This window comes from Alligator mississippiensis, chromosome 14 (assembly GCF_030867095.1).
Source record: "Alligator mississippiensis isolate rAllMis1 chromosome 14, rAllMis1, whole genome shotgun sequence".
Lineage (NCBI taxonomy): Eukaryota > Metazoa > Chordata > Crocodylia > Alligatoridae > Alligator > Alligator mississippiensis.
The window spans coordinates 11,081-82,995 of NC_081837.1; the positions used below are offsets into that span (position 1 = coordinate 11,081).

General features: G+C 52.8%; 1 long non-coding RNA gene across 37 annotated transcripts; it reads right to left on the bottom strand.

The window, feature by feature from the left end:
• Positions 1-14,876: 14,876 nt before the first annotated feature.
• Positions 14,877-59,623, bottom strand: LOC132244826 (uncharacterized). Of its 37 annotated transcripts, none has more exons than XR_009456623.1 (23): positions 54,148-57,001; positions 53,098-53,753; positions 48,913-48,979; positions 44,708-47,315; positions 40,708-40,811; positions 39,973-40,096; positions 39,730-39,819; positions 39,190-39,352; positions 39,010-39,103; positions 37,824-38,763; positions 37,617-37,719; positions 37,325-37,456; positions 37,119-37,216; positions 33,053-33,214; positions 26,214-26,302; positions 25,943-26,011; positions 25,180-25,306; positions 25,006-25,094; positions 24,660-24,723; positions 24,333-24,531; positions 23,761-23,950; positions 22,775-22,854; positions 14,877-22,569 (listed from the first exon to the last, which is right to left on the bottom strand). It is a non-coding gene; the product is annotated as an uncharacterized LOC132244826 (long non-coding RNA). The 37 variants fall into 37 exon arrangements; XR_009456620.1 differs by having other exon boundaries at positions 37,119-37,219; XR_009456613.1 differs by lacking the exons at positions 33,053-33,214; positions 37,119-37,216 and adding an exon at positions 59,482-59,623 and having other exon boundaries at positions 54,148-54,292.
• Between the last annotated feature and the right edge of the window lie 12,292 nt (positions 59,624-71,915).

Sequence of the window (71,915 nt, forward strand, 5' to 3'; positions counted from 1 at the left end):
GCTGGGTACCGCTGGGATGATGGGTAGTCGTGGCAAGGCGTCTTCTGCGGTGTCCACGGCGGGGAGGGGCCAGCGCATCTGCAGATGAACTTCCAGGGCGGTCACTACCTCCGTAGGGATTGCAGCCCTAACAGCCCGCAGAAGCCACCCCGTGGTGCGGACAGAGCGCATCACCAGCCGGGCAGCCAGGGCCTCGGGTGACAGCCAGGCTGACCGAGCAGGGTCCAAGAGGTGCTCCAGGCGGGTGGAGCGCGCCTCGATGAGAGCTACCACGAGGCTAGCAGAGGCCAGGCTCAGCACGACACGATGCACGGCCGGGTTGTGGACCAGGGGCTCTCAAAGCAGTTGCAGGAACCACAGGTGCCTCGCCTGGGGACACAGATGCAAGGCCGCCCGCCAGGCCCGCACCATGCTGCAGTAGAACGGGAGAAGAACCGCCCCGCTCAGAAAGGTGAGGTCCACTTGAAACAGCTCCCACTGAAAGCCGAGGCCCCCCACTCGCCGCAGAAGTCGGCACGCCAGCTGTAGCCACGGCAGGTGGCCTTCGGTGTACACGAGCCACTGAAGGGCCTGCAGCCGATGGCCGGCCACCCTGCTGGCCAGATCGATCAGGCCCTAGCCCCCCTCGCCGCTGGGCAGGTAGAGGGCAGCTCGTGGGAGCCAGTGGCGTCCGTCCCACAGGAAATCCACCAGGAATCCCTGCAGTCTATCCAGTACCTCCAGCAGACGATCCAGCACCATGCAGCGGTGCCACAGGGTCGCCACCGCCAGGTTGTTGATAACAAAGACGCGCTCCCGGTAGGAAAGGCTGGGCAGGCGCCAGCGCCACCGCTGCAGGCAAGCCTCCACTCCCTGCTCAAGGCCGTCCCAGCTGCGTGCCATGAAGGACATCAGCCCCAGGAACACGCCCAAAACCTTGATGCCCTCGCAGCACCAGACAAGGCCCCCAGGCAAGTCTGGGAGAGGCGTGCCACTCCATGCGCCAAGCACCAGAGTATCGCTTTTACTCCAGTTGATGCGGGCGGAGGAGACACGCTCATAGGCCCACTGGCAATCTGCCAGAGCCTGCACGTCTTCCTGGGTGTTGAGGAAGACGGTGACGTCATCCGCATAGGCCGACAGCCAGAGACGAGCACCAGCGCACGGGCCCGTGGCCGATGGCAGGGCCATATCACTCAGGCGGCGGCGCAGCATGTCTAGCACCAGCTCGATGGCCACGGCATACACCATGCCCAACAGTGGACTGCCCTAGCAAATGCCCCTGCGCGCGGGGAACAGAGCGCAAAGCACCCCGTTCACCTTGAGCAGGCTGGAAATGTCTCCGTGCAAGACCCAGAGGGCCCCGGTGAAGAGGGGCCCAAAACCAAAGGCCTCCAGTGTCCGGAAAAGATAAACGTTGCCCACGCGGACAAAGGCCTTCTCCTGGTTTAGAGAGAGGAGGCCGACATCAAGGCCAAACAACTCGCTAGCCATGAGTAGATCCCGCAGCAGGAACAGGTTCTCTTGAATGATCCTGCCCGGCACGCAGTAGCTCTGCTCAAGCCCGGTGAGAGAGGCCATGACCGCACGGAGGCAGGTGGCCAGCGCTTTGGCCACAATCTTCTAGTCCGCACACAGCAGGGATACCGACCACCATTTCTTCATGTAGACCAGTTCTCCCTTCTTAGGCAGCAAGGTCAGCACCGCACGGCGGCAAGTGATCGGCAAGACCTTCTCGGCGAGGCTCTCCTGGAAAACGCGCAAGAGCCTGGGACCGAGAAGAGGCCAGAAGGTCTTGTAAAACTCGGCAGGCAGCCCGTCAAGGCCCGGCGCTTTGCCGGAGGCGAGGCCGGCCGTGGCAGCCAGCAGCTCTTCCAGGGACAATTCCCGCTCAAGCTCACCAGCCTCCAGGGCATCGACACACAGTAGGCCCTCGTGCAGTTCCCGCGTGGCCTCGGGGCACGACAGCTCGGCCGTGAACAGGTCACAACAAAACGCAACGGCACGTTCGCGTACTTCGCCCGGCTCTGTAATGACCCGGCCCTCAGGAGCCTTGAGATGATCCAAGATGTTGCTTGCTGCTCTCCGCCGCTCCAGATTGAAAAAGAAGTGACTCGGGGCATCAGTTCCCACCAGCTCCTAGCAGTTGCCACAGACCCTTGCGTCACGGGCCGCGCTCTCCGCCAAGTCGTGCAGGCATTTCCTGCGGAGCCGGAGGCTCTCGCTCAGTGCTGCGTCGCTGCCAGCAGCCAGCAGAGCAGCCTCGAGCTCCGCCACGTCCTCCTCCAACTCCCAGATACGGCGGCGCGTCTCGTTTGCGACCAGCTGGGTGTATTGCTGGCAGAAGGCTCAGATCTGTACCTTACCCACATCCCACCACAGCTTGCATGAGAACTGGCTCGGTCTCGCAGCCTCCCACCTCCGCCAAAAGTGGGCAAAGCAGTCCCGGAAATAACAGTCCTGAAGCAGGCTGACTTTGAAACACCAATACGGTGCCCGTGCACGGGCTCTCCCCGGCAGGCTCAGTTCGCTGAAGGCCAGGCCATGATCTGGTAGACCCGAGGGAGCGATGCGGCTGCTGCGCACAAGTGGTAGGTGGTGCGTGGTGATATAAAGTCGATAAAGGCGAGCTATGGTGAGACCACCGATACCCATCTTGGCCTAGGTGTACTGGCGCTCATCAGGATGCAAGGCTCGCCACACGTCCATGAGGTCTGCCCCCTCCAGGACAGCTTGCAGCTTGCGAGCGGAAGGCAGATGGGGCTCAGGCCCTGTGAGGTCAAGACACAGAGCAGTGGTGCAGTTGAAATCCCCACCGAGCAGGACCAGGTCATCATCCTCGCTAGTATCGCGCAGGAGGGCAGCCAAGGTCTCGCAGAAAGCGACTCTCTGCTAGCCATCGGAGGGCGTGTAGATGTTGACGAGCAGCAGGCAGTGTTGTGCGAGGGTGACGCGGATGGTCAGCAGGCGGCCAGGGACGACCTCCTGTGGCACCACCGTGTCAAGCTGCAGCTGCGGTGATAAGAGTGTCGCGACCCCAGTGCTGAGGTTGGTGCTATGGCTCAGGAACACCTCTCCTCGCCAGGGAGCCCACCAGGCCGCCTGGTTGAAGCTGTCGGAGTGCGTCGCTTCTAGGAAGGCAACAGCCAGCCTCTTCTGTCGCAGGAGCTCCAGGACGGCCTCGCGCTTCACCGAGTCTCGACAGCCGTTGACGTTGATGGTGCAAATAGTTGTGGCTACCATGGGTGTGGGTGTGGGAGAGGAAGAGCAAAGCAAAGTGCGGGTGGAAGAGCAAACACCCAAGAACAGAGCAAGGCAATACACACAGGTCAGGGAAGGACTACCGTGCCCTACTCTAGTCAAGCAACATACCCAGGCCCCACTCCACTCTCACCCTCTAGCCAAGCTTGTCCAAACGGTAGGCCATCTGTCGTCTCCCGCGATCCTACTGCATGAGCTTGACTGTTCCCTGCCAACCTTGACAAACACTTTAGGGTCCACACACCACTGGGTGATGCGCCCTGCTACGTTCTTCTGCCCCATAGTTAGCTTCAGCAAGGTCAGGAGTCTCCCATAGTCAGCAGAGACCCAGAGGGGCTCCGCCAGCTTGGGGTGGATGTTGCCTACGGAAGAGCGGCGTGGTTGCACCCCAGTGTGGGCGTTTGCCCACAACTACAGTGTCAACACCCTCAACGTCCACGCACATCGCCCGCCTCTCGTAGTCCGAGGCAAGGACCACCTCCGTGAGCACGTTCCCTGTCTTGTTGGGGGGGGGAGCGGCCATCCCGCTCACGACGTCTATTGCGAAACTCAGAGAGCTGGATCTCCATCTCGCTAACTTCCCCATCTGATCCGCTAGGCTAGGGCGTGACCAAAGGGGCAACAGGCTCTCCCGCCACCCCCGGGGCCAGGCCACAGGAAGAGAGACATTCGCCACTATCCCTATTCTATTATATTCTAAAAAAAAGAAAAGAAAGAAAAGAAAAATAAAAGAAAACAAAGAAAAGAAAAGAGAAACAAAAGAAAAGAAAAAAGAAAAGAAAATAGAAAGAAAAGAAAAGAAAAACAAATGCACGGAGCTTGGAGAGAGAAACAGAAGAGGATACACGGACCTTGAGGGGGCCAGAGGCACGTTAAGGCACCACACTGCTTCAGGGGACATGCAGGACGCTGAGGGAGCCAAGGGGGGAAGTGCACAGGGGGCTTGACAGGACATGAGAAGAGATGCCGGCACCTTCGGGGGGAAGAGGGGGGATGCAGGGACCTTCAGCGGGAAACAGGGCAGATTCAAGGACCTTCAAGGGGACACAGGGAACATGCAGGAGCCTTCAAGGCCAAGGACGCGGGATGCAGGGGGCTTCACCACCAAAGACAATGAAAAGAAAAGAAAAGAAAACAAAAGAAATTAAAGTAAAGTAAAAGAAAGAAAAGAAAGAAAAGAAAAAGAAAAGACAAAAGAAAAGAGAATAGAATGAAAAAAATAAAGAAAACGAAAAGAAAGAAAAGGAAGAAGCAAAAAGAAAAAACAAAAGAAAGAAAAGAAAGAAAGAGATAAAAGAAAAACAAAGAAAACAAAAGAAAAAAGTTAACAAAGAAAAGAATAGAAATAAAACAAAAAAGAAAAGAAAAGAGAAAAAAAGAAAAGAAAAACAAAAGAAACAAAAGAAAAGAAATGGAAAAAAAAGAAAAAAAAGAAAACACGAAAAGGAAAGAAAAAGTAATAAAAGAAAAGAAAGAAGCAAAAGAAAAGAAAACAGAAAAAAAAGACAAAGAAAAAAAGATAAAGGAAAACAAAGAAAAGAAAAAATAAAAGAAAGCAAAAAAAATAAAAGAAAAAGACAAAAGAAAAGAAAGAAAACAAAAAGAAATGCAAAAAGAAATGCAGGGAGCTTGGAGAGAGAAACAGAAGAGGATGCAGGGACCTTCAGGGGTCACAGGGAACATGCAGCAGCCTTCAAGGGCAAGGACGGGGGATGCAGGGGGCTTCAGCACTAAAGACAATGAAAAGAAAAGAAAAGAAAAGAAAAGAAAAGAAAAGAAAACAAAAAGAAAGCAAAGAGAAAAAACGAAAAGAAAAGGAAAAAACAAAAACAAAGAAAACAAAACAAAAAAAATAGAAAAGAAAAAGAAATAAAAGAAAACAAGAAAGAACAGAACAGAAAGAAAAAAGAAAAGTAAAGAAATAAAAAAGTAAAGAAAGAAAAGAAAGACAAGAAAAACAAAACAAAAAAGACAACAAAGAAAAGAAAAAGAAATAAAGGAAAGAAAAGAAAACAAAAAAAGAAAAAAGAAAAAAAAACAAAAAGAAAAGAAACAAGAGAAAAAATAACAAACAAAAGAAAACAAAACAAAAAGAAAAAACAAAAGAAAACAAAGTAAAAAATAAGACAAAAAAAAACAAAAAAGAAAAGAAAAACAAAAAGAAAAAGAAAAGAAGAATACCAAAAGTAAGGAAAAGAAAAGAAGAGAAAGAAAAGAAAAGAAAAAAAGAAAAAGAAAAAGAAATAAAAGAGAAAGAAATAAAGGAAAGAAAAAAGAAAACAAAAAAGAAAACGAAAAAAGAAAAGAAACAAAAGAAAAAAAGAAAAAAAAAAGAAAGAAAAGTAAAGAAAAAAAGTTAAGAAATAACAAAAACAAGAAAAAGAAAAGAGAAAAAAGAAAAAAGAAAAAGAAAAAGAAGAGAACAGCAAAAGAAAAAAGACAAAGAAAAAAAGAAAAAAGAAAACAAAGAAAATAAAAAGAAAGAAAACAAAAAAGAAAAAAGAAAAGAAAAAAAAAGAAAAGAAAACAAAAAACAGAAAAGAATAAAAGAAATAAAAGAAAACAGAAAATAAAACAAAAGTAAAGAAAAAGGATAAGAGAAAAAAAGAAAGAAAAGAAAAAAGAAAGAAAAGAAAAAGAAAGAAAAGTAAAGAAAAACAAAAAGAGATGAGAAAAAAGAAAAGAAAGAAAAGAAAAGGAAATAAAACAAAATAAAACAAGAAAAAAGAAAACAAAGAAAAGAAAAGAAAACAAAGAAAAGAAAAAAGAAATAAAAGAAAACAAAGAAAAAAGAAAAAGAGAAAAGAAAGAAAAGAAAAAGAAAAGAAAAAAGACAAAGAAAAATGAAAAGAAAACAAAAGAGAAAAGAAAAGAAAAAGAAATAAAAAAAGAAAAAGAAAAGAAAACAAAATAATAAAAGAAAAAAGAAATGAAAAGAAAAGAAAGAGGAAAGGAAAGAAAAAAGAAATTAAAGAATAGAAAGAAAAGAAAGAAAAGAAAGAAAAAGAAAAGAAAAGAAAAGAAAAACAACTGCAGGGAGCTTGGAGAAACAGAAGAGGATGCAGGGACCTTGAGGGGGCCAGAGGCACGTTAAGGCACCACACTGCTTCAGGGGACATGCAGGAGGCTGAGGGAGCCAAGGGTGGAAGTGCACAGTGGACTTCACAGGACATGAGAGGAGATGCCGACACCTTCAGGGGGGAAGAGGGGGAATGCAGGGACCTTCAGGGGCGAATAGGCCAGGTGCAGGGACCTTCAACGGGTCACAGGGAACATGCAGGAGCCTTCAAGGGCAAGGATGGGCGATGCAGGGGGCTTCAGCACCAAAGACAAAGACAAGAAAAGAAAAAAAAGAAAAAGAAAAAAGATAAGAAACAAAAGAGAAAAAAAGAAAACAAGAAAAGAAAAAGAAAGAAAAGTAAAGAAAAAAGAAAAGAAAGTAAAAAGAAATAAGAAAAAGAAGAAAAAGAAAAGAGAAAAAAAAAGAAAAAACAAAAGAAAGGATAGCAAAAGAAAGAAAAAAAAGAAAAAAGAAAAGAAAAAAGAAAGAAAACAAAAAAAGAAAAGAAAAAGAAAAAACAAAAAAGAAAAACAAAAGAAAAAAGAAAAAAGTAAAGAAAAGAAAAGAAAAAAGAAAACAAAGAAAAGAAAACAAGGAAAAGAAAACAAAAGAATAAAACAAATAAAAGAAAACAAAGAAAAAAGAAAAGTAAAGAAAAAAAAGGAGAACAGAAAAAAAGAAAAACAAAAGAAAAAGAAAAAAGGAAGAAAAGAAAGAAAGAAAAGTAAAGAAAAACAAGAGAAAAGAAAAAGAAATGAGAAAAAGAGAAAAGAAAAGAAAGAAAAGACAAGAAAAAGAAATAAAACAAAAGAAAAGAAACAAAAGAAAGAAAAAAGAAAGAAAAGAAAAGAAAGAAAAGAAAACAAAGAAAAGAAAAAAGAGAAATAAAAGAAAAGAAAAGAAAAAGAGAAAAGAAAGAAAAGAAAAAGAAAACAAAAAAGACAAAGAAAAGACAAATGAAAAAAGAGAAAAGAAAAGAAAAAGAAATAAAAGAAGAATAAAAGAAAAGAAAAAAGAAAAAGAAAATTAAAGAAAAAAGAAAAAGAAAAAAGAAATGAAAAGAAAAGAATAAAAGAAAAGAATAAAAGAAAAGAAAAAAGAAAAGAAAGAAAAAAGAAATAAAAGAATAGAAAGAAAAGAAAGAAAAGAAAAGAAAAAAAGAAAGAAAAAAAAAAGAAAAGAAAAAGAAATGCAAGGAGCTTGCAGAAACAGAAGAGGATGCAGGGACCTTGAGGAGGCTAGAGGCACGTTAAAGCACCACACTGCTTGAGGGGACATGCAGGAGGCTGAGGGAGCCAAGGGGGGAAGTGCACAGTAGGCTTCACAGGACATGAGAGGAGATGCCGACACCTTCAGGGGGGAAGAGGGGGGATGCAGGGACCTTCAGGGGGGAATAGGGCAGGTGCAGGAACCTTCAAGGGGTCACAGGGAACATCCAGGAGCCTTCAACGGCAAGGACGGGGGATGCAGGGGGCTTCAGCACCAAAGACAATGAAAAGAAAAGAAAACAAAAGAAAAGAAAAGAAAACAGAAAAAATAAAGGAAAGAAAAGAAAAGAAAAATAAAACAAAGAAAAGAAAAAAGAAAAAGAAAAGAGAAAAGAAAAGAAAGAAAAGAGAAAAGAGAATAGAAAGAAAAGAAAAGAAAAGAAAAAGAAATGCAGCGACCTTGGAGAGAGAAACAGAAGAGGATGCAGGGACCTTGAGGGGGCCAGAGGCACCACACTGCTTGAGGGGACATGCAGGAGGCTCAGGAAGCAAAGTGCACAGGGGGCTTAACAGGACATGGGAGGAGATGCCAGCACCTTCAGGGGGGAAGAGGGGGGATGCAGGGACCTTCAGGGGGGAACAGGGAACATGCAGGAGCCTTCAAGGGCAAGGATGGGGGATGCAGGGGGCTTCAGCACCAAAGACAATGAGATACACGGAGCTTGAGGAGACCAGAGAGGGGTTAACACACCAGGACACTTGAGAGGTGATGAAGGAGGAATACAAGCAGGTTGAGAGGGAAAGGTAAAGGAGGGGGGCAGGATGCAGGCAACTTCAGGCAGAAACACAGGGGAATGCAGAGACCTTGAGAGACCCAGAGAAGAGGACATTAAGGCAGCAGGGGGTTGAGTGAACATGCAGGGGCCTAAACAGGAAACAGGGACAGATGCAGGGGGCTTGAGGGGCAAACAGCAGGATTTAGGAACCTTGAGAGGGCCAGAGGGTGTTAAACCAGCAGGGGGCTTCAGGGGACATGCAAGCAGCTTGAAGGGCAAAGAGCGGGGATGCACAGGTCTTCAGGGGGAAACGGGAGGATGCAGGAACCCTAAGAGGGCCAGAAGCTTGTTAAGCCAGCACAGGGCTTGGCGAGACATGCACAAGGCTGGAGGAGCAAAGAGGAACAACGCACAGGGCTTGGAGGGAAAGCAGCGGGGATGCACAGGGCAGTTAAGGCAGCAGGATGCTTGAGGGGACATGCAGGGGGCTGGGGGAGCAAAAAGGGAATGCAGAGACCTTGAGGGCGCACAAATGTGGATGCATGGTGCTTCACAAACCCAGAGGGGGAATCCAGGGCACTTGCCAGAGCCAGAGGGGGATTAAGGCAGAAGGATGCGTGAGGGGACAAACAGCACATTTGACAAGCAAACGGGGGGTGCAGGGAGCTTGAGGGGACGCAAGGGGCGATGCACAGAGTGTAATGCAGAAACAGGGGGTGTGCAGGGAGTTTGACAGGCCTACAGGGGAATCAAGGCAGCAGCGAGCTTGAGGGGACATGCAGGAGGATGGAGGAGCAAAGAGGAGAGGTGAAGCAAGGTTAACAGGACACAAGGAGGGAGGCAGGAAGCTTCAGGCAGAAACCGGGGGGGGGGGGGGGGGGGAGTGCAGGGACCCTGAGGGGGCCGGTCAGGGGTTAAGGCAGCACAGTGCTTGACACGGCATTCACGAGGCTTGACGGGAAAACACAGGCAATCCAGGGAGCTTGAGGGGGCCAGAGGGCACTTAAGGCCCGGGGGGGGCTTGACGGCACATGCAGGAGGCTGGAGGAGCAAAGGCAACGCTCCAGACAGCTTGAGGGGCCACAAGGGGGAATGCAACGAGCTTGAGGCAGAAAAAATGGGAGATGCAGGAACCTTGAGAGGGGCCACACACACGTTAAGGCACCAGGGCCTTGACAGGGGATGCAGGAGCCTGCCGGAGGCTTCAGGAACACAGAGCAGGGATACACGTCGCTTGAGGGGGCCAGACAGAGCTTAAGGCAGCAGGAAGCTTCAGGGGCAAAAAGACAGGATACATGGAGCTTCAGCCAGAAACACTGCGAGATGCAGGGGGCTGGAAGAACAAAGACAAGGGATGTAGGGAGCTCAAGGGGTAAATACAGGGGATGCATAGAGCTTCACAAGGAAACAGGGGGGACACAAGGACCTTGAGGGCACAAGAGGAGGGTTACAGCAGCAGGGGTCTTGACAGGACATGTAGCGCACTTGAGAGGCAAAAAGAGGGGATGCAGCGGGCTTGAGGGGGAAAGGCAGAGAAATGTAGGAACCTTGAGGGACCCAGAGCACAATTTAACAGAGCAGGGGCCTTGACAGGGCATGCACAAGGCTTCAAGAGGAAAGACAGGGGATGCAGAGGACGTGACAGGCAAACAGGAGGAATGCAGGGAGCTTGAGGGGGCCACAGCGGAGCTAGGGCAGCAGCAAACTTGAGGGGACTTCAGGAGGCTGGAAGAGCAAAGAGGAGGGGTGCAGAGCGCTAGAGGGTACACAAGGGGGGATGCAGCAACCTTGAGGCGAAAAAAGTGAGGGATGCAGAGACGTTCAGGGGGCCCAGACACAGCTTAAGGCAGCACGGGCTTGAGAGGAGATGCAGGGGCCTGCAGCGGGCTTGAGGGGCAAAGATGGAGGCTTGCAGAGGCAAGAGGCAGGTTAAGGCAGCACGGGGCTTGACAGCAGATACAGGTACCTTGAGGCAGAACAAGTGCGGGCTGCAGGGACCTTGCAGTTAAACAGCAGGGAAGGTAAAGGCCTTGCTGGTTAAACAGCTCTTCCACTTTACAGAGCCAAGGGACACTGCCACTAAGGAACAAGGAGTGAAAGGGAGAAGGGGCAGGGTGTTAAAGGGCATTGCAGAGGGTTACAGGGATAAAATAAACAGGCCTTAAAAAGGCACACATGTTATGGACGGGCCACACGCTGGCTGGCTTAGTGCAAAAAATGAAGCAGCCAAAACCGACCAAGTTCACAGGTCAAGGCAAGCAGCAGGACAAAGGGGGCAACTGGTGGGGGACAGCAGGGACAGGTTGGGTAACAGAACAGAAGCGGGGCAAGCAAGTGCAAATATATGACCTTCGCCGTCAGTCTCTGTGGTGTCCGGTGCTCGGTCCAGTGTCAAACGACCCAAAGAAACCAGACCTGTGTTTTATTAAACTGCAATATGCCAGGACCCAGGTTTTCAGCTCCCTGCACCTTCCTTCCTTTTCCAACAGGAAGGCAATTAAGCAGTGGCCAGCCCTGAGGAGCACCCCTGAACTTTCACTATGCATTTTCTACTTCGGGAACAGCTTTGTATCTTTTGAAAAAGTATCCTATCTAACCAAGGGCATAGAGTAGGTTGTTTAGGCAGGGGGAGATCGCTTGTTGCTTAGTTGCTAATTGCTGGCCTCGCTAGTAAGAAAAGCTGTATCAACAAAGTCGGGGGAAAGTTGGAAGGGGGGTTACTTGCGGGGAGTTGGAAAGAGGGGTTCCTTGCTAGGCTGGCTGAATACCAGGTGCTACATGAGCAAATTACCTATTAGGAAGCCCAGTTTAGCTGGCTAGGGGTAGTCTGTACCTAGGGGGCGAAGTGCGCATGGACCAAAAGAGGCAACCTCTAGTGACTGTACAGTGTGTAAGGCGAGAAGAGGCTATATAAGGCTGATACCCACTTGGGTGGGTGTGCTTGCTTTGCAAACGATTGCCAAGCGCTGCTTTCTGTGCAGAAATAAAGATTAAGTTTGATCCTTCACCCCTGTGTCTTTACTGGCACAAGCGCACCAGGCATGAACTCACTGTCCTTTGGGGACAACAGCCCATGCATGTGCATGCACGCACACAAGCACGCACGCACACACCCCCCAGCATTCAGGCCCCACTAGAGGGAAAGTGTCAGACAAGGCTGCAGGCAGGCATGCATGGGATCCGAGGCAAAAATGTGCAGCCAAAGCGCGGGGACAGGGAGCAGAACAGAGCCCCAGGCAGCTAGATGGGCAGGGGGGGACTCCCAAGCACAGCACGGGGCACAAGACCTCCGCATGTATATGCCAGGCAGGCACAGATGCAGGCTGGCAGCTGCAAGTGCACTGCTCCCCACCCTGCACCACACCCGGGACAGGAGATCCGAAACAGAGCCCGGGGGCGCCAGTCAGCTCGGGGCTCCGCGGCCCGCTGCACCCCCCCACCCACGGCCGGGACCCGCCGGGAGAGCGAAGCAAGTGGAGCCGGGTGCTCCGGCCGCCGGGAGCGCCCCCAGCAGTCAGCACGACCGTCACCTGGGCGGCGCGGGACACGCGCGGGGCCACCGGCGACCCCGGGTCTCCCCCACTGCACAGCGAGTGGCCACGAGTGGGGGCGGGACACGCGTGGAGCCGCGATCTGCTCCCGCCCCGGCCCCGGGGCTCTCCCCACGCGCCCCGCGCAGCTTCCGGCCCCGCCGCCGCACCCACCACGGGGGGGGCTCACTTTCCCCCCCCAAACTTACCGCACGGAGCCGCTCCCCACCGCCGCTCGCTTGCACGTGGCCGTCACGTGACGCCCCCCCCCACCCCCCGCCCCATGCAGCCATGCGCAGGAATCCGCGCTCTTCTCGCAGCTCCCGAAAAACCCGGACCCGGGGGGGGGGGGGGAGCAGCCGGGATGGACCGGGGCGAGCACCGGGAAGACAGCTCAGCGCCGCCCCCGCAGGCCGCACCGCGCACGGAGGGGCAGCCCGGCTCCGCGCTACCCCGGGCCCGGGACAATAGAGCCTCCGCCCTCGGCCACAGGGCCCGCTTCGGCCCACGACCCCTCCCTGCCTCGAGGACCCAGGGCCCAGCCGCGGGGAGCTCCCCTGCCCGGACCCGTCCCACCCCCCCTGGCAGCGCACAGGACACGAGCACCCAGCCCTGCCCCTGCCCCCCACGAGAAAAGTAACAAATACAAAAAGTAAATAAACTCAATGCAGCAGGTACCAGAACCATTTCTCCTTTATTTTATTTTTCCAGGCTGACCCACAAGTTCCTCTACATGTTACATACAAAAAGCTCAACATACAGGAGGTGAGCAAACAGCCATGTACAAAACAAACCACCAGGAAGAAAACATTGCCAACCTCACAACAAACAGGCAGAACACAAACAACACAAAGACACACACAAACATCACCAAACAAAGCAAACAAGCAACGGAGCAGAGCACGATCCCACCACCCCCAGGCAGGCAGCTTCGCACCCCTGTCACCCCACCGAGCACACAAGCCACACCCCACACATCCTCCTGGCACCTCTTCCACCTCACACTCAAAGTGATGGGTTTCTCTTTATTGTTAACAGTATACTACAGAAAACTATTTTATTTCAGGGTAATTTAGATTATTAAATAGTATTAGCTTTGTAGCTAAACACTAGGCATGACCTGTGGCCTAGCAATCTTGCTGACCACAAGACAGAATGATCTCTAAGCCAGTCATTTTCTTATGTCAAGTGCCTTAATTTCTGCTTTTTTCTAACAAAATGGTTAAGTCTGTGTACTGGGTACCAGCTGCAGCTAGGAGTCAGATAAGATAAGGCGGGGGGGGGGGGCCCAGAGGCAAGAAGATGGTACAGCGGAGTACAGGATAACAGATTGCAGTGTGTAAGATAACACTAACTTTTTTCCTCTGCAAAAGTACTGAGATTTGTAATGCACCATGTAAGGAGATGATTACCATAAGTATTGCATATTCAATAACCTTGTAGTTTCTTTCTTAGAAAATGTATACAAAACAGCCTCACCCTTAAGTCGAGGCCATTTTACCTCTTTGCTGTTTTATGGTCTTTACTCGAGTAGATAAACTGCAGTTACCCCTTCACCCGTGTTGTCTGGTCTCTAAGCCAGCTAGACAACGAACACCAGGGAGTTTTCTCCCACGACATCAGCCCAGCACCCAGGCTCTTCGTAACTACTTCTGCTTCTACTCCCCTTCTCCACAGGAACCATCACCTTGGCTGCACCCCCCTCACACCCAAACACAACGACCAGCAACACCACACAGGCCCAAGAGGCACTACAAGGCAGGGGCCTTGGAGGGACAAGAAGGTGGTTGAGCTGACAGGGGGAGGGGGGTGCCTCTGTTGCACAAACGGCTAGTTTCGTGTTTCTGGAGGCTTTTTCCATATACCTCAAGAGAGAGTTATACACACTTAGGCTGGATCCATTTCAACTATGTTTGTTTGCAAACAGATCGACAACGGAGCTCAAACCTCAAAGTCATGTTAACCCCTAGCCATGCCCGAAAATACATTTTTATACCTCTCCTAAACAAGATTCCATTGTGGCAATCTGTCATTTGCTACAGTTTTCTGCAAAGTTTATGTGCAAAGCAGGCAGTAACTAATCTGTGTTCCCACAGGAGTCAACCTTATCGTGAAGCAAGCGTTGTTCAGACTGTTCTCTCCCCCTAACACGACCCCCCCGCCTCCTGGCCCCGCAGTGATGCGGGAGAGAGAAGAAGAAACAATTTCCAGTTTACAGTTTTCAGCTGAGAAGCCTTTGGTGTAGTGAGATGATACATTTTTGCAATACCTCCACTATGGGCAACAACAAAACAAAGCTGAGTAACAGACGGCTCTGCTTTCCCCATCAGAGAAATTGTCTGGCCAGGCTCCCAATCTCGTAAGGGAACACCTGCAGACTTTCTTAACCCTAAGGGGGCTCCTATCCCAGCTGAGACTCCAATAAGCAGGAGACGAGGGTGTGGTCTTTTCAGTTTATTTGGCTGAAGGTCCCCTGTCCTCGTAAGGGCAGAGAGACCCCGACTCCAACTCAACACATACTTATGAACTTTCGTTACATAAGCCTTTCCCATAACACATGTGCAAAACCCAGCAGAAAATTGCTAAAATGGCATGACTTTGCTCACCCCGCATGGTTGGGCCCAATCACCTTGCTTGTCCGCCAAGATTGACATATCAGCAGCAATCTTAGTGCAAGGTTGCATCAGCCAGGATTGATCCAAGGTCATACAGAGGTCACATTAATTTTCTAACAATATTTTCTAACACCCCTTCCAAAGAGAGGGCTCAAGCTTATGGCTCAGAAACCTTCAACATCCTCCTTCCTGCTGTGGTGGGAGAAAACTCCCAGGAGGAGTTTGTTGTCTAGCTGCAATAGAAACCAAGCAACGCAGGTAAAGATTTACTGCCGTTTATTTGCTCGAGCAATGACCATAAGCCAGCAAAAAGCCAAAATGCCCCCCACTCAAGGGTGGGGTGTTCTTTTAGACTTTTTACAATAAGGCAAGACTACAGGGTGTGGTGGGAGAAATCTCCCTAAGGTCCGTTGTCTAGCTGTAATTTGATTGACAGACAACGCGGGTAAAGAAAGACAGCTGTTTATTTGCTCGAGCAAAGACCATAAAGCCAGCAAAAGGCAAAAAGGCCCCCCCTCAAGGGTGAGGCGATCTTTTATATTTTTTTTACAACAAAGCAAAACTATATGGTTAACAAAAAGCAATACTTGGGACGGTGATCTATAAATCTTTGTAACAGCATATTTTTATTAAGCTGAACTAGCACTTTTTAAAGCTAAAAGTTAAGTAACAGTAACATTATGTTAGCAAAACCTTATACAGTAGAAGATATTTTTCAAGGACACAACCAGTAAGCTCAAACAATGCTTTCTCTGTTTTATCTTACTTTTTGCTGTAGCTGATTTTTTTTAGCACACAGACACAGATTCACTTTTTAACTCAGAAAATGCTTGGTGTAGTTAAAATGATTACTTGACATAAGCAAAGGCCTACCTATCATTCTGCCTTGTGGTCAGCTGCATTGCTAGGCCACAGGTCATGCCTTGTATTCAGATGTTAAGCTAATACTTCTTAATAATCCAAATTATTGTTAACCTAACAGTATGCTATCAGAAAACTATTCTATTTCAGGGTAATAACAAACTTGCGCACTACAAGGGTTAACCAAAAGCAATACTTGGGCGGTGCTTTACGAATCTTCATAACAGCATATTTCTATTAAGCTGAACTAGCACTTTCTAAAAGCTACAAATTAATTGTGAGAGAAATTGTCTGACCAGACTCCCAAGCTGGTAAGGGAACACCTGCAGACTCTCTTAACCCAAACAGGGCTCGTTTCCCAGCTGAGACTCCAATAAGCAGCAGACAAGGGTGTGGTCTTTTCAGTTTATTGGGCCGAAGGTCCCCTGTCCGCATAAGGGAACAGAGACCCCAACTGCAACTCAACATGTAGCTTTATAAACTCTCGTTACATAAGCTCCTTCATAACACATGTGCAAAACTCAGAGGAAATCACGAAGATGGCTTGGCTTTGCTCACCCCGCATGGTTGGGCCCAATCACCTTGTTTGCCCGCCTATATTGACAGATCATGGCAATCTTACTGCAAGGTTGCATCAGCTAGCATTGCCCAAAGGTGATACAAAGGTCACACTGATTTTCCAACAATAGTTTCTAACAATCCCCCCTTACAGCCACAGGCCTATGGCCTGCTAGCCATTTCCCAGGTTTGCATAATATTGAGATTAATTACTTTTTGCTTAACTCAAACTACACAGGCTGTAATTACAGCAATTATTACAATAATAACCAAGAAGATTCCTAATCCCCATAAAATGTATTCTAAGATATACCTTCCCCACATTCCTAAAGTTGAGGCAATCCGTTCTATTACTGACCAACTTCGCAAAGAGTTTACCTGTCGTGCTGTGTCTCGAATTGTTTTTACTGCAGCAGTTATGTTGTCAGAGTGGTCAGGAATATAGGTGCAGCAGGGTCCTCCTGTGATTAAAGCACATACCCCTCCTTCTCTAGCTAACAAATAGTCTAAAGCGAAGCGATTTTCTAAAGTCATAGCATGGTTGCAAGAAGCCTGGTCTTGCACTAATTCAATGCCCTCTGCTGTGCTATTGGCAATAAGTTCTAATGCACGTGCCAGTTGATTGATGCGGTAGTATGACGATCTCTGGGGCAAGGTACTGAACCGTCTCTGTAAATGGTATAGTTAACATACGAACAACTTGGCTTTGCAAAGGAGCTGTATATGCAAGACGTGAAACAGCCGTGACTCCAAGCCCAAGTTTTATAAGGGGCGGAGCATCGGATGGAACCTTCCATACATTGCCATACATAAGGACGCTGCAAGGAACTGCAGGGAGCAGACGCATTCCAGGGGATGTAACCTTTCTTTTCAGCTTCTTTAGTCCCCACTGCAGTATTGTTAGGCCAAATTAAGTGTGTGGCATTAATGGTTAGTTTACAACCTGGTTGCCATCCTAAAAATCTCTTTTCCTATTCCATGAGGATTTTCCCAACACACCTGGGCAGATAACATGATGTCTGAAAGTACTCTCTCTTTAAAATAAGGATTGTCCTGCCAGGTACTTATTCCAGCTCTATCCGTATCAACCCACTCTGGATTAGAAAAAATCCCTTCCCAAGAGATTAAAGGATAGGGTGGAAAGTTAGTAGAAGGAGACTGTGTACCACATATCCAACCATTACACAAATTTTAGGGCCTGTGCTATAGCTATAGTGGAAATCAGGTAAGTATTATCTTTCCACTGGTCTTCCTGTTCTGTATCGCTTTCCCATAAATAGCCATGGTGTTTTATGCATCAAGAGCAATAATCCTGTTAGGATAGCCCGGTGAAATGCCATTATTAACTTACAACCTTCCCTGCATCCACAGTGAAATACAAACACAAAGTATAACAAGAAAGATAATACAAAGCAAGCTTAATACACGTATCATTTCTATTAAGGAGTCTGAACGGTCCACGATTCTCCGATTCTTTCTAGCCATAGAGGCGGAACATCAGCTGACCGGTCATTACTTGCCGATACCAGGTTTGAGGCGACCGCGATGAATCCGGCCCTCTTTCTCGGCGATTTTCACAGCAGCGTGTATAGTAAGAAGAACTTGGTACGGGCCTGCCCAGACTTGGGCCGAGGCGGTTTTTCGCCGATGTTGTTTTACCCAAACTCAGCGTCCTGATTGATAGGAGTGAAGGTTACAGTCCAGGGGTACCGGCTGAACCAAAGCAGCTGACCTGTGTAAACACTAGAGAGACTCCTGTAAGGATAAAACATAACTAATTAAAGCTTCATCTCCGCCCAGTAAGCTAACATGCAGATTTTCCCATCTCTTATATAACAGGAGCGTGACCAAACAACAACTCGTAGGGGGACAAGGTTGAGAGGCCATTTGGGTTTTGTTCTTATAGCAAACAGCACCCTTGGTAAGGCATCTGACCATTTCAATTTGGTTTAGGAGCAGATCTTTCCTAAAAGGGATTTTATACTCTGATTCATACTCTCTACCTGACCCGAGGACGGAGGGCGATAAGGTGCGTGGAAGTATGTTATTATTCCAAAAACTCTGTAAACTTCTTTTAAAACAGTTTCTGTAAAGTGAGTTCCCCGGTCAGAGTTTATTCCTCCTGGAATGCCGAAATGTGGGATGATTTCTTTTAATACGGGTTTGGCTACTGCTACTGAATCCGCTTCTCGAGTGGGGAAAGCTTCTGGCCATCCTGTTACTTGATCTACCACTACTAGGCACTGCTTGAAATTTACAGCTTTGAGCAAATCCATGTCGTTTTTCAAAGGGTAAATAGGCCCACGGTCGGGCCCCTTGTAATTTTGTGTGTCCTCTGTATTTGTTGAAGGCTCTGCACTCTGAACATTGCAGAGTTATTCGGGCAGCTTCTAGATGTATACCTGGAGCAACCCAGGTGGAGAGGACCTGTTCTGCTATTTCTCCTTTTCCCGACTGACAGCATCTGTGGGCATCCTGAGCCAGACTTCGGAGCAAGGTGTGAGGAGCAATTGGTCTACCGTCTGGCACATGTCACACTGCATCCTTTCCTTGCGCAGCTTCCCACTTTTGGACCCATATAGATACTTCATCCGCTGGGACTTTGTCATAAATCACAGACAAGGGTGGAAGAACAACTTGAGATGCAAGGAGACTTCCTTTAGTTTGTAGTGCAGCGGCTCTAGCTGCAGCATCTGCGAGATGCTTTCCTTTAGCGATGTCAGTATCTTCTCTGGAATGTCTGGGACCGTGCATTACCGCTATATCACCTGGTAACACGACAGCCTCTAGCAGTTCTTGGACTTCCGTGGCATTGCTGATTACAGCATCAGAGGACGTGATAAAACCTCTTTGTCACCAGGACTGTCCTAGCGCATGACAGATACTAAAAGCATATTTAGAGTCAGTATAGATAGTGACCCTGGAGGCTGTGGCCAATTTGCATGCTCGTCAGAGTGCCGCTAGCTCAGCGGCCTGGGCGTTGGTCCCTGCTGGCAGAGGTTCTGCTGTAGTAGGAGAGCTTCCACTGAATGAGATATTTCAACCACAAGAGAGTGTCCTAACACTAAATCTTCAGCCTTTTGAACTAGCACAGCGGCAGCAGCGACTGCTCTAAGACAGAGAATTGCTGCCCTTGCTACAGGATTTAACTGAGCAGAATAGTATGCTATGGGACGATTAGAAACTCCCCATGGCTGAGTTAAGACACCTGAAGCAACGCCTTGATTCTCATGAGTAAGTAGGGTGAAGGGTTTCTGGTCTGTAGTTTATAGAGTAGATTTCTTCCAAGGAGGTGCACTACAGTTCCTTCAGCTAATAGGAAAGCATGAATGGTGGCCAAGGGTCCTATCTGCACTTGTGTTTCAGTGCCACGGGGCACTTGCATAGATTTTCCAATTACTCTCGTAATCTTTTCAGATCCTGAGACTGCAATTCCCGCCCTTTCTGGAGATTCTCCCAGTGAGGACAGATCTGCTCCTCTATCTATAAGACATTTATAAATTTTCCTGCTATTTGAAGTGGTACATAAGGGGATGAAGGGGCGCAGGTATACTCAAAAGAGGAAGATTCCCCTAAATACATCGTGTGGAAGAGCCGCCCCCTTATTTCACTGGGAGTCATCTATATCTTGTTGCAAACTCTGGACCCAGGGATCTGTAGGATCGGTGCTGGCAGCCCGGTTGTTTCCCTGGGTTCCCCCCTTTCTTCCTCCATAAGGGGGAAGTCCCTTAGGGCAGTTTGGGTGTTCTCGTCTCCAATGCCCCAATTGTTTACAATAATTGCACACATCATTGGGGGCAGGTTGATTCATATCTACCCATGTGGGGTTGTGTGTGTGTGAATGTGAATATGTCAGGGTACTTGCCTGTGTGCCACAGACACTTGGGTTCTGTACATGTGTGCTAGACTGTGTCCGCGAGAGCACATATGCATGTGTGTCAGACACCTGAGTTCCATGTGTGTGTGAGCATGCACGTGTCACAAGCACCTGGGCTCTGGGTACGTGTGTGAGACTGCACATGCATGTGTGCGAGGATGCATATTTGTGTGCAAGTGTGTCACGCACACCTGTTGGGGCACATGTGTATGTCGCAGTGTGTTTTGGGGTTCTGTGCAGGCGCATGTCTGTAAGGGACTCTGAGCAGGCGTGACTGCATGTGTGATGGGGGTGTGCAGATGTCATTACATGTGTACAAGAGCAGGTGTATGACCTGATTCAAACGCTACCTAGTATGTCCTGCTATGGGACTGAAAGTAGGCTCCGAGGAGGCAGGTACAGACCCTGACACTCCTGTTACGGGAGGAGAGGAGCCTGATGAAGGGGTAAAAGGTGCCGGAAGGGCCACGGCCTAAGCGGCCGGGTTTATTATGGCTGGTCCCCTAGTCACCAATGGTGGCATAGCGGGAGAATAAGGGGGAGAAGACACCACAGACGTTGTTGAGCGGCCAGAAGTAATCAGTTTTTTTTTCCTCTGCAGAATTAAATCCATCAAATCACACCAGAGATACCAATAATCCATTAGTCGGGGATGGGGTTCCTCTAGGAACCCCCTGAGGTACCTTCATTTATCTACACTGAGGGATCCCAACACTGGCCACTGAAGTTCAGGGTTTTTATAAGTGTAGCCGGGCCAGACACTAGTACATAAGGCTATAGCGCGCTTCTTACTCAATTGGCCATGTCCAGATAACTTATTCCAGTTGCTTAACAATTCTCCAAGAGGACTACTAGCCAGAATTGACTGTTTCTGTCCCATCGTCATTCTTGGCGGACATCCCTTTCCCAGATGACCTGATATACTATTAAGCTCCCCAAAAACCCTGCTTTCTTGGCTGCCCTAGACCTAACCAACCTGGAAAGGCAGGCTTCTAGGATGCCTCAAACAGGTTGGAGGACTTATCCAGTTAAAAGGTCAGAAACAGAGACGGTTCCTCGGTGCGCGAATGGAGACATAAAATGCGCCACACAGATTTATCGGCTCAAAAGAGTCGAACGGGCAATTAACTAAAATTGCCTGTGCGCCCAGGTTTGAGGAACCGGAGAACAGACTGGCCTATAACACGTTAGACAAGACATACACAACATATAAAAGACCACACCGTGCCAGTAAAATTGAAGGAGTCACCTTATCGTCCCGCCGTGTCTGCAGCCTCAACCCAAGACTCCCGTGGTGAACTCACCTCTGTTACGGCCGGCCGGAGGTTGGGTTTAGGCGGCAGCGGCAGCGCGACGAGCTGGGTGCTCCTGGCTGGCTCGCCAAATTGTGAGAGAAATTGTCTGACCAGGCTCCCAATCTGGTAAGGGAACACCTGCAGACTCTCTTAACCCGAACAGGGCTCGTTTCCCACCTGAGACTACAATAAGCAGGAGACGAGGGCGTGGTCTTTTCAGTTTATTCGACCAAAGGTCCCCTGTCCTCGTAAGGGCAGAGAGACCCCCGACTGCACCTCAAACACATAGATTTATAAACTCTGGTTACATAAGCTCCTTCATAACGCATGCGCAAAACTCAGAGGAAATCACCAAGATGGCTTGGCTTTGCTCACCCCACACGGTTGGGCCCAATCACCTTGTCTGCCCGCCTATATTGACAGATCATGGCAACCTTACTGCAAGGTTGCATCAGCCAGCATTGACCAAAGGTCATACAAAGGTCACATTGATTTTCCAACAATATTTTCTAACATAAGTAACAGTAACATGATGATATGTTAGCAAAAACTTGCACAGTACTAGATACTTCTTAAGGACACGATCACTGTACTTAGAACAATGGCTTCTTCCTCTTACCTTGTTCCTTGCTGTATCTGGTTTACAGCACACAGACAGATTCACTTGCTGCATTTTACTCAGAAAATAGTCAACACAGTTAAAATGATTACTTAACATAAGCAAAGGCTTAGCTATCATTCTGCCTTGTGGTCAGCGGCATTGCTAGGCCACAGGTCATGCCTTGTATTCAACTGCAAAGCTAATACTTCTTAATAATCTAAATTATTGTTAGCCTAACAGTAGGCTATCAGAAAACTATTTTATTTCAGGGTAATAACAAACATGCTCACCACACTGCTCAGGGACCAAACCAGACAACCACCCCGCCCCAGCCAAACACACGCTGCTACGACAGGCTCCCAGCCCTGTAGGACACGGTAAACATGGCAGTCAGGCAGAATAAAACCCATTGCTCTGACCCAGCAGAACCAGCACCCCAACACCAACAAGAACCCTGCACAAGCAGGTCCAAAACCTCCAACCCCCCAGCACTGCAATTCTCAACCTCACTAGCACAGAAGCCACAGAGGCAGCCCAGGCCCCGCGCCCGGCCGGCCCTTCTGCTTCCATGCTAGCTGGCTCCAGCATTGCCATGCTCAACAGTTGAAAGCTCTGGGCCTGCTTGCCCAGCGGTTCCTGCAAGTGTCTGGGTGCTCGTCCAACTACAGGGTCACAGGAATGGATTTCACCTCTGGTCACCCTAGGTCCACCCACAGCACAGACAAACTGACCCAAACATACTACTTGCAAACCCCTGGCTCCAGGATCATAAAGCTGAGGACACTCCCAAACCCACCCCACACCCCAAAGGCAGAATCCCAATACAGAAGGGACATTCCAACGTAGCGGGCAACATCCGGCCGGTCCGTGTCTGTCATCCAACACTGTCCCACGGCTCTTCCACGATGCAGTCCTCTCACCTACTTCCCTCCATGCAGGCCAGGACCCTGGCAAGAACACAGAACACACTTTCAGCACAAGGGAAGCAAGGCAAGCACTACACACACCGCACATCCCAACACCACCAGCCACTGGTTTCTGGCAATTTGTTCCACTTGCAGCCAGGGAGCCGCCTCGACAAGGCAACTGCAGGCTCCGCCACGCAGCCGCTACCGAGAGGCTCCAGCCCCAAGAGTCAAATGCACGCCGTACCTGGCCACACGGCTCCTTTTCCAGGCCTCCAGTCATTGCAGCCAATCCTTCTCACCACACAGGGAGCAGCAATCCAACATCTACAGACACAGAGGGGAAAAAAAAGAAAACCCCTCAAATACAAATGCAAAGCTAGACACATCAAAACAGAAGAAAACCCCGCCCCCCCACACCAACAAAAATGCCCATGGAAAAAGCTCCCCGCAAAACAGGAACAATGCCCCACACGGCTCACACCACAAGTCTCCCAGCTCTGACTGGCACACCCACAGGACTCCATGCAAGGCGACTCCAAGTAACCTCCCGATTCCTCCAACATGGCCATGGCACCAGGTCTGGGGCTCTTCACCGTGAACCCAACACCTCATCCCACACCACAGGAGCCAGCAAAGCAACACACAGCTGCACCCTCCCATCCCCAAAACAATAATACATCTATTAACACTTGCAGAGCACTGAGACTACAGCACCCCCCCACCCCCTACGTAGGGCGCACACAGCACCCCACATGCCCACCAAGGAGACACGGAGCATTAAGACCCCTCTGAACTTCCCCCCCAATTAAGAGGGCAGAACTTCAGCACTACAGAAAAGTCCCCTCCTTTCAGTCCGGCAAAGAGCAAAGACAGGCAGCAGTGAATTCAGGCACAGTGAACAAAGATGAGACAGGCAGAAACCAGACAAACCATTCCCAGCACTGCGAAGGCCCTCTCGCAACAGCAACAGGCACGCCAACACAAACCCAATCGTCTGGCCCAAAACAACCTAGAAGTGCAAGACCAACACCCAAGTGCCACAGGCAAGCACAGTCTGACAACCCTAAATACACCCTGTGACCAACGGCAGGAGCCCACAACCCTTCCCTCTACAGGACCGTCACCAGCACCACCGAGGGAGGCCAAGAGATGCTCCCCCCAAGCCCGCTCAAATCCACCTCCCAACTTCCACGGACCAAATGTCTCACACCGCTCCGATTCAGATCTCACCTATCGCAGGCTTCAAGCAGCAAGGCTTCCAGCCCAGGGCCACCGCACGGGCAGAAGTCTCACACCGGGCAACCGCAAAGCGAATGCGCCGACATCCGTTTCTTTCACCAGCTTCCTCAGGTCACAGGCGCTATATCTCCACCTCTTCTTCCCGATGCCCACTTAGGAGCCTCGAGCCTCAGCCAGATGACTCCCGTACATGTCACCAAAACAAAAATAAATTAGGAAAAGTCACGCGGCACACGGGACTCACAGCCCTGAGGGCAAAAGCAACCCCCGAGAATTCAAAGGCGATACCCCCACTCAGGCTAAACAGGGCACACAGGGTGAAGTCAGACCCCTCCCCAAGGTGGAAACCATTTTAGGTGGCAGGAAAAAACCCACCACAGCCTTCCCTCCAGTCCTGACAAGAGCAGAAAAAGAACAAGTGCTGCAGACATTTTGCAAAGAGGTAGAAAGAGAGAGACACCAGTGACACCCCCAGGCACACAGCACATAGCGCTGTTCCCAAGACTGAAGGGAGGCCTGTAGCAACAGCAAGTCAGGGGCACGAACGCAAACCCAGAGCTCACCCTCAACACACCCCAGAGAGGGGCCAGGCCTGCACCCCAAGTGCCAGGGATGAGCCCGGATCAAACGCCCCACAAGCTCCTTAGACATCCGTCGTTTCTCCTATACGTGGAGTCCGACAGACTCGGACCGGCCGGCCCAGCCCTACGCCAGATTTCACAGCAGCCCTGGCCAAAGAAGCCCCCCGCTCGACTTGTTGCCCTGGAAGCAAAAAGCTCAGGAGGCTATCGCAAACCAGGGCCGTCCTACCCCACCCACACCGCCCCCAAACAACATACAGCCACCACCCGACCCCCTCCCCACAAACCACTCCCCCATCCCTTTTCTACCTCCATCCTGCGTGTGTGCTGTACGACTCTCCTGGCTCACATACTTCACGCCTGACCAAGGCCTCTGGGACAGGGGAAAAACCACACGTGCCTTGTCAGCCCAAAACACGGACGACAAATAAGTGCAAAGCAAAACGTAGGCGGAAGGTCCTCCCCAAGCCCCAGGCAGATGCAGCCAACCCACCTCACCCACAGACTCAGACCTCACAAAGGCTTCCCTCCGGCCTGCCTGGGCAGGGTGTTCAACATCCAACCCGAGGACACATCTACTTCACAGCAACCAGACCGTTTGCAGGACACGGCCACCACAGAGAACACATCCTCATCATCAACATCTACTGCTCACCACAGCCATCTTTGTGGTGCTCCTTCTCCAGCCCTCAGCATGTCACTGCCCCTGCCCTGCTCCTCACGACAGAGCTACAGCACAAGCACCTGTGAACATGCACAAGTAAAACCTCACCAAAATGTGCCAAGGCAAAACCAGGCAGCAACAGCTTCCCCCAAAGCAAGCTCTCACCCATCACATGTTCCATGCACCAATGACAGGCAGCTCCATGGTTCATGACTTCAAGATGTCTTCTCTTCTTCTGCCCAATCTCCACTTCTCCTCCCTGCCCCAAAAGTCTTGGTAAAAAGACCCCCCGCTGCAGATAAAGCAGCAATTACCACAAAACAGCACAACTCACAGGCCTCACAGCACTGGCGGCAGGGGCCCCTTCCACCCAAAACCACCCTACTTAGCTCCCACAAAGCTGACAGGATGCAGCAAGACCTGTCTCACAGCTCTCCCCTCCCAACTAAGGGAGGCCATTTACATGTGCGCACACAGGCCTCCCCCTTCACTTCTGGGAAGAGCAAAGAAAAGGACAAAAGAGACAGAGACAGAAATAGTGCAGTGATGTTGACTCCAAGCCATCCGTGATACCCCCAGACAATTCCCAGAACTGAAGCAGGAAGCTGTGGTAATGGCATCAGCAAGGCAAACACCTAATCCTCTGCCCTGCTAGAGCCTAGACAGAGTCAAGATCTGCACCCATGCCAGAAGCAAACCCTGCTCAAAGGACCAGAAATCCCCCACAATGGAGGGGAACGATTCCCATTCTTTACACCGAGGCAATTGCGGGACTCCCAGGTACACCAGCACAGCCTTGCACCGGTACAGAGAGGGGCCACCCATGGTGCCACAACCTCCTGCCGGAGCATCGCTGGCCCAGGAGCGTGAAGCTCAGTACACCAGGGACTTGTCACCCCACCCCACCCCCCTTCCAGAACAAACACACCTTGCACCATCCTCTCTGCCTCCATCTTCCACCCTTCTCTGCTCAAACTTCTCTCCAAGGACCAGGACCCTGCAAACAGAAATACATTCAACAGCCAGGGAGTCCAACAACGGAAGCAAAGGCACAAAGCTACACAATGCAATCCCATCCCCTGGTCCACACCTCTGAGCTCTCCAAGGCTTGCCTCTGCTGGGACCACAGCACAGCAGCCACAGCATATGCTGGACACACCACCACAAGAAGGACCTTTTCTCTGACACCCAGTACTCACCAGTCAGAAACATCCAGATCGATCTCCAGCCGTCTACCCTACCTAGTCAATGCCCAACACCCAGGACTGGGCTGGAGAAAAACAGAAACCTGCAAGATACAGAAAATCTTCACCAAAACACAAGAACAAAAACATGGAGGCAACTGGCAGATTGGAGAGAAGTCCCACGCTGCTCCAAGTAAGCACTCGCCCACCTACCACAGGGACCACAGATGCATAGGGATCCAGCCAAGAGACACCACAAAGCCAGAGGCCTCAAACCAGGCAACCAGGGACTGACCACACCTCCTCCAGCACCTCTGGGACGCTTCACCCTCTTCCCACAGTCTGGTGCACATCATCGTCCTCAGAAACCTCAGGACAAACACCAAACAAACCCTCCGCCCGCAACAGAGAAGCCGTTACTGCCATCGGCGCAACGCACGCACCTCACTACTAGCACCCGCGGCCCTCCCGCCCAGGGCTCCGACACCAGCCTGCTTTGCCCCGCAGCGCAGACGGGGCGCAGACAGACCCTTCTCTGGGATTCCCCCTTCCTAGCAGGGGATTCTGTTTGCACCTGCCAACGCAGCCCTCCCGCCTTCGCTTCTGGGAAGGACTAAACAAAACACCCCGGTGATTTCAGTAACAAACGTAACAGGACAGACACACACATGCAGACACGCAAGCAGCAAACATTGTTCCCAGCACCGAAGGGGAGCCTGTGGCAATAGCAACATCCAGGCAGAGACGGACCCAATCCTCTACCTTAGCAAAATCTATGTAGGGGCAAAAATCGACACCCACGTGTCAAAAGTTAATCCGCTACAAGTCCAAAAACTCCCTACACAAAGACAGAGGCTTTCCTCAAGCACAGCAAGACACAACACCCCGGCTGGACCCACCAGCACCAAAATCACAGCTCAGACCCCCAAGGTGCCTGCCCCGCATACTAGACAAACTGACCGGCAAGCACGAAGCTTCAGACACCATCCCACACAGGGGCCTCACACACAACTCACAAGCAAAGGCCTCCCACACAAACTGCCAACACACCTCTGCCTGCTTCAACCTCCACGGGCATAGCTTGGCTCCACTCCCTGAACCAGCATTCGCTTGCATCCACACAAGCCACAACCCTACAAGGCACAGAACAGACCGTAACCCCAGGAGACACAACCAAACACAAGACAGGACCCATTGGGAGAACTCCCACTCCACACACCCAGCCCTCACCTCAAAGCTCTCCAAGGCAGGCCTGGCCAGGGTGCGCCCCATCCAGCCCTAGGAAAGGGCTCAGCCCCAACACCCACACCGGGCATCACGCTGTTCCTTCTCCACCCCTCCCTCATCCTGCTCACCATCCTCCCCACACAGGGGACACAGGCACCGCCTGAGGGCACACAGGAAACTTCACTACCAAACAGAAGGGCAGACCGCAAACGACTGCCTGACCGGAAGACAATCCCACGCCGCTACGAGTAACGTCTTACCTGCTGCAGGCTGTCCACGCACACAGCTCCACCTGACAGGCAAAGGCCTCGCTCAAGGAGAACTAGAAATGACGACAGGGACACAGCCACCAACTTCTTCCACCTCCTTCTGCATGGTGGTGGCACTAGGTCACTTCACCTCTACCTGATCTCTTCCCCGCTCAGGGTCCAGATATTTGCATCACCCCCCAAACAACAAGCAAGTACTACACGAAACAGTATTCACATCTCAGTACTAAGGAGAGAGATGCACCCGCCCCGGTCTCCAAAAGCAGCACACAGCCGCCACCCCCACACACAAGGCACAGAGCATACAAGCAAACCCCTCCCAAAGGAGGGGACCAATTTACATGCAAACACTCCCATCCTTCCAGCTCTGGGAAGAGCAAAGGAAGAACAAAAAGTGCTGCTGTGATTTTCAACATCAAAGCAGAAAGAAACACCAGTGACACACCCAGAGAGACAACACAGAGTACAGCTCCCAGAACTGAAGGGAGGCCAGGGGCAGCAGCAACACACAGGCAGAGACTGGCACCCCCCCCACCCCCGAGCCAAACATCACCAGAGCAAACCAGCCACTCCACCCCGCTACTCTAAACCAAACCAATTTTCAGCACCCTGTTCCCCCATCTTCCATCACTACAGCACAACATGCCCTCACATCCTTCTCCCCCACAAGATCAAAGCCACTAGAAATCAAACAAAACCCTCATCACCCCAAACAGGGGACACAAGGCAACCTAGTCAGAGCCAAGGTAAGCTCCTCTCCAAACCTCCAGCACCACAACCCACTACCTGAGCTCTCAAACGCTTGCTTCTGGCCAGCCTGAACTGGATATTCACAGGCAATCAAAAACCCACCTAACTTACACAGGGCACAGCCACCACAGGAGAGCCCTCATCTCCAACAGGCACTGCTCACCACAGCCACAACCACGCTGCTCCTTATCCAGGCATCCTCACAGCCAGAAGACAGAGTGGGGACACACCACCTGCACAGGTACACGCACAAAACCTCCTGGAAACCTGAAAGAACAAGCGTGGAAAAAGTGACAAAGCAGGAAGACAAATACATCGCGCTGCTCCAAGGGAGCTCAGACCCACCACACACTCCAGCCAGGTGACACAGTAGAGGTAGAGGCCTCGCACCGTGCCAAATCGGGAAATCATAACAGGGCTGCCCACTGTGGGTCTCTTCACCGGGTGAGCGTGATCCCCTGCCCTCCATTGATGCTGACTTCATGAAGGAACATCTTGAAAAGCTGGATACCTTCGACTCAGCCGGCCCTGACAATCTTCACCCCAGGGTACTCGAGGAGCTGGCGAGCATCATAGCCCAGCCTCTAGCGTGGATCTTTGACAACTCTTGGCGCTCTGGTGTCGTGCCCGAAGACTGGAAGAAGGCCAATGTGGTGCCTATCTTCAAGAAAGGGAGGAAAGTGGATCCGGCTAACTATAGGCCCATCAGCCTGACTTCTATCCCGGGGAAGATCTTAGAAAAGTTAATTAAAGAGGCCATCCTTAACGGACTGGCCGACGCCAACGTCTTAAGGGATAGCCAGCACGGGTTTGTTACGGGTAGGTCTCGCTTGACCAATCTCATTTCCTTCTACGACCGGGTGACCTATCACCTGGACAAGGGAGAAGAGGTTGATGTCATATCTTGACTTCAAAAAAGCCTTTGATCTGGTTTCCCATGATCGCCTCTGGCCAATTGTCACCTTGGGTCCTCCAGGATCCACTCGATGGAAAATTGGCTCCGTGGTCGGACCCAGAGGGTAGTAATTGATGGAAGTCACTCATCGTGGTGTCCTGTGACCAGCGGGGTCCCCCAAGGCTCTGTCCTTGGATCCATACTGTTCAACATCTTCATTAACGATGCGGACACTGGAGTCAGAAGCGGGCCGGCCAAGTTCGCCGACGACACCAAACTTTGGGGCAAAGCATCCACGCCAGAAGACAGGCAGGCAATCCAGGCTGACCTGGACAGGCTCAGCAAGTGGGCGGATGAGAATCTGATGGTGTTCAACGCCGATAAATGCAAGGTTCTCCACCTTGAGAAGAAAAACCTGCAGCATCCTTATAGGCTCGGCAGTGCTACGTTGGCTAGCACTATGGAAGAAAGAGACTTGGGGGTCATCATTGACCACAAGATGAACATGAGCCTGCAGTGCGATGCTGCGGCTATTAAAGCAACCAAAACGCTGGCTTCCATCCACAGATGCTTCTCAAGCAAATCCCGGGACATCATTCTCCCCTTATACTTGGCCCTGGCGAGGCCGCAGCTGGAGCACTGCGTCCAGTTTTGGGCTCCACAATTCAAAAAGGATGTGGAGAAGCTTGACAGAGTCCAGAGAAGAGCCACGCGCATGATCAGAGCTCAGGGAAGCAGACCCTACGACGACAGGCTGAGAGCCCTGGGGCTCTTTAGCCTGGAAAAGCGCAGGCTCAGGGGTGATCTGGTGGCCACCTATAAGTTTATCGGGGGTGACCACCAGTATCTGGGGGAACCTTTGTTCACCAGAGCGCGCCCCAAGGGATGACGACTAGGTCGAATGGTCATAAACTACGACAAGACCGTTTCGGGCTGGACATAAGGAAGAATTTCTCTACTGTCCGAGCCCCCAAGGTCTGGAACAGCCTGCCGCCGGAGGCGGTTCAAGTGCCTACACTGAACACCTTTAAGAGCAAACTGGATGCTCATCTTGCTGGGATCCTATGACCCCAGCTGACTTCCTGCCCTTTGGGCGGGGGGCTGGACTCGATGATCTTCCGAGGTCCCTTCCAGCCCGAATGTCTATGAAATCTTCCCAGTGGCTGCTTCATAGGCCTGCAACCTTCACAAGATGGCTCCTCCACACACGTAAGGAAAAGGCAATTGGCACTATCGACAACTCCGAGGCTTCGCGGCACCGGGGACAACAGCCGCTCCCTGCCGAGACGCCGCACGCGACTTATCCCCTACGCCCCAACCCCCGGCCGACAGCTGTCACAGGACAGCCAGACCCCTCAGGACTTTCCCTTCGATAGCAAGGGAAGCAATTTAGGTGTGCAAACACAGGTCTCCTGCCAGATCTGGGAACAACAGAAAAAGGCTGCAACAACTTTCAAGACAACAAGACAAACAAAGGCACATGGACAGAGGACAAGCCAGTCCCAGCACCGGTGGGAGAGCCTGTACCAAGACAGCCAGGTAGGCAAAGACGCACCAAACTTCTGCCCCGCCAAAACCTGGAGAGGGCCAGACACCGGCACCCAAGTGTTGTAGCAAACACAGCTCAAGGAGCCAAAAAACCTGCTGGCAGGAACAGGCACGCATTCTCAAGCCTCGTGAAGAGCCGCACGAGGGGCCCCTGGACACAGCAGGCCACCGCAAGAGATGAGAGGAAGCTCAAATGCCGCAACACCCTGCTCCAGCATCTCTGACTGGGATCACCTAACGTAGACACCATGCCAGACCAGGGCCTTCCCACCACATCCAGACACCGCCCGCCCCAACCCACCCCACCTCCCAGCATCCTGCTTCTCTTCCTCCATTACCACTGTTCTGCTCCGCTCCTTAGCCCTCTTCCTTTTCCTCCACACATACCAGGACCGTACAGAGAACAGACAACAAGTGATCAGCCCAACAAGCAGAACTAAACACAGGATGAGCAAACCACTGAGCAAGTCCCACAACACACAGCAAGCCAACAGAGCACCTCATCACACTGCAAAGGGCACACAGAGGGCACGCAGACACCAGGGCGAAGGCCTCAGCCCAGAGAACCGGCACACGCCACACGTGGCATCGCAGTGCTCCGTCACCCCTTGCGCAGCCTCGCTTGCCATCCCTTCCCCACGGGAGGCAAGCGCCTGCCGAGGACGCAAAGGAAAACCTCGGCGCAACGAGCACAGAAAACAACAAAGGGCAAAGCACAAAAACCTGCCAGACCTGGGCAACCCCACACTGCTTCAAGCAATCATTTACCAACTGCAGGATGTGCCCATTCAATGCCAACACACCATGCAACAGCCAACTCCTACTGCTTCATCCTCCATGGGCACTAGTCCACTCCACCCCCTGAACCAGCATACATTTCCCTGCACACGGGCCAGGACCCTAGAAGGAAGAGAACAGGTAGTCACTCCAGGACCACAACCAAGGAGAAGGAACCCACAGTACAACTCCCACACCACACACCCGCTCCCCGGCTCAAAGGTCTCCGAGGGGCGCCCGGCTACTACGCCTCCCATTCAGCCGCAGAAAAGGCTTTAGCCTCGGGACAGCCCTCACCGTGCCTGGCATTATGCCGCTCCTTCTGCAGCCCTCACTTGTCCCTGCTTCGCTTCGTCTCCTCTCACAGGATGCAGGAACCTCCTGACAGCACATGGGGAAAGTTCACTACCAAACAAAAGGACAAAGCACAAGCAACTGCCCCAAACAAGCAACATAGGGTGCATTCAGACCCCTCCCAAAGGAGGGGACCAATTTAATTGCCAACACACCCCTCCTTCCAGCTCTGGGAATAGGAAAGCAAGAACAACAAGTGCTGCACTGATGTTCAAAATCCAAGTAGACAGAAACACCAGTGACAAACCCAGACAGACAGAACAAAGTGCCCTTCCCAGAACGGAAGGGAGGCCAGCAGCAGCAGCAGCAGCAGCAGGCAGGCAGAGGCAGAGAGACAGGCACCCGCTCCTCTGCCCCACCACGCCCAGGGACAAGATCTGCATCCAGATGCCAGGGGCAAACACTGAAACCACCTATATACTCAAAGGTTATTGTCAGCCTGTACAAAGAGAGCCAGGACACACACACAGGCTAAACCCAACCCAGGCTTACACCACCCAGCTCTGGGGCACCCCAGGAGGCCAGAACCCTGCTGGAAACAAGAAGCGCCAGACACTATCAGACACTAGGCGTTTGCTCCCTCACCCAAAAAACCACAGGGAAGAAACCACTCACCACCACCCCACCACCCCTCCCTAACCAAGCCCACTTTTAAGTATTCTGTTCCTTCATCTTCCAACACTGTGGCACAGTACTCCCTGTATCCTTCACCCCATCAAGATAGACTATGCTGGAAAAAGAACAGAAACCTAGCCAGCCCAGAGAGCAGAAGAAACGGCACAAAGCTAGAGACAGGGAAAGCTCCTCTGCAAACACCCGGCAGACACATCCAGACCCACTACTCGCTAGCTGAGCTCTTAAAGGCTTGCCTGTGGCCGCCCAGAGCCAGATAGTCACAGCGCATCAAAAAGCAATGCACCACAGCAACCACCATACACACAGTACATCCTGCAAACAAGATAGAACAACTGTGAAAGAAACGGTCAGACAGGGAAACGAAGACATCGCACCGCTCCGAGGAAGCTCAGACGCACCGCAGGTTCCAACCGCGTGATGCCGCAGGGCCAGGGGCCTGACGCCACACAAATTGGGAAGTCAGGAGACAGCTGTGCGTTTTCTCCTCCGCCATCTCTGGGGCTCTTCACCTCTTCTTCCAGTCTCTGCTTCACAGTCCTGAAGCCTTGGCAAGAGGACTCCTCCACAGACAGACAAAAGAGACACACTTGCCACTGTTAACAACTCAGAGGCCCCATGGCACTGGAGGTAGCAGCCCCTCCTGCCAGGACTCCATGGGCAACTTTTGTTATTTTTTTGTTTTTTTAAACCACCTGATCCCGTAGCTGCGAGGGTGCAGGCAGAGCCCTCTCAGGGCTTTCCCATAGCAAGCAAGGGAAGCACTTGAGACGTCCAAACACAGGTCTCCTGCCAGTTCTGGGAAGAGCAGAGAAAGACTGCACTGACTTGGAAGACAACACGACAAACAGAAAGGCACACGGACACAGGACAAGCCATGCCTGGCACCGCTGGGACAGCCTGTGGCAAGACAACCAGCTAGGCAGAGACGCACACCAAACTTCTGCCCCCGCAAAATCTAGAGAGGGTCAGACACCAGCACCCAAATGTTGGACCAAACCCAGCTCAGGGACCCACAACACTTAGTGCCAGAGGCAGGCAGGGATACTCAAGCCTCATGTACAGCCAGATGAGGGACTCCTGGCCAGAGCAAGCCACTACTAGAGATGAGGCAAACCTCAAACCCGACAACACTCTGCCTGAACCTTCCCACCACACCCAGACAGCCCCGCTATCCCAAACGCAAAACATCTTTTAGCATCCTGATCCTCAGGGGCCCTTACCCTTTCCCCTCACCATTCCCTCCATGTACACCAGGAACCTAGAGAATAGAGAGAACAGGTATTCACCCCAAGTGGAGGAACAAAACACGGGTGAAGGGAACCACCGGGGGAATTCACACCCCACACATGCAGCCAAGGGAACACCTCAACACACTGCACAGGGTAGGCAGACAGCAGGGGGAAGGCCTCAGCCCTGAGAGCCAGCAGCCACCACAGCCGGCATCACACTGCCACACCAGCCATCGTGCATCCTAACCCTAACTCTCCCCATCCCAGAGGCACGCGCCTGCTGTGGGCACAAAGGAAAAACCTCACCACAAAGACCCATAAAGGGCAAAGCAGAAATACCTGCCAGACTTCACAACCCCAGACTACTCCAAGCAAGCTCCTTACCTACTACTGGATCTACCCATCTAATGCCAACACACCTCACAACACCCAGTTCCTCCCCAACTGCTCAGCTCCACTCCCTGAACCAGCATTCACTTCCCTCCACACTAGACAAGATCCTACAAAGGGACAGAACAGGCAGTCACCCCTAGGGGCACAAGTGAACAGACAGAGGGACCAACAGGTACAATTCCCACCCCACGCACCCAGCCCTGAGCTCAAAGCTCCCCAAGGCATGCCTGGCCAGGGTGCACCCATCCAGCCAGGACAAAAGGCTCACCCCCAGACGCAGCACTCGCCCAACCTGGCATAACGCTGCTCCTTCTCCAGCCCAGTCTCATCCCTGCTTGCCTTCCTCTCCACACAGGGGTACACAGGCACCTCGCACCTCCTGAAGCCACACGCAAGTGCAAAGCACAAGCAACTGCCCTACTGGAACACAATCCCACGCCGCTCAAAGTAACATCTTACTCGCTACAGGCTCTGCCCCCAAGTCCACCCGGAAGTCACCACGGGTGCGCAGCCGCCCGCTTCCTCCACTTCCTAAATGGTCGCGGCTCTACGTCGCTTCTCCTCTATCTCAAGCTCTCTTTTGCTCACGGTCCAAACATTGGCATTACCCCAAAACAACAAGCAATTACTACATGGGACAGTATTCATATCTCATAGTACTGAGGGGAGACACCTTCCCCTCCAAACCACTCCCAAAACAAAGTAGGCAGGGTGCAGTCAAGCCACTCCCCAAAGGGGGAACCAATTTAGGTGCCAACATGGCCTTCTTTCCAGGTCTAGGAAGAGCAAAGGAAGAACAAAGGAAGTGCTAGAGTGGTTAAAACAAAAAACCAAAACGAAGAAAAGCCACAAACAAACAAGGAAGGAACACCAGTGACAAACCCAGAGAGACAGAACAAAGCGCAGTTCCCAGAACGGAAGGGAGGCCAGTGGCAGCGGCAACAGGCAGGCAGAGGCAGAGACGCACACATGCGCTCCTCTACCCCCGCACATCCAAGGGCAAGATCTGCACCCAGATGCCAGGGATAAACCCTATATAGCCAAGGGCAATTCTGAGACTTCACACAAACACAACAACTCACAACCAGGGTAAAATCTAATCCAGGGTTATACCACCCAGCTCTAGAGCACACTTGGTGCCCACATTCCCCTCCGTCACCATCACTGCCCAGGAAGCATGGAGCTCCAGACACTGTCCCACACTAGGTATTACCTCCCCCACCTGAAAATCACCAGGGCAAATCCCATCCCTGCAACTCTAACCCAGCCCACCTTTCACCATCCTGTTCCTCCACCTTCCATCATCACGCCACAACATGCCCTTGTATCCTCCTCCCCCGAGATCAACGCAGCTGAAAAAACAACAAAAACCTCATCAGCTCTAAGAGGGGACACAAGGGCACAAACTCAGAGGAAGAAAGCTCCTCTCCAAACCCCCACCACACACATTCAGCCCCACTACCCACCAACTGAGCTCTCAAAGGCTTGCCTGTGGTCACCCGGAGCCACATATTCACAGCAATCAAGGAGTCACCAATCACAGCAACCGCCACACATACGGCGCAACCACCACAGGAGACCCCTCGTCTCCTACAGGCACTACTCGCCACAGCCACGACCGTGCGGCTCATTCTCCACTCAACCTCACAGCTGGAAAGGGGAGGGGGTACGCCACCTGCAAAAGGTACACGCACAAAACCACCTGGAAACACGAAAGAGCGAGTGCGAAGAAGCGGTCCGACAAGAAGACAAATACGTCGCGGTGGTCCGAGGAAGCTCCAACCCGCCGCGGGCTCCAGACGGGTGACGCCACAGAGGCAGAGGCCTCACACGAGACAAAATGGGAAGGCGTGAAAGGGCTGCCCATTTCCTCCGCTGCCACCTGTGGGTCTCTTCACCTATTCTGCCAAGTGTCCGCTTCACAAGCCTGAAGCCCTGGCAAGATGGCTCCTCCACACGCACATTCACAAAGAGGCAATGGCCACTATCAACAACTCAGAGGCCTCACAGCGCTGGGGACAGTGCACCCTCCCTGCCAACACTCCCAAGCAAATTTATTTTACCACCGCCCCCCATAGCTGTGACTATCCAGCCAGAGCCCGCTCAGGAGTTTCCCTCAGCAAGCAAAGGAAGCAATTTTAATGTGCAAACGCAGGTCTCCTGCCAGTTCTGGCAAGAGGAGAGAAATGCTGCAGCGACTCTCAAAGCAACAAGACAAACAAGAAAGCACACGGACACAGGACAAGCCATTCCTGGCACTGGTAGGAGAGCCTGTGGGAAGACAAACAGCTAGACAGAGACGCACGCCCAACTCCTGCCCCAACAAAACCTGGGAAAGCCAGACACCGGCACCCAGATGTTGGACCAAACCCAGCCCAGGGAGCCAAAAAAGCTAGTGGCAGGGGCAGGCGGGGATGCTCAAGCCTCACGCAGAGCCAGATGAGGGACCCCTGGCCACAGCAAGCCACCGCAAGGAACGAGGGAAACTTCAGGTTCCGCAACACCCCGGTTGACCGTAACTGCTTGCACTAATTGAACTCATGACAACGTCCCACACCAGGGCCTTCCCACCACACACAGACACCCCCACCATCCCACAGCACCTTCTAGCATCCTGCTCGTCTTGCTCCCTTACCACTGCTCTGCTCCAGTCCCTCGCCCTCTCCCTTCTCCTCAGTGGCTTCCTTCTCCTGTGTTTACTTCTGCTCCTTGGGCTGAACTCCAGTCCAGGGTCCTGATCTTTGCGGAGGCATTCCCACCCTACACGTCCAGCCAAGGGAGCACCTCTCCCCACCACTAAGGGCACACACAGGGTACACAGGCACAAGGGGAAAGGCCTCACCCCTGACCGCCAGCACTTGCCACACCTGGCATCACTCTTCTCCTCCAGCCCTCAAGCATGCTTGCTTGCCATCCTCTCCCCATACGGGAGACAGGCACCTGCTGAGGCAGCCAAGAAAAAACCTCAGCACAACTAGCAACAAAGAGCAAAACAAAAACTAACTGCCAGACTCCAAAAACCCTAGACCGCCCCACGCCGTTTCGTACCAATTGCCAGAACTGCCCATCCGGCACCGACACGCCGTGCGGCATCGAGTTCCTCCTGCTTCACCCTCCGTGGGCGCTGCTCAGCTTCACTCCTTCAACCAGCAGTCATTTCCCTCTGCACAGGTCAGGACCCTGCAAGGGACAGAACACGCAGTCACCCCAAAGGGGACAAATGAACAGAAGAAGAAACCCACAGGTACAATTCACACCACACACACCCAGGCCCCAGCTCACAGCTCTCCAAGACGTGCCTGCCCAGGGTGCACCCATCCAACTGTGAGAAGGGCCTCACCCCAAGAGACAGCACTCATGGGACCTGGCATCGCGCTCCTCTTCCTCCGGCGCACTCTCCTCCCTCCTTGCCATCCTCTCCACACAGGGGAAGCAGGGACCTCCTGAGGGCACACAAGAAACGTCACTGCAAAACAAAATGGCCAAGCACAAGCAACCGCCCCATGGGAAGACCACGCCACACCGCTCCAAGTAACATCTTACTCACTGCAGGCTCTGCTCATGCACACAGGTCCACCGAACAGGCAGAGGCCTCCCTCCAGGTGACCCAGAAGCGAGCATGGCTGCACAACCACCTGCTTCCTCCACCCGCTTCTACCTAGCGCTGGCTCTAGGTCTCTTCGCCTCAGCTCTTCTCCACTCACGCTCGACATATTAACATCACACCCAAAACAACAAGCAATTACTACACGCAACAGTATTCACATCTCATAGTACTGACAGCAGAGGCAACGCCCCCCACCCCCAGCAGCCTAGGACACCGAAAGCATAACACCCCCACTCGCACGCGAGGCACACAGGGTGCAGTCAAAGCCCACCCAAATGAGGGGATCAATTCAGTTGCAAACACACCTATCCTTCCAGCTCTGGGAAGAGCAAAGAAAGAAAGAAGTAGTGCTGCTGTGATTTTAGATATCAAAGTAGAAAGAAACACCAGTGACACACCCAGAGACATAGGACAGAGTGCAATTCCCAGAACTGAAGGAAGACCAGTGGCAGCAGCAACAGCCAGGCAGAGGCGGACACGCACGCACCCGCTCCTCTGTCCCAGCACATCCAATGCTGTCACCTGCACCCAGAAGCCAGGGGCAAACACTGAAACCCCTAATATACTCAAGGACAATTTCCAGCCTTTACAAGGAGTCAGGTCTCACCACCAAACTAAACCCAATTCAGGCTTACACCCCCTGCTCTGCAGCATCCCTAAGGGCCACAAGTCCCTGCTTCAGCATCACTTCCCAGACAGCACGGAGCTCCAGACCCCATCACGCACAAGGCGTTTCCTTCCCCACCCAAACACGACCAGGGAAAACGCAACCCAGCCTCCCACTTTAACCCAGCCCACCTTTCGGGATCCAGTTCCTCCATCTTCTGCCACCACCGCAGAAGCCTCGCTTCTGTTCCTCTCCCCCACAACATTGAGGCCACTGGAAAAAAAACAAAAACCTCATCAGCCCACCGAGGGAATGCAAGGGCACCGACTCGGAGATAAGGGACGTTCCCCTCTCCAAACCCCCAGCATACATCCAGCCCCCCTATCCACTAACTCTGCTCACAAAGGCATGCCTGTGGCCAGCCTGAGGTGCATATTTACAAGCAATCAAGGACTCAGCTAACCTACACAGGGGACAGCCACCGCAGGAGAGCCCTCACCTCCAACAGGCACTACTCACCCCAGCCACAATCATGCTGCTGCTTATCCAGGCATCCTCACAGCAAGAAGTGGGAGCGGAGACGCACCGCCTGCAAAGCTACACACAAAACCTCCTAGAAACATGAAAGAACAAGTGTGGAAGAAGTGGTCAGGCAGGAAGACAAACGCATCACGCTGTTGCAAGACAGCTCAGACCCACCCCAGACTCCAGCCAGGTGATGCCACAGGGGAAGAGGCCTCACACCACGCAAATCAGGAAGTCACAACAGGGCTGCCCGTTTCCTCCTGCACCATCTCTGGGACTCTTCACTTCATCTTCACAGAGTCTGCTCCACAGCCCTCAAGCCTTCAGAAGATGGCTCCTCCACACACATACAGAGACAAAGAAAAGGAAATTGCCACTATCAGCAACTCAGAGGCCTCACCGGGCTGGGGACAGTGGCCCCACCCTGCCAAGACCCCATGGGCACCCTTTCTTTTCTTTTTTTTTTTTTAACCCCACCCCCACCCCCATAGCTGCAAGGGTGCAGGCAGAGTCCTCCTAGGGCTTTCCCACAGCAAGCACAGCAAGCACAGGTATTCACCCCAAGTAGAAGAACAAAACACAGTCAAAGGGAACCACCGGGAGAATTGCCACCCCACACATCCAGCCAAGGGAGCACCTCAACACACTGCTATGGGCACGCACAGGGTAGGCAGACAGCAGGGGAAAGCCTCAGCCCCGAGAGCCAGCACTCACCACACCTGGCATCACGCTGCGCCTTCAGTCCTTGTGCGCCATCAGTCCTCATGCTTGCTATCCCTTTCCCAGATACGATGCAGGCACCTGCTGAGGACGCAAAAGAAAAGCCTCAGCATGAAAAACATCAAAGGGCAAAGCACGAATGTCTGAGTCTAGCAGTTACCCCACACTGCTCCAAGCAACCCCTTACCAACTGCAGGATCTCTCCATCCAGAGCTGCAACCCACAAGAAGCAAATACCTCGCTCCAGGTGATCACGTGAGCATGGCTTCAGGCCGTCTCCAACTCCTTCCACGCCATACCAGCTCCAGGGCTCTTCACCTCTTCCTCAGCTCTTCTCCACTCAGGACCAGACTTTGGTCATCTTGCCAAACATGTCCACACCGCCAAAAATGAACAACAGAAATTAACACTTGCAGCGCTATGCGCAGGTCTCACACCACCAACGGGACAGCATCCCCTCCCTCCCAACCAGGGGTACAACAGCAGCTTGGACTGGCCCCACTAACAAACCGCAGGGGGCTGCAGCTACACCCCTCCCAAGTGAGGGGATCAATTTACATGCAAACACAACCCTCCTTTCAGTCCTGGGAAGAACAAAGTAACAAGTGCTGCAGTGATTTTTAAGAACAGAAGTACAAAGACAGACACCAGTGACACACCCAGAGAGATGAGACATAAATGCAATTCCCAGCACTGAAAGGAGGCATGTGGCAACAGGTACAGCCAGGCAGAGACCCAATCCTCTGTCCCACCGCAACCTGGAGATCTTTGCACAGACTCAGAGCAACTCTGGGCCAAGCCAGCCCAGCCGTACACCACTCATCTCAGAGGCACTCCTGGGTGCCATGGCCCTCCGCTTGAGTAGCCCTGCCCTGGGAGCGTGCAGCTCAGGACACCAACCCAGAGCAGGGACTTCCCAGCCCACCCAGACACCCCCACTCAAAACACCACCCCCGCTTGAGGTAAGTCCACCTTCCATCACACTACTCCTCCTGCTCTATCCTCCATCACCATGCCACGCCTCCACTTCTTTGCATCCATCTCCAACCCAAAGTCTCTCCACAACAGCCAGGATCCTGAAAGACAAAACAAGCCACGGAGCCCACAGGGTCAATCAAGAGCAGACTGAAAGGCAGGGGAAATCCCTCCCAAACAGCATACACACACATCCAGGCCCCACCACCCAGTGTCTCCAAGCTCCCAGAAGCCATCCCTGTACCTTGCAACAAACTGACAAATCAAAGACAACCCCACACGGATCCAAGGAAGCTTGCACCTCCCCCGGGCTGTGACCGTGTCCCGCTCCAAGGCAGCTAAGGGCACAGGGGCAGAGGCCTCACCACAGGGAATCCAGAAGCACACACCCAGCCTCTTGCTCCCTCCACGAGTCATCAGCTCTAGGTCTCTTCATTACACTTGCTTCTCAGACCCTAGAAACTTTGGCAGAAAGGCCAACCGACCCCACCACAACCAAAAAAACCTTACAAGCAACTACACTTCCAGTCCTCACAGCACCGAGGGCAGAACAACTCCCACCCAAAGAGTTACAGAAGCAGCTCTATTCCACCCCGCACCCCCTCCATAGGAACCAGTCATCCGCTCTATAAGTTTTCCCCCTTCCAGAGGCTTATTCCGTCTCTCCAGAGCGCTCCGATGGTCTAATCTCAGCAGCTCGTCACCATGCTTAATGAAACAACCACAGTGCTCTGGAGCCTGCCCACAGATGCACGCAGGCTGGGGGAGGGGGAAGAAGAGAGATCAGGCCCCTCACTGCTTCCCCCCCCACAGCCCTCAGCAGAGCCTGCCAACACGAGCTGCTGGGCATTGCACAGCCCCCGAGTTGCAGGGGGCGGGTGCTTCCCTCAAGGCTGCCCAGGCAGGGTGCTAGCTGCACGGCTGCAGCCCCAGCTCACAGGCTGCACCTGCTGGATCCAATGGTGCACCGGTTTCTGGAAGCCTGGCTGTGCTCAGAGAAGCTCAGGCTGGATGTGTTTCCAGTGCCCAGGGAGCACAAGAGTGACTCTTGAAATCAAATGACCGCTTTTTTTTTTTTTAATAAAATTAGTCATTGTTGTAGATGTTCTCTTTTTAGAACCTAACTTGGTATTTTTCTGCTTCTGAGATGACAAAACCCCTTCCTGAAAGGAGTGTTTCCAGGGGGAAAGGAGAGGGACTTCTAGTGGCAAAGGCCAGGGTTACGGGATAGGACTTGCTGCCCAAGGGGCAGGGCACCGAGCCAGGGGCAGGGCTGCAACCCGTGCCACCACTTGGTGAGTGGCCCTGCACCGGAAATAATTGCTGACGCTGTGTTAAAGTACGCACTCAAAGGGTACCTAAAAATCCTGGACTTCAATAAATACTTTTGGAATAAAAATGTAATTCCTAGCGTTTTGGGGGCTGCAGCTAGTAAACTAGCATTAAAAACAGCAGAGCTCAGGACGCCGCCCCACAACGGGACCGCTCACCCCCACCCCGCGCGAGACGCATTTCTGCCGGGCCCCGAGACCAGCCGGCCGCAGCTGGCTCCCGGCACCCGCAGTCAAGCCTTCCGCCCCCGCCCCCCGGCAGGGCAGGGCAGGGCAGGGCAGGCCAGGTGCGGCTGGGGCACCTCGGGCCAAGGCCCAGGGCACGCAGGGGCCGGAGCCCAGGGGAAGGCCCAGCCGGCACAGGGGACACTCCTCGCACCCAGGCCCCGCGGCCCCCTTCTCCTCGGAGACCAGGCACCGCGGCGGAAAGACCCGCCCCGACTCGAGGCAATTAACGCGGGCAATTAACAGCACTCCCAGGCCAGGACTCGGACCGAGGGCAGGTCTCAGCCAACGGCTCCCAAAACACCCCCGGCCCCAGCAAAGCAGGGCCCCAGGCGCCCGAGGGACAGCACCCCGCCGAGCAGCGCGCCCGCCGGCTGGGAGCAGCGCAGAGAAAGCGGCGGGTTAACAACACGAAAACGAGGACAGACAAAACGCAGGAGCGCGGGGACACGGGGCAGCGCCGCCCCGGCACGGGGGACCGGGCACGCCCAGCCCGCACACAGGGCGAGGCGCCTTCCCCGGCCCCGGCGCAGCGCAGCCCACAGCTCCGCCTCCAGCGCCCCGAGGCCGGCCCGCCGAGCCCCGCCCCTTCCGGTCACGTGCCGCGCCCGCCGGCGCTCGGCTTTTCACGGGATGAGCGCCCCGGGCGCGCAGGGAGGCAGCTCCGCACGGGCCGCCGGGCCCCGCCGCACGAACCTGGGCCCGTGGCCGCCACCGCCCCGGCGGCACGAGCCGCACCTCGGCTTCCCGCTGCCGCGCCGGGACCCGAGGGCGGCCCGGCGGATCCCGCCCAGGCCCCCAGGAAGAGCGCTCGGGCCCCAACCGCCCCCCACTCCTGCCGCCCGCCCCGCGCACTCCGGCCCGGCCGCAGGGCAGTGCGCGCTGGGTCTGGCTCTGCCCCTGGGACGGGAGGAGGGACCGGGACTGCAAACTCTGCCCTCCCCGTCCGCCAGCGCCGTCCTCACCGCCAGGCAGGGGCCGCTGCCACTCTGGGCGCACCCCAGCCGCAGGAAGGTACGCGGTCCCGCGGCTGCCGGACTGCGCCGGCCCGAGGCAGGTCCTACCTGTGAGGAAGCGCTAGCGCGCATCAGGCATCACCGCCGCAGGTGCCGCCTTGTCATGCGGAGCTGCGCATCTTGTTCCGTGGCCGTGTGCGACAAGCACTTGTTTCCAGCATCCGTCCTGACCCCGGCTTGGCGCTAATGCCATAGCCCCCAAAACCTCTGCGGGTGAGGCACCTCACCCACTCAGCCAAGAAAGAGCACCTGGCCCACGCCACACTACCCGGCACACGGCGTTAAACCCAACCCCCAGCTGTTGGCACCTGGCTCCCACCCCAGACCTTCGCTTCGGGTGTCTGCAGGACGGGGCGAGCTGGAAGGCAAAGGCGAGGGAATCTGCACCAGCGAGGGACCTGCTGCCAGTCAGACCCACCACCTCCCACCCCGCGGGGGAGAACGTGCGTGGTGCTGCACTACTGCGTGGGGGACCTTTGGGGTATGACAGGCAAGCTCAGGCTGCAGTTTGGTCTCCTGCCTCTTAGCTGCCTGGGTGGCCACTGTAGTGGGACCCGCCTTTTGCATTTCAAGGGTAACCATCGAGGGAGCCGTAGCTGCATCATTTCTGTGCCCGCGTCGGCCTGCGAGGTTCTGAGCGCAGACTGGCCGCAGCCTCCTCGGCCGAGGCCCGGCGGTAACGAGCTGTTAGTAAGAACACGAAATGGGGGAACTCAGAAACCAAAACAGGATTGCAATACTAAGGAACCAAGCAGCAGTATGGGCAGGCCTTGCTGAGCCTCAACTTTGCCAAAATGCTTTCGGCAGTGCCATGCCAGAGCCTGTCCTCGACCCGACTGCCGGCAGGACGACCCACCCGCTCCGCCCACAGAAAAAGCGTGGAGAACAGGCCGAGGTGTCCACCGGACCCTTCCCAGCCGGCACGACCTTCCCCATTTGCCCGGGCAACAAGAACGCAACCGTGCTCAGCTCGGTCCTCGTCCTCAGGTCCGGTGCCGAAGCAGCCTCCGCTCGCTGCACGGGGCCCACGTCCATCTTTATACCCTAGCTCTGCTCACTGTGCCCTCCAGGACAGGAAGAGGCTCCCTACCTTCCTCCCTGTTATCTACACCACCAGCCAAAGGGAGCAGAGAGGTTCCTCTGCAAGATTTGAAAGGGTCACAGCAAGGTAGAGAGAAATGCTGCAAGGCTGCCTAGGGGCAGGGTCAAGGAACGGGAGGGAGGGAGCGAGAGACTCTCTGAATCACGGACCAGGATGGTGGGGGGTCCTAGAGTGAAAAAGGGCAAGAACCACTGCTTTAAAAGTTGGCCAGGTAGCAGTGAGAGGGGCTTAAGAAAGGCTGTACCTGTGCTCGTGGAGGCAGGGAGGGAGAGGGCAGCAAGAGCCAAGGTAAGCAATATATAGGACTCAGGCACAGCATTCACCTGGCAAAGCTGTGCAAGTCCTGCCACTCCTGGTTTAGGAAAGAGCCCCACGTTCCCGAGCCTGGTTGCGCGGCCTTGTGCTGCTATCGCTGACCGCAAACTTTCTCCTGCCGTCCGCTTCTGAAAACGATGGGGAGCGTGCACGAACCCAAGTGTGCTTAGCGCTCCCCTCTCCTCTTAGAGCGATCTAGGGAAAAAGCTGAGAAATTATTCCAACACTTCCCTACTTGGGCACTCCTAGCAACGGCAAGGCCAGACTACCCTACTGATGAGCATCTCGCTCTGTGTCCATGCTCTGCTCTGCTCTGCTCGCTCGGAGTTAGGTGCAATCTTTCCTTGCAGGGAAGGGCCGTTCTTTTGCCGTTGTGCACCGTTGCCAACGTGACAGCTTGCTCCCCGGCAATCTCCACAGGCTGTGAAGGGACTCAAAAGAAAGAGGCAGGGGCCGGGACCCTGGGGAGGCTGCTTCTGCTGCAGCACAAAGAACAAACTGAACGCAGTGGCAACAGGCTGCTGGGGATGTCCCTGCTGCTGTCACCGTGGGAGTGTGCTGCTCCTTGGTTGAACTGCTACGGGCTAGAACCAGTTTCTTCACAGGCTGGATCCAAACCACAGGCCATAGGTTTTTTGACCCCTGTTTTACCAGACCAACTGTAAGATACAGGCAACCTTTGGGGTATGACAGTACCTTTCCTCAGGATGCTGGGAAGGAACCAGGACTGAAAAAGGGGACTGGGATGCCTAAAACCTTGCTTCTGTCCGTCCAAACCGTGCTGTTGTTGCCACAAAAGACATAACAAAAAATCTTGCCTCCCCCATGGTTCCTGAACCTTCCCAACACCACCACCACCACTTGCATACTTAAATCATTTGGTTTCCTTCTGTCACCTGTTTGGAAACTTCCTTTTCTTACTGGACCTGCCAGGTGCTTTGTTGGCAAAGTATATGGGAAAACAAATAATAGTAATAGTAAGAATCAGAACAGGGATAATATTAGTAGTACTAACATTACTTACAGAAATTTGCTGAACAGAAGATGCAGGTCTCATCCATGCCTCTTCCTTCCATTCCCCACCCCTCCAACTATCCTGCATGGACATACAAGAAATAAGCCCCTGGGGGGGGTCTCAACAACAGGGTGCAGTCCCACAACTGAAGCCTGTACTACAAGGCTGTTTGCTTTCTTACCACAGTCCAGAAAACCAAGGTGTCACAGCCCACATCTCCCAAGCAGTGCAGGCTGCTTACAAGGGCCTGCCAACTGCTCCAGGCAGAGTCACTGCCAGTAGCAGGTAGCGCAGCCCTGTGGGAGGCAGGGGGAGACCTGGCCAGTCCGGGGTTGCTGAACCTCCCCCTCCCTCCTAGCTCTTCCCCCAGGCACTTGGCCAAGCAGCCAAGAATGCCCCCGCCCCCAACCCTGGTCCTTTAACAATGACAGTCAACACACAAGCAGTGAAGGAGGGACATGCACCCCCTCACCCCCAATCGCTGACCAATGCACTAAGACTCTAACATGGGCCCCTGCTCATGTCCTTTTCTTTTTCGTTTCCTTGTGATAAGCTACATGTGAGACTTGACAGATTTTGTTGGAATCTGACAGGCCACACTCTGAGCGCTTCCATTGCAGCCTTCAACTTGCAGTCTGGGCTGTCAACCAGGTATCTTGGCCCCCGCTCCCATGCCACTTCCCCTGCTCAGATGGCTCAGGTTTGGACAGGGGATGTGATGTCTCACAGGTATCACCCTTTAAAGCTCAGTAGTGGGGAGCAGAACAATTTTGCTTCCCTGCGTGAGCGACATCTCCAAAGCGTTCCTCTGACAGCTGCACCTCACACACGGCACACCCCAGAAATAGTAACACACAGCTGCAAGTCTTCATTGTAAACCCGTGACCACACAGGACTTCTGTGAGGCCCTCCGTGCAACTCCTTAAACCGGTCCTCCGCCACGTACAGGAGACAGGGTGGGTACCCGGGGAAAGCACCAGGGAACAGAAGCACTGGCACACAACAGCTCCTGAAATGAGCGACAAGTAAAGAGGCAGGGATGTTACGAAGATGGTGATGAGAAAGGGGAAGGAAGGCTATGGGCAGATTCCCCTCGGTGTAAACTGAAAATATGGTCAGGGCCTGACAGACCACGCTCAGTATTGCAGACTACACACCTACCAGAAGCCTAACTTAAGAACGACACGTGCTTAAGCTGGCATACAAGGAATAGGCTGTGAGCCTACACTTACATCCCAAGGAACGGCCAAAAAAAGTGGAATAAAATTCTGTTTCTCAAGACTTTAATACCAGACAAGACCAAGAGCGAGTAGCTGCTTTCTGGAACGATGGGAAACGGCAGCTACGAGCAGCAACTGGCATTTGGTTTTGTGACCCTGTTACAAGTTAAAATAGGTCTAAATGGCAGAGTCTAACAAACACAAGGCAAGGAGCATTCCCAGGCAGGCAGGGAGAGAGATGAGCAGTGTTCCTCCCTTCCAGACTCAGAGTTTCCCCAGGGACACGGGCCCCAGCCATCTGCAGGTCCAAGCGCACAGGAAAATGGGTTCGGTCCCGTTCCCAAAGTTTCAGCAAAACGAGTCTACGTGACGCCCGTCAAACTATCGATTTAAAAAGCCCACGTAAAAATTAGGTTTTTACAAAAGGGAAACTACAAAGACCTTTGCAAAGTGGAGACAACCTCCTGTTAGCCTCCTCCTCCCTCCTGCATCTCCCCCAGCCGGTAGACTGGGCAATCTGTATTGTGGTGTGACAAGTCACTAGGTAGGCATAGCACAAAGGGTTTATTCTTATGCCTCGAGGTGTGATCAATAAAAGTGCATATTCTAGCCCTGTCTCTAGCTGCTTTATCCAATTTGGAGGGTTGTAATCCTTTATACGCTAAGAGCATCACCGGCAAATGTCATAGCGTCTTCACTTCACGTACAAAAAGGGTAATTGGCAGGGACCCGGGTTTTGCATTCACCAGGGAAAAATGCAGTAAAACCCAGTATGTCACCTTAAGAACCCCGACCCAGTAACGACTCTGAAAATCATGTAAAGCTTGGCCCTACTCACAAAAGTTAAAATACTGAATAATAACGCTAACTGCATAATGCAAGACAATGCAATTTCATGGCCAGGCCACCTAAGAAAGAATTATGAAGTCTCTTCCATCTTATCGGGCTATATTCAGGATGATTTCACACAGACTCTTAGTTGTCTGGTGTGTAACGGTATGAAGCGTCTATCCTCAATTAATTAGCACGATAAATATCTCTTTTCCGACTAAGTCGCGTTTATATGCTGAAACACATTCTCCGTATGTAATAGATGTCTCCTCCTGATTTAGTATGTTTTTCCTAGCAGTTAATCGGTTTCTCGATACGTTCCAAACTGAATAACCTCTCGTTACCGAAGAAGCTAACTCGTTCGCATTAGAAATTTCTGATAACCGGTACTTGGCAGGTTTTTCCTGTCGGTTACTGTTTGGGACTCCATCTTAATTTACACAACTAAAAGAATGCTTTGAAGATGCTAAAGTAAGGGGATAAAAAGTAAAACAGCACACAGCACACGCACGCTTCAGGAGTGAAAAATCTCTCTGACACGGCTTGCCGACGCACCCAACTTACTCTACAAGGTGAAGGGAAACAGACCGCCTCTTTGTCGCCTGTTTGGCGAGAAATCATCACCTTACAGCTAATTACTGGACTTTGATTTGGTTTGGATTTGCCTGACTTGATCTTAAATACTTGTAGTAAATAAAGCCTTTCCGTCACTCCTCGAACCGAGTGTCGTGTCAATCCCTGGGCTAGTCCGGAAACCTAGGTTTTTATTTGCTGATACCCAGCGCCCCCAGATTTTCTCCTTTAAATGAGAAAAATCCAGATTTTCACCTCTAAAGGGGAACAGCATGACCAATGGTGGGTTTCTCCTTGCAGGCTGCCAGACTTCCATCCTGCAAGGTGCTCAGGGAAACAGGAGGAGGGGTCACAAAGGGGTGCTATGTGCATGTGACCATGTACACAGGTACATGCCTGCCCACAGGCTGAAGAGTGGGTCCCCACATGTAAATCAGGTGCGGCGGAAGGAGGTGAATTGAGGCCCCCATAAATGGGGAGTGACACGCAGATGATGCACCTCCAGGCAGAAGCGTAAGCAGCTGCGGGTGCATTTTACCCCATCAGAGTGTTTAAGGCAGAAACTCACACTCACCTGTTACCCGTGGTCCCTTGGATATTTCCAAGTCCCACTTCTTTCACGCTGCAGCTCCTCGCTGACACTGCTCCCATGAACAGGTGCACAAGGAGCAGTTGGAAAGAAAGGGAAGACCCACGTTAGACCGTTTCATTGGAGTGAGAAGACACGCACTGTTAACCGCACCGCAGCGGATGAAATGACCCCCGTGGGCCAGCCCAGCACATTCCCGTTCAGACTTATCAAATGACCACACACACACACAAAATCACACTTTTCTACACGCACTACTACAAAAAAGGTTTCCAAATCACCATGCATTTTCCCTCATACAACATACCCATATTTCCATATGCTTACCCCATCGCCACACGATTTTCCACAGGTCGCACAAAACAGTTCCCAAATCACCCTAAAGTTACCACACCATTTTCTAAAAATTAAATCATCATATTTCCACGCAAAACCCCTATAGTCCCAAACAAATGTCCTGTATACCTCTAGGTCCTAAATTCCACAACAAAAATCACATTTCCAAACATTTCCAGGAAAAAGTTCCCAAAGCACCACAGAACTCTCCCAAAACCACCATAGTTCCCCAAACGTTTCTACAAAAAAACTTCTATATCGCCACACAAAATGACCAACCTCCCACTCAAAAAAACCCAACACCCTACCACACTGCCAGAAAAAGGGTTTTCAAATCGGGGCCAGTTTTCGACATGGAAACCACCACGTGTCCAAACACAGGTACACACGTGCCCACAGAAATTTTTCCAACCCCTGCCCACCATTTCCCTCACACAACACAAGCATATTTCCACACTTACCCAGTCACCACAAACTATTCCACACGTCCCACAACACACAAGTTCCACAAAAACGGTTCCTAAATCGCCCTAATATTACCAGACCATTTTCCACACACACAAAAAAATCACCAGATATTTCCACTCACATTTCCATGTACACCTGTGCCAGATCACCAGTTTTCCACGCAAAAAAAATCACATTTCTAAAACAGATCCTTTTTCACCACACACCATCACATCTTCCACAAAAAAGCACATTTCCACAGACACGCTCCCCAGTCCCCACAGAATTCTCCCAATACCACGTTTCCCCACACCTTTCCACCAACCCATCACCAAATTACCACAAAATGACTCGCCTGCCACCAAACAAATCAGCACTTCCAGATAAAAAGGGGGTTCTCAAATCACCACACAGAACAAACTGTTTTCCACACAAAAGTCGCCACATGCCCTTAAAAAAGGTTTCCAAATCCCCACACCGTTTCCCCCACACAACACAACCATATTCCCATGCACACACATTTCCACAGCTCCCACGAACATCAGTTACACAAACAGTTCCCAAATTACCCTAAAACTACCACACCACTTCTCACTGGCATAATCACCACATTTCCACAGACATCTCCACAGAGTTCATAAATCACTAGTTTTCCACACAAAAATCACATTTTCCAAGAAACAACGTCCTTTAGTACCACACACCATCACCAGGTTTTCACAACATTTTAACATTTCCACACACTCCCCAAATAAACGTCCCAAATCCCCACAGACCTCTCCCAACGTCACAAAACATCTCCAAACATTGCCACAAAAACGCCCCCAAGTCATCACAAAGGATGTCTGGTTTTCCACACGCAAACCACCACAAGCCCACACACGAGCCCACAAAAAGGGTTTCCAAATCCCCAGACCATTTTCCCCCCACAACACAGCCGTATTTCCATACAGCGAACCAATCCCCATACAGTTTGCCACAGGTCCCACAACACGCCAGTCGCACAAACAGTTCCCAAATCACCCTAAAATTACCACACCACTTCCACACAAAATCACCAGATTTCCACACACATTTCCACAAGGTTCCCAAACCATGACGTTTCCACACAAAATAGCAGTATTTCCAAACAAGGCACTATATCACCACACACCATGACCAAATTCCCCCCAAACAATCACATTTCCACAATTTCCAAATACAGGTCCCAACTCCTCACACAATTCTCCCAATACCACCATATTTCACACATTTCCACAAAACATCTCCAAATCGCCACACTAAAGGACCAACTTCCCACCAAAAAGATCATCACACTGCCACAAAAAATGTCTCCCAAGCCCCCCACACAAAACAGGCAACACGAAAACCCCCCGGTGCTCACACAGCTCCACGCCACTGCTCACGGGCACATTTCCACCCCCTCCCCCGGGTCCGTCCGGCGCCGGGGCCTGCCCGCCCGCACCGCGCTGCCCCGCCGCGCAACGAGGCCGCACCAGGCGCCCCAGGAGAGCGGCGGCTCCGACCCCGTGCGGGGGGCGCGGGGCGAGCAGCGCGCCCAGGGCCAGGCGGAGCGGGGCGGAGCAGCGTCCCGCCAGCACCAGCTCGAGGAGGAAGGGGCCGAGCTGCGGCACCGCGCACAGAACACCCGCCCGCCCCCCCGTGCCCTGCCCCGCACGTGGCCATGGGGGATCCCGCCTGCAGCGCTGATGCCTCCGCTGGGCAAGCGGCTGCCTGACAGCCCCGAGGGTCGCGCACAGCACCCCGGTCTGCTCTGCCCCGAGCCAGCCTTGCAGACGGCCCCACACGTGCCGGCTCAGAGCTGCCCCTCGTGTCCAGAGCGCACGGCAGCGCCGGAGCCCGGGTGCTGCTGCGGAGCGTGCCCGCCACCCACCGGGCTCTGACTGACACCGGGAACCGCGTGTCCACCCCACGCCTGATAACGCTGCAGGCCCTGGCTCCCACGTGCTGCTCTAATGACGAGGCATCCTGCTTTTCCCTGATAAAAAAAAAAGGCAAAATCTCTGATAGATAACCCCACTAATTCTCAAATAAAAACACCAAAATGTCTGATTAAAATGAAAAGCCCCTCAACTCCCCACTCCGCCCAACCTCCTGGCCCCCAGCTCTACCAGAGGGGGCCCCCAGCTGCCAGCACTATGGGGCCAGGGACCCGTGTCCACGGCGCCCTGCCCGGCAGGAGACAGCGGCTGCTGCAGCAGACCAAAGCCCAGCTCCCCCCACCCACTGCCTGCCTGCTGCGGGCTCAGGCTGGGTGGGGGGCTCCTCACAGCTGTGCGCATTCCCGAGGGGCAGCGGGAACCCGTGCCCACAATCCTGTGTGCAGGGCAGGGGCAGGCTGCCCACTGCAGACTCGGGCTCCCTCCCTGCTGCCCTCGCCCCGGGGCCTCTGCAGCCCAGCAGGTGCAACCCGTTGCTTTCAGGAACAGTGGGACCACAGCCCCAGCCCACACAGCACCAGTGAGGGACACAACCGCATGCCACCGTGCACTTAGGGGACGCGTTGCCCCCGCTCCCCCACCAAACCCAGCCCTGGATCACCTGTTCACCCACCTGAGTCGCATTTGGGACTGATCTTTTCCATGGGGACAAGGCTGCGGGTCAGGAGTGAGGGCAACACAAGACAAGCAGAGGCTGCGGGCTGGGAGTCAGGGGCACCAAAGCATCCCAGAAGCACGGGCTGGTGGGCAGCAGCACAGAGCACCCCCAGCACCGGGCTCCTCCCGCACTAGCCAGAAGCACAGGGACCCCCCAGTGCCCTGCCCTGCCCTAGGACGCTGCCACGGACCTGCATGCACCCCTCACCTGGTCTGGAACACATCTCTGACACCCGTGCATCCTGGTCCCTGCTCCTTTGTAGTTCAAACCCAACCATACCATAAAGTCCCCCCTGGCTCTACGCTCAGGTGACTGGGCCTGCACTGGCAGTGTCATGTCACCCAGGGGGAAACCTGCACCCACACCCCATGGGCATGGAAGAAAAATGGTTGCACTGCCCAGGCACCTACATGAACTGCACCCCCACCCCCCCGCCCCAAGTGTTTCCCAGGAAGCTCACAGAGGGCAACACAGTGCAATTCCCTCAGCTCTGTGCCTTACCCCATATACCTTCTACCGCTGCAGACCCGAAGGCACTTTGCAAGACGCTCTGTACAGCAGTTTCAGCTTAACTCCATAGAAAAATTGCTCCTTCTTAAGGGTAACTGTGCACCCCCTTACATCACCTTCCCACATACACAGGAGGCAGTGGCTACACAGCAGAAGCACAGACAGAGGAGGAGAGAGAGGAAAAAAAGGCCCTGAGATAAACAAACAGCTTCAGGCTGAAACAAGTAAAGAGTATGGAGGCATAAAACTCTTCCCCACCTCCCTTGCAACTCTCCACGTGCAGCTGGGAAATACCGCTGGAGCCAACCTGCAGACTGTGATGGGACAAGGGATTTCACGGGAGGCCTTCAGGGGAAGGGTGGGACAGAGGCTGACAGAAACATTAGGGTCACGGGCTCCGTGGTGTTGGCCACAGGAGGACGAGAGGTTAATATGTGCTGAAGCTGCCAGAGTTCCAAGTGCTCGACACCTAATCCAGACACCGGGAGGTACAACAGCAAGTCCCTGGGTCTGAGCCACTGGTATCAGCCTGGCCCAGGGGCAGGCCATTGCTTTTGCAAGGCTCTCCTAGTAGTTGGGAAGCAACAGCTGCAGCCGCTGGAGGTGCTAGCTTTGGATGCTTGCGAGCAAACGGCGTGCGTCCGGTCAGAAGCCGAGGCAACTGCTGGTGCGTAGCGTTCCCTGACCGCGTACGAGGCAGGAACGCGCAGGCACCTGCTGCCAGGGCTGGCTCGGATGTTTCCGAGAGACCGGTGCGGGCCCCAAACGCTCGTTTCTCAGTAGCTCACGCAGGGACCCGTTGCAGATGCGACGGATGTCGGGGGCCCTTCTACTCCGGGCCTTTTGGTTCCGAATGTCACGCTGCGCTTCCTCGCCGATAAGCTGGTTCCAAGGACAGGAGCGCAAGGACTAGCCTGTGAGAAAGGGCAGACGCACGTCAGACACTTTCACGCAAGGTAAAATGCTCACGCTGTTAACCCCAGCACAGATAGCGATAAGATGACCCTGCTGCCAGCCTCGGCCATTTTCAAGGTGCCTAGGCTGAGCCGCGCTTACGCTGTTAAGCACAAGGGCCAAGGCTTTGTTCCGAGTAACCGCAGCGTGAACCTTCGCAGCTGCGACAACTAACTTGGTCAGCAAGTAAAGGAAACCGTCAAACACAATTAAACAAAGCACAAGTCCTAAAAGGAGCTAACAGACCGTACATAAATGATCCCTATATGGTATATCATAGGTTTATCTTTAGCTAGCAGTGTGGCAATTGATGTAACTAAATATACTGCATGTTATTTTCTATAATAGATATACTTTTGCCCTCCTCTGAACCCTCACAAGGTTGTCCACATCCCTCTTGAAGTGTGGCGTCCAAAACCGGACAGAGTACTCCAACTGCAGCTCGACCAATGTCGCGTAGAGGGTAAGCATCACCTCCCTGGACCTGTTTGTCCTGCACCTGCGAACACATGATAAAGTGCAGTTAGCTTTACCAATCGCTTTGTCACGTTGACAACTCACGCTCATCTCGGTATCGACGCTGACTCCGAGATCCCTTTCCGCTGCTCTGATGCTGAGAAAGCCCTCCCGCAGCCTGTAAGCGTGCCGGTGATTCCTTCTCCCTAGGTGCAGCACTTTGCACTTGTCTTTGTTCAACTGCATCCTATTCTGGTCTGCCCATTTTTCCAACCTGCCCAGGTGCCCACAGATTTGGTCCCAACCCTCTAGCGCACCGGCTCTCAAACTTTGTTTTGCACGGACCGCTTGAAAATTGCCGAGGGTCTCAGCGGACCGCTTAATCTCCGTCACCGGAAAAAAAAGTAATCAACTGCAGGGCCAAATGCAGAGATTCTCAATTGTTCTGCAACCTTTCTGAGGACCACCTACATGGAGCTTGTGGACCAGCGCTGGTCCAGAGACCACAGTTTGAGGACCTCTGCTTTAGCATGTTAACGTTACCCATAAATTTGGTATCATCTGCATATTTGGACAGAGTGCTTTCCACGCCCTCATCCAAGTGACTCACAAAGACATTAAACAGCACAGGTCCAAGGACCGAGCCTTGTCAGACTCCACTGCCCACATCTTTCCAGGTCGATACCGACCCATCCACCGCCATTCTCTGGGTATGACGCTGAGCCATTTTGCCACCCACCTGATCGTGTAATCATCTACGTGACAGCGGCTCAGTTTATTAATGACATTAGAATGAGATACCATATTGAAGGCCTTCTTAAAATGCAAGTAGATGACATCTACCTCAATTCCTGTGTGTAAGCATTTTGTGACCTGGTCATAAAAAGAAACAAGGTTAGTCAGGCAGGATCTACCTGCTATGAATATGTGCTCACTGCCCTTCAGCATCCCCCCACCTTCCAGGACTCCCACAAATGTGATCCTTAATGTTTTCAAAGGTTTTCCTCAGAATAGAAGTGAGACTAACTGGTGTCTAGTTACCCGGATCCTCCTTTCCCTTCTTAAAGGTAGGGACCGCACTGGCCCTTTTCCAGCCCTCTGGGACCTGACCCGAGTGCCACGAGTGCTCAAACAGCTGTGTCGGGGCTCTCCTATAATGCTGCCAAATCCTTTGGCACCCTTGGATGAAGATCACGTGGGTCTGCTGACTTAAACACACCCAGTCTTTCCAAGTGCCTCTTCACCAAGTTGGCACAAACACTTGGTGGGCTGGTGTCCCTTTTATGCCTGTCTAGCATCCAACTGGGAGACCTGTCCTGTTCCATGTTCAGGAATACAGAAGCAAAAAACTCACTGAAGAGCTCAACCTTGCCCCGCTCACCCCACCTATCACTATTTACCCTACTTTGTCCTGTAGGGTTCCTATGCTACCATGGCACCTTCTTTTTACTCCTTATACACCTAAAGAAAGACTTTACTTGTTTTTAATTTTTGTTGCCAGCCCAAGCTCCATTTCTGGTTCACCCTTTCTAACTGCCTCCCTGCAAGTGCAGGCCAAGTAGGTATACTCCACCTTGGTAAATCTCACATGCTTCCACTGTCTATATGCCTCTTTTTTGCCCCTAGGTTTTCCTGCATTTTGCTGTTCAGCCAGGAGGGTTTCTTGGCCCCTCTTTCCCCTCTCCTGTGCAACGGGATCATCTTCTCCTACACCTGTAGGATTGCTCCCTTTAGGAACAACTCCCATTCCTGGACTCCCATCTTACCAGTGCTCTTGTCCTTCAGCGCCTCGCTAACTAATCTCCTGACCACACTGAAGTCTAGCACTCCTACCCTACTGGTTATTTTTCCCACCCTGTGCCAGATAGTGAATCCAATCAGTGGATGGTCACTGTCCCCTAGGTTACCTCGAGTCAGTCAATTCCCTACCAGGTCATCCCCTGTCGCCAGCACCAAGTCCAGTAAGAGGTCCCTAGTGGGACCATGTACCTCCTGTGTTAGATGAACATGCTCTTTGCAACTGTTAACAAGTAATAAGCCTGCATTTACATCACAAGCAATGGCCTGAGAAAGTACAATAAGAATCTGTTTCTCCAGCCTTCAATACCAGGCAAGACCAAAGATGAGTAACTGCTTCCTGAAAAGGTGGGAAAAAAGCAGCTTAAAACACCAACTGATTTTTGGTTTTGTGAACCTTTGTAAATGAAAAATCGGTCTAGACAGCAGAGTAAAAGAAACAAAACAGGACAAGGAGCATTCCCAGGTGGGCAGGGAAAGAGATGAGCAGTGCTCTTCCCTTCCAGAGTTGTATTTTTTCCAGGGACACGGGCCCCCGCTCATTGACATCTCCCAAGTCCGCTGGAAAACGGATTCGCTCCCATTCCCAAACTTCCAGCGACGCCAATCTGCTTGACACGTATCGGAATATCCATTTAAAAAACAAAGCAAAAACCACACGTAAACATTCGATGTGAACAGAGGAAAGCTTTAAAAGACATTTGCAAAGTGGAGACAATCTGCTGTTAGCCTCCTCCTCCCTCCTGCACAGGTGAGAATCTGTATACCACACATCTCAAACTCCCCTGAAGTTGAACTGATGTCCTGCGGTGCTTCCTGAACAACAACAGGTTTTTTCATTTCTTTTTCTGCTTAAAAAATGAAAGTGTGGTGCTTTGCAACCTGCTCTCTAGACAGGTTTCAGCATCAGCATAGAAAAGGGGAGCGAGGGGCACTGGCCTTGAGGGGGGAGGGAAAACGCCATGGGCAGGGCACCAGCATATTATGGCTGCTCAGCGCCACAAATCCGTGGTGTGGGGAGACAGCTGCAGGGAGACGGACAGTTTTACAACAGTAGTCCTCCTTCCAGATACTCTGCTCCTAAAACCTGTTCCATATGAAACACCATGAGTAGCATGGGCAGATGTGGCCCATGGAGGGACTCAGTCTGCCCCTTGGCAGGTACCTCAATCCTGTCTTGCCCAATCACTGTCTAGCCTCTGGTGCATCCCGCTGCCTCTGGGCATGCAGCGGGGTGCGCCTGAACTGCCTCCCCAGGCTGCGCAGGCAAAGAAAGCTGCTTTCAGTTTCTGCCGCCACTGCCCCAAACCCAAGCTACTGGCAGGGACCCACACGCACAGCTCCAACTCCATCCAGCCAGTGCCCGCTCAGGACTAGGCCCGGCAGAGTGGACGAGCACCAGCCCAGCCAGAACCCGTGCACACGGCCCAAACCCCAAACTGCACGGCGCCTCCTCTACGTGTGCCCACCCACGCTGAGCAGCGGCCGTAGCTGCCAGAGGTGAACGCAAGCTCGTGCTCGGCACAAGGGGCAAGTGGCCCCACACCTTTCACAGCTACCAGGCTCTTCTGGCTGCAACCGCTACGAGCCTGAGGCTGGGCTGCCCTACGGTTCCTTTGCACAGCCGTCACGGCCCTGCCGCACGGCCCGGAAGCAGCAGCGATGGCAGTGGAGACAAGCCCCAGGGCAGCCCACGTGTAGACTCTGCACAGCCGCAGGAAGAAGGGACCGGCCACCGTGACGAGGAGGAGTCATGTTTCCGCCATGTCGAGCAACAGCTACTGCCGCTGCTCAGCGTGCACGGGTTGTCTGGAGCAGGGGCACAACGGGCCAGGGTTATGCACACAGGTTCCATCTGGTCAACTTTGTCCAGGGAGTCCAGAGAAGGTGCAGGGCGGGCTGGGGGGTCGGGGCTTAGGCTGGGCACTGTTGGCAGTACGGGGAGGAGCCGTAGGGCACGCGGGACCTGGGCTATTCGGGATCGGCACCGCTGACCGGCCCGCTTCGCCTTCCCCAGTACCGCCTCCGTGGCCCACAGGACCAAAGAGCTGCCGGCCCCTGCCTTACGCCAACATCCTGCATATGCGCAAGACACAGGCACCACAGAGGAGGGGAGAACAGGAAAACTGAAATACATGAACACCTTAAAGCGGACAGAAGCAAACAGCAGGGGGCAAGGAAGCACCACCCCTACCCTACAACTCTCTAAAGCAAGCTGGAAAACATTGGTGCAGGCCTGCTGCACGCTGGGACAGAAGACGGGATTTCATGGGAAGCCTTCCGAGGAAGGATGAGACTAGGAGAGGCGGACAGAGGCTGTCAGGTAGGACAAGGTCACAGGGGCTGGGTGTTGCGCGCATAAGGAGGAGTGGCTAACAAGTGCTGAAGACTGCAGAGATCAAAGGGCTCAACACCTCCCCCAGGCACAGGGGAAGAGAATACAAAGTCTGTGGGGTCTGGGCCCCCAGTATTCTGCAAGTCAAGGGGCAAGCCATTGCTTTTTGAGGGTGCTACCAGCAGTTGGAGGCAAGAGCTGCAGTCAGTAGAGGAGTTCCCGTTGGAGCAGGGCACGTGAATGACGTGCCTCCAGGCAGAAGCCTAGGCAACTGCTGGTGCGTTCTGTCCGCTTGGCGTGTCGAAGCAGAAACACGTACTCGCCTGTGGTGCTTTGGCTGTTTCCAAGGGACCGCCACACCCGTCTCGGTACCCAGAATGACCCTTGCAGACACGACAGCTCCTGGGGGCCCTTCTGCCCCAAGTAACACTTCTGTCACACTGCAGCTCACCACTGATATGCTGGTGCCAAGGACAGGTGCATGAGGAGAGCCTCAGAGAAAGGGCACGCCCACGTTAGACCGTTTCACACGAGTGAAAACGCACACGCCGTTAACCGCGCCGCGGTGGATAAGACGACCGCCGTGGGCCGACCCAGCACATTTCCATTAAGGGTACCCAAATCACTACACAAATATCTTCACTTATCTATACACATTCCTACAAAAAGGGTTTCCAAATCCCCAGAAAATTTCCCTGACACAACCTGACCGTATTTCCATATGCTTGCCCAATTGCCACGCAATTTTCCCACACATCCCACAACAAACCAGTCCCCTAAAAACCCTCCCAACTCACCCTAAAATTACCACACCATCTCTCTAAACACATTTCTACCAACTACTAGAGTAACCAGCTTTAAATACAGAGCCACTGTGTTTTCAAGGAAAGGAGCTATCATCACACACAATTCCCAGTTTCCCACAGCAAAAAACACATTTCCACATACATCCAGAAAAAAGGTCCCAAATCCCCAGATTTCCCCCAAAGTCTCCATATTTCCCCAAACATTTCCACAGAAACGCCCCAAATCACCACACTAAATGACCAACTTCCCACCCACAAAATCACCGCACTGCCAGAAAAAGGTTCCCAACTCACGTTTCCACACAGGACACAGCCCCCACAGACACCCCCGGGTCCTGCCCCTGCCGCTGCGGAACGAGGCCGGGCCGGGCGCCCCAGGACAGCGGCGACGAGCAGCGGGGCCAGACGCAGGCGGCGCGGGGCAGCGTCCCGCCAGCACCGGCTCCGCGGCTCCCGGGCTGCGGCCCCGCGCACCCCGCACGTGCCCCACTCCCACGCGGGTTACAAACCCAAGGTCCCCGCCCCCCCGCCGCACCAGGGTTCGAAGGAGAGCGCGCTCGGTGCTGCCCCCGGTGGCTCACGCCGGGCACTGCGGGAGGGCGGGGAACGGCTCCTGAGGACGGCTCAGTGCTGCTCTCCTGTGGTCACGCCGGGCATTGCAGCCAGCGAGCGGACAAGGACAGGGACGAAAGTGGCTCCACGTGCCCTCCTGTCCCTGCAGCCGGGCGCGAAGCCGGGACACAACGGCGGGGAGGGGAGAATCGCTCCGTACTGCCGCGGGGCTCCCGTATATATTCTACACAGAGCACACGCACTGTATACACATCTGCACACGCATCCCACCTCCACGCATTTCTGTCGTGACAAGGACGTAGAATACGAATAATACCGGCAATTCTTCGTCCCCCCGCACCGGGCTCAACATGGTACTTATGTTAAAACAAGGATCCCCACTCTCCACTAGAACAGATGTCATGCAGTTCTTACTGAACAACCTTTTTTCATTTTTAATTAACTTTAAAACAGGGAAACACCATGCAAATCTTGCTAGGAACGACACACCTCAGAAAGGAGCCCACAGGCAGCATCAGATCCCATGCAGGGCACGCGGCCTGCGGCCAAAAAACCACCACCCGCCCTGCCAGCGCAAACGGAGCCGCTGAAGATCAGAGTCGGACCAATCAGCACGCAGTTGGGTCTACTCCTCCTACCAAACCCAACAGCCAATCAGACTGCGGAGAACGAGAGTTCCTCCTGGACCCGCCTCCACCGGCAAAGGCCAATCAAAGCGAGGAAAGGCGGAGTCTCCGAGACCCCGCCCATACAGCTCTTCCACCCAATCGCGGCTCGCCTCAAGGCGGCCAACGGGAACACGCGCCTCTGATGCCAGACCTGCCGCGCGCTCCAGGACACGCCCCCAGCCCCGGCTCCTCTAGTGATCGCTGGCGGGAGCCGCACGCGGGACCGACCTTTTCCGTGGGGACAAGAACGGGGAGCGGGGGCTGCGGGTCAGCAGTGACGGCATCACAACACAAGCGGAGACGAAGAGCTGGGAGTCAAGGGCGTTAAAGCATCTCACTAGCATGGGCTGCGGGGGCGGCAGCAAGGGGCATCCCCAGCACCAGGCTCCTCCCCCACAAGCCAGAAGCACAGGGACCCCCAGTGCCCTGCCCCAGAAATGTATGAAACCCCTCACTGGTTTGTAACCCAACTCGGACCAGTGCATCCTGGTCCCTGCTCCTTTGCATTTCAAACCCAACCATACCATACAGTTCCCCCTGGCTCTGTGCTCAGGTGACTGCGCCTGTACAGGCAGTGTCATGTCACCCAGGGGGAAACCTGCACCCAAACCTCATGGGCTGAAGCTCAGGCATGGAAGAATGGTTGTACTGTGACCCACTCGACCGCCCGTAACAACGTGGTTCCCTGGGATCTCACAGAGGGCAACACAGAGCCATCCCCTCACCTCTAACCCTTACCCCATTCGCCTTCCACTGCTGCAGATGTGTAGGCACTTCGCATGATGCTCTGTAGAGGGGTTTCAGCTTAACTCCGTAAGTAAACAGTTCTGACTGGAGGCCTATGTACACCCTCATACACCATCTCCCAGCATACACAGGAGACAGGAGGGCTACGCAGGGGCAGCATATACAGAGGAGAACAGAAAAGGAGCACTGGGACAGACAAGCAGCTCCAAGCTGAAAAAAAGAAGGAGCGTGCAGGCAACGAAGGCTCTTTCCCACCCACCTCACAATTCTCCAGTTGCAGCTAGGAAATACTGTTGCAGCCCCACTGCACATTGTGATGGGACAAGGGTTTTCATGGGAGCCAGCATGGGAAGGCTGAGACAGAGGCTGACAGAGACAGCATGGTCATATGCCCTCCGGTGTTGGCCACAGGAGAATAAGAAGCTAATACGTGCTGATGCTGGAAGAGGTCCAAGTGCTCAACACCTAATCCAGGCACAGCAGGAAACAACAGGAAGTGTCTGGGTCTGGGCCACTAATATCAGCCTAGCCCAAGGCAGGCCATTGCTTTTGCAAGGCACCCTAGTAGTTCAGAGGCCAGAGCTGCAGTCACTGCAGGTGGTACCTTTGGACATGTGCAAGCAAACAACGTGCATCCAGTGAGAAACCAAGGCAACTAGTGGCACGTTGTGTTCCGTGAGGGTGTCCAAGGCAGGAACACGCGCTCACTTGCTGCCGGGGTTGGCTCGGATCTTTTCAAGAGATTAGCGCAGGCCCCATAACCCTGTTTCTCTACAGCCAGCACAGGGACCCTTTGCAGATGTGTCAACTGTCGGCGGCCCTTCTACCCCAGGCATTTTGGAGCCCAGTCACACTGAACCTCTTCACCAATAACCTGGTGCCAAGGACAGTTGCACAAGGACTAGCCTGTGAGAAAGGGCGGATCCACATCAGACACTTTCACACGATGTAAAACGCTCACACTGTTAACCATAACACGGATGACAGTAACAGGATCCTGCTCCCAGCCTCGGCCATTTTCAAGGCACCTAGACTAAGCTGCAGAAGTGCTGCTAAGCAGAAAGTTCAAAGCCTTCTTCTCACTGAACGCAGCATGAACCCCTGCAGATATGACAACTAACTTGGCCAGCAAATAAAGGAAGGGCCCGAGAGGGGAGTGGGCGGGGGCCTGACTCCTCGCCACTGCACACGCTACCAGGGAGACATGGGGGCACATGCCCCCCAGATTTGCACGTAGGGTGGTGGCAGGCCGCCCGCAGCATGCTGTATCTTCCCAGACTGCTGGCCTCTCCTGGGGTCCTCTCTGGCCCAGCAGGGCACACCCAGCATGGCAGGGCACTCCAGGGTCGGGAGCATCATTGGCACTGCTGCGAGCCCCGCACCGCAGTGGCAAGGTGACCCCTGCCCACCAGCCAGCAAGGGTGGCAGCGTGGAGTTGCGCTCCTTGGTTCCAATGAGCAGGCAGGGGGTGCCTCCCCACAGCAGCAGAGGGTTCGCAACAGTGGTAACAAGCTTTGCTCTGCCCTGCCATGATGGCCACCGGGGCACGAGGGCAAGGTGCCCAAGACCACAGCAGGCAACCCCCATTCAGCCCCCCCACCTCCCACAGGGACCAATCCAGCTGTGTAACCTGTGAAAAAGGGGAAGCCGGGCTCCAGGCTCTGCACTCCATTCAGGCCGCAGCAACCACCGCCTTCCACATCTGGCAGACAGGCTCAGGTGCTGCTGTGGGGGCAGGAGCCTGCAGATCTGGGCCCCCAGTCAACTAGTCTGGGAGCGTCGGCACGACCAAAAGGGCCGTGGGTGGAGATTGAGGGGCTCCAGGAGGAGTGGGGGGACGGACCGACTGGAGCATATCACTGATGCTCATCACCGCAAAGCCAGGCAGGGGGACAGCTCCTCCTGGACCCGCGTCCCAGTGAACAACGGGGGCAGGGGGAGCTCTGATGTTCCATGATAAGAAACCCATTCACATGCCAAGATTTATAGCTATTTAGAATTTATTTTATGATAGTGATTGAGTCACTGCTAGGATTTCCAATTTCTCTATATATATATATATATATACATACACACACACACACACACACACACACACACACACACACACACACACACACACGCACACACTTCATTGCAATAACAGAACAAGGAGGGTTTGGGTGGGGGTTTAATCAGAGAACTTGTGATTTTTTTTTCTAAAAGAAAACCAGCATGCCTAGTAATAAGTTACAAAAAAACGATACTTTCCAAAAATTCTGGCTATAAGCTTGCCAAATTGTCCCAATCATAAAAGTGCTGTAGTCTTGTCTCTCAAAAGACTGAATGGTACACCCGGTTTTTAATAGCCTGCATCACCGAGTAAAAAACCCTCTACGTAAAAGGGTTCCATCGTACGCAGGTGTAACTATATAAAGGAAAGCCAGCTTCTAGCCTGCAAATCTTTTCAGTGCTAAGCAGCAACGGCCACAAATGTGGCACTGAATATGCTGAGATCGGTCATGGAAATCCTGGGTTAAACTCACTGCTAGTATCAAAAAGTTAAAAAAAATGTTCATATTTCTCCCCCATTCATACTCTCAGAAGCAATATCTGGGAATTTTTATCTGGAATGATTATACAGCAAAAGCTTTGTTAACTGCCATGAGTGGGGGGTGGGGGGAGCGAGCGTCTAAAATTTCTGGTTATCTCAGTCGGGTTTTCATCTTTTTGGAAAATCCCTGAAGAGCGGAGGGGAGGGGAGGGGAGATGGTGACAGCAGCAGTACAGGGTGGCAGGTGGCGGTGGCAGCCGCCACATGCAACCTTTCCCTCCCGCCTCCTGCGGCCAGCCAGGAACTCCCGTTAATAGTGTATTCCGGATAGAGAATGCTGGTTAACACAGCTTTTACTGTACTTGGGGGTCAAATGAGGCCCCTCAATGCAAAGCTGTATTCTGCAACTACTAAAGTACCAAGAGTCTGTATTAGTCCAGGGGAAGAGTCTTAGGGAGTCCTGAACCACCCTCACCTCTTTTTTGCTACACTACATTACACATCATTACCCCTCCTTCCACATTCTCTGAACCCAGAAACAGTTCAGTCTATCACATCAAGAGTAGCATGTCAGAAAAGATTCAGGGGAGCTGAGATGTATAGTCCAATGATGACATCCAGTGCTAATGAGGTGACTTCAGGTAAGAACAAAGGTCCCAGGCCCCGTGTTTCCCTGCTCTCTACAAAATGGGCCAGGAAATCCTTATCTCAGAGAAGTGGGCTGGAGTACAGAAATTTCAACCTACAAAATCCCCAAAGGCAAATATGTGGGATTCTGGAACTGGCCTCGAACCTGAAGGTCAGATTGCGAGGGGCCCTGGCACTGGCCCCCTAGCACTAAGTAAGTCTACGTATTCTTTGATGTATGTAGCCGCACTGGCCAAAGGTCCCCGATTACTAACGTCCCAATAATCTGGTGTACATTTTATGGAGGAACTTGCTTTGCCTTGTCTTCTACTTCTCCAGAGACATCCTGGGTGTGACATGTGCATCTGATTATGCCGGGGTGGGCAACATATAGATCAGTGTCTGGATTTGGCCCACGGAGGAACTTTGTTTGGGCCGGGGCGGGCCCTCGGTCCTACCCGACACAGGCGTTGTCCAGCCCATGATGCAACCTGCCGTCCCCTGCCCACACAGCAGGGCTGCAGCTGGACAGCCTGTCTAGCTCTGCCCCCATCCGCCCTGCTTTCAACTTGGCGGACAGGACTATCTCCAGACTACCCAGAACCCACGAGCACAGCCCCAAACCTGGCCTGCCCTACACACGCTCCAGAGTCGTCTACCCACCGTGAGCAGCAGGAGCAATAGCAGCGGCGGCCAAGCAGAAGCTGCTACTCAGCACGAGGGAACCGTGGCCCCACACACTTCTCAGCTGCCAGAACCTTCTTGCTGCAGCTGCTCAAAGCCAATGTCCAAACTGCCCTGCAGCTCTGCTAAGCTGCCACCGCTGCCCTGGTGGGCAGCCCAGACACGGCAGTGAGAAGCCGCAGGGCAGCCCAGGCGGGGACTCCTAATAGCTGCAGCAAGAAGGGCTTGGCCAGGGTGAACAAGAGGGGCCACATTTCTCCCACATGCAGTAGCAGTTTGTGCACTGCTGCTGCCACTCCTCAGCATGGGCAGGCACCCCAGAGAAAGTGCATGAAGGGCCAGGATCAGGAGCGTGCGTGCAGGTTTCAGCTGGTCCACCCTGGGCAGGGCGAGTTTGGAGTGGGCTCGGGGCAGGCCAGAGCAAGGGCTGGGACTGTGCACTATTGACAGTAGCGGGGAGAAGGCACTGGGCGCGTGGGCTACAAGCTATTCAGAGTGGGCAGTGCTGATCAGCCCGCTGCAGCTCCCCAGAGCTGCCTATCTGGCCTGCAGGCCCAAATACCGGGCCGTGCTTGGCTTACAGCACTCTCCAGCATATACACAAAACAGTAGTAGACCAAGGAAAGGTGGAGGAAGAAAGGGGAACTGAGACAGATAAACAGCTGAGAGAAGCAAGGAGCTGGTGAGCAAGGAAGCTTTCTCCCCACTCTCCTGCAACTGTCTGAAGGAAGCCAGGAAACAGGGGTGCAGGCCTACGGCAGACTGGGACAGAACTGGGGATTTCTTGGGAGGCCTTCAGAGGAAGGATGAGACTAAGAGAGGCTGACACAGGCTGGCAGGTAGCACAGGGTCACAGGCGCTGGGTGGCTAACAAAAGGTGAAGCCTGCAGAGATCAAAGTGCTCAACACCTCACCCAGGAACAAGGAGGAAGAATACAAAGCCTGTGAGGTCTGGGCCCCCAGGATCCTGCGAGCCAAGGGGCAGGTCAGTGCTTTTGGAGGGTGCTAACAGCAGCTTGAAGCAAGAGCTGCAGTCACTACAGGAGTTACCACTGGAGCAGGGCACATGAACGATATGCATGCAGGCAGAAGCTTAGGCAGCTGCTGGTATGTTCTGTCCGCTGAGCGTGTCAAACTAGAATCGTGTACTCGCCTGTCACCCCTGGTGCCTTGGCTGTTTCCAAGGGATCCCCGCAGGCCCCGCACACCCGCCCGAGTGCCCCGAGTGACCCTTGCAGACACGACAGCTGCTGGGGGCCCTTCTGCCCCGAGTCCCGCTTCTGTCACGCTGCAGCCCCTCGCTGGCTGTTGGAAGTTGCTGGCTCTGAGGACGGGTGCACGAGAAGTAACTGCGAGCAAGGGCAGACCCACGTTAGACAGTTTCACATGGGTGAAAACACACGCACCGTTAACCGCACCACAGTGGATCAGATGACTGCCATGGGCCAACCCAGCCCAGTTCCAGGAAGGGTTCCCAAGTCACCACACAAATCACGTCATTTTTGGTTTAACACACAGTCCTACAAAAAAAGTTTCCAAATCACCATACGCTTTCCCTCATATGACACAAGCATATTTCCATATGCTTACCCATTCACCACAGATTTTCGCACAGGTCTCACAAAACAGCAATCGCAGAGAACAGTTCCCAAATCACGCTAAAATTACAGAGACATTTTTCTACGAACAAAATCACCGTATTTCCGGAGACATTTCCACAAACATTTCTGAAATAACCAGTTTTCCAGACAAAACCCCTATATTTCCAAAGAAAGGTCCTACATGCCAGAACAAAAATCACATTTCTACACATTTTGCACAAATAAGTTCCTAAATCAGTCTAAAATCACCACACCATTTCCTACTAACTCACATTTGCACAAACAGCTCCCAAATCATCAGTTTTCCACACAAAATCACCATACTTCCACAAAACTTCCATCATCGCCACGCACAATCAGGTCTTTCACAAAAAAACTCCAAACATTTCCACAAAAAAGCTCCCAAATTCCCACAAAATTCTCCCAGTACAGTATTATCCCCAAACTTTCCACAAACACATCTCCAAATTACCACAAAATTACCATCTACACACCAAAAAAAAAAAAACACACCACACTTCCAGGGAAAAAAAAGGGAGGATACTCAAATCACCACACAGAACGAACCGTTTTGCACACGGAAACCACCACGTGCCCTCAAAAAGGCTTCCACATTCCCACACCATTTCCCTCACTCAGCACAAGCATATTTCCACACTTACCCAATCACCACAAGATATTCCACATGTCCTCCAACACACCCATTGCACACAGAAGTTCACAATTCACCCTAATATTACCACACCGTTTTCCACATACAAAATCAGCATATATTGTTTCCACAAACAACTCCCAAATCACCCAAATCACCATACTTTCACAAAAATTCCTTCATCACCATGCACATACAGGGCTTTCACAACCCCCCCCCCCCAAATATTTCCACAAACAAGCTTCCAAAGCCCCACAAAACTCTCCCAGTACCATATTATCTCAAACCTTGCCACAAACACATCTCCAAATTATTATAAAACAAAACAACCAACTTCCCACCCAAATAGTCACATTTCAAAAAAAAAAAAAAGCAGCTTCTGAGATCGCCACACAAAATGGCCTGTTTTCTACAGAAAAACAGCCACGTGCCCTCCAAAAGGAGTTCCAAATCCCCACAATTTCCATCACACAGCAGTATTTCCACACACTTACCCAATCAACGCTAAATACTCCACACATCCCAGACCACACCAGCTGCACAAACAAGTTCATTAAACACCCTAATACTACACCATTTTCCACACACAAAATCACCATATTTCCACAAACAGTTCCCAAATCATCAGGTTTTTTCTCACAAAAATCACAGTATTTCCAAGAAACAAGGTCCACATGCGATCTATAAAAAATAATCACATTTCCAGATAAAGGTCCCAAATCCCCACAGGACTCTCCCAATGTCCCAATACATCCCCAAACATTTCCACAAAAACTCCTCCAAACCACCACACAAAATGACCAAGTTCCCACCAAAAACATCACGGCACTACCAAAACTCACCACACAAAGCGGCCGGTTTTCCACACACAAACCGCCACGAGCCCGCACACGTGCCACAAAAAAGGTTTCCAAATCCTCAGACGCTTCCCTTCATACAACATAACCATCTTTCCATACGCTTAACCGATCCCCACGCAGTTTTCCACAGGTCCCACAACACACCAGTCGCACCAAAAAAGTTCCTAAATCAGCCTAACATTACTACCCCGTTTTCCTTACACAAAACCACCATATTTCCACAAACGGTTTCTAAGTAACCAGTTTTGCACAGAAAACCCTGTATTTTCAAGTAAAGGCCATGTACCACCACACACAATTAACAGTGGAAAGTGTTTTGGAGGCATTTTTGTGGAAATCACCACACAAAAAGACCACATTCCCACCACAACAATCACCACACTGACAGAAAAACGCTTCCCAGCTCACCACACAACGGCCGGTTTTCCACACACAAACCTCCTCGAGCCGACGCGGCTCCACGTCACCGCACGCAGGCACCTTTCCACACGGCCCCCCATGACTCTGAAACTCGTGCCAAGCTGGGGCCTCCTCACAAAACCTGGAACGCAAAATACTGATGCCGACTGTGCAGTGCACAAGGCTGCGAGTCCAGGGCTAGGCCATCTGGGAAGAAATAACAAGGTCTCCCTTCCAGCTTATCTTACTAGATTCACGATCATTTCAAGTAGGCTCCTACCTGTCTGGTATGTAACCCTGTGAAATGTCTATCTTTGATTAATAAGGATGGCAAATATTTCTTCTGCAATCAACTCGTGTTTATGTGCAGGAACAGACACTCTCCGTTTGGGACAGGTGCCTTCTCCCGATCTAGTTTGGTCTCTGTTGTTTTCTCGTGATTTACCTCGGTTTCCAAGGACACCTGGGTTTTTCCGGGTGGTTAATCAGTTTCTAGATATGTTCCAAACTGCATAGAAATGGATAACCTCTCGTCCCTGAGGAAGGTCATTCAGTGACTTGGACGAGGGGGTAAAAAGCACCTTATTCAAATTTGCTGATGACACTAAGATGTGGGGGGATGTGGGCACGCTAGAAGGGAGGAATAGGCTGCAATGGGACCCAGACAGGTTACGGGGGTCAGCAGATGAGAACAGGATGGGTTTCAACACTGACAAGTGCAAGGTGCTGCACTTGGGGAGGAAGAGCCAGCAGGATACCTACAGGCTGGAGAACTCCCTTCCCGTCAGAGCAGAGGCAGAAGAGGATCTTGGAATCATTACTGATGCCTAAGTGAACATGGGCCGACAGTGCGGGGATGTGGTCAGGAAAACGCACCTTGTCACGCATCCGCAGCTGCATTTCGCGCAGGTCCAAGGAGGTGATCCTCCCCCTCTATGCGACACTGGTCAGGCCGCAGGGGGAGTACCGCGACCAGTTCTGGGAGCCGCACTTCAGGAGGGATGTGGACAGCATTGAGAGGGTTCAGAGGAGGGCCACCTGCATGATCAGCGGGCAGCAGGGCAGGCCCTACGAGGAGAGGCTACGGGACCTGAACCTGTTCAGCCTCCACAAGAGAAGGCTGAGGGCGGATCTAGCGGCCATTTACAAACTAGTCAGAGGGCACCAGCAGGCACCGGGGGAGTCCCCGTTCCCCCGAGCACTACCAGGAGTGACTAGAAACAAAGGTCACAAGCTGGCAGAGAGTAGGTTGACTAGACATCAGGAGGCGCGACTTCAGTCAGGTCGGCTAGGACCTGGAACCAACTTCCAAGAGAAGCGGTGCTGGCTCTTACCCTGGCGGTCTATAAGAGGAAGTTAAATGAACACCTTGCCGGGGTCATTTGGCCCCAGTACTTTCTCCTGCTATGGCAGCGGGTCGGACTTGATGATCTGCTCAGGTTCCTTCCCACCCTACCTACTACGAAACTGTTCCACTTGGAACTGTCTGATACCAATAATGAGCAGGTTGATTAACAGGCTGTTCTTGGCAATCACTGCTGGGGACTCTCTTGATTTCTACAACTAAAAGAAGACTTTGAAGATGCTGGACAAAGGGTATAACACAGCCGGTGAAACAGCTAACAGCGCGCACTTCAACAGTGAGAAATCTGTGACACCAACGGCCGCCGTGCCCAGCTTACTGGAGAAGCTGAAGAGAAACAGACCGCCTCTTCGACGCCCGTTTGGTGAGAAATCATCACCTTATAACTAATAACTGGACTTTGCTTTGGTTCGGGCTCACTTGACTTAGAAAGGCTTCATTTACTACAAGTATTCCATCACTCATTCAACAAGGTGTGGTGCCAATCCCTAGGTTAGTCCAGAATCCTAGGTTTCTATTTGCTAAAACACTGGCTCCCCCCTGGGTCCATCTGGCGCTGGGTCCTTCCCACCCGCACCGCCACCGCAACGCACGGCCCTGCTGCACCGGCCACCCCACGAGAGCGGTGACTGTTCACAAGCGGGGCGAGTACAAGGACCAAGGGCAGGTGGCGCGGAGGAGCGTCCTGGCAGCACCAGCTCCAAGGCTCGAGGAGGAAGCGGCCAGGCTACGGCAGCGCGCACAAAAAGCCCACGCACCCTGCACGCCGCTCCATGCTCTGCCCCGCACCTGCCCACGGGAGATCCAACCTGCAGCACCGCTGCCTTCGCTGGGCTAGTGTCGGCCTGGCACCCACAAGGGCCATGCACAGTACTTTCGGTCTGCTCCCCCCCGGCCGCCTCAGGGACTACCTGAACGTAGGGACGCGGAGCTACCGCTCCTGCCCGGAGCGCACAATGGCGCTGGAGCCGCGCTGCTGTTGGAGCGCTCCTGCTGCCTGCCGCGGGCACGGGGCCGACACCGGGATCCTGTCTCAGAGCAGTGCCCAGGGAGTGTGCGTACAGCCCACACCGTATTACACTGTGGGCACCCACCTCACACACGCTGCTCTACTGACCTGGAATCCTGGTTTTCCCTGATAAAAAATAGCTTATTTTCTGATAGGTAAACCTCTTTACTAATTCTCCCATAAAACCCCCAAAATCCATGATTTAAGTGAAAGGCCCCTCACTCCCCTGCACACCCTCCTCACCTCCCCAGCCCTTCCAGAGGGAGTCCCCCATTGCCGCTGCTCCTTCAGTGGAGCCAAGTCCAGCACCCCCCACCCACTGTCTGCCTGCTGCGGGCTCAGGTCGGGGGCGCCAGCTCCCTGCTGCTGCACGTACTTCCGAGGGACAGAGGGACCCATGCCCCCACATCCGTACATAATGGGCAGCAGGCTGCCAGCTGTGGGCTCCCAACATGTTGCCGTTCCCCAGGGCCTCTGCAGCCCAGCAGGTGACCCATGTCTGCAGGGAATGCCGGGGCCACGTACAGGTGTCTCACTATTCGGTGGGAAGAGGAAAACACAGATCCCTGCTGGCGCAGAGCAGAGTTTTTTGCCCCTTTGTCTCCTGGCTGCAATGCCCAGCGTTAGTCACAGGGCGGCAGCACTGAGAGGCCTCCCCCCCCCGCCCCCCGCCCATGCTCCATGCCTGGCTTGAAGGACCTGAAGCGGGGAGGACGCAGGGCCAATTTTGGTACCTGCCCTCGTCTCCTGGCCCGGGAAAAAAGCAATGGCAGCAGAGAGGAGCTCTAGGGCAACCCAGGTGCGGACTTGGGGCAGCTGCAGCAAGAATAGTGCGGCCACGCGGAAGCAGAGGGGCCAGGCAGTGGCAGCACAGACAGAGGAGGGAAAAGCAAAACAAAAACAGATGAACAGCTTATAGCTGACAGAAGCAAAGAGCAGGGGACAAAGAAGCATTCCCCCCCCTCCCCTACAACTCTAAAGGGACCTGGGGAACAGTGTTGCAGGCCTGCTG